This window comes from Nyctereutes procyonoides, unplaced genomic scaffold (assembly GCF_905146905.1).
Source record: "Nyctereutes procyonoides isolate TBG_1078 unplaced genomic scaffold, NYPRO_anot_genome, whole genome shotgun sequence".
NCBI classification, from domain to species: Eukaryota; Metazoa; Chordata; class Mammalia; order Carnivora; family Canidae; genus Nyctereutes; species Nyctereutes procyonoides.
Genome location: NW_026575140.1, coordinates 31,156,322 through 31,219,160, shown reverse-complemented (window position 1 = coordinate 31,219,160; position 62,839 = coordinate 31,156,322). Strand labels below are relative to the sequence as shown.

The 62,839-nt window shown below is 51.1% G+C and overlaps 3 protein-coding genes across 4 annotated transcripts in view; 1 reads left to right on the top strand and 2 right to left on the bottom strand.

The window, feature by feature from the left end:
• Window positions 1–3,580: 3,580 nt before the first annotated feature.
• Window positions 3,581–40,167, bottom strand: CEP104 (centrosomal protein 104). Its single transcript, XM_055306297.1, has 22 exons — window positions 39,989–40,167; window positions 34,912–35,038; window positions 33,467–33,640; window positions 32,937–33,075; window positions 31,392–31,454; window positions 31,006–31,085; window positions 28,715–28,883; window positions 28,096–28,251; window positions 26,886–27,110; window positions 24,942–25,139; window positions 24,233–24,400; window positions 23,469–23,642; window positions 21,567–21,743; window positions 18,074–18,280; window positions 17,570–17,677; window positions 13,307–13,343; window positions 12,816–12,882; window positions 12,142–12,250; window positions 10,072–10,210; window positions 9,860–9,927; window positions 7,639–7,729; window positions 3,581–6,485 (listed from the first exon to the last, which is right to left on the bottom strand). Exons 2-22 carry the CDS (start codon window positions 35,022–35,024, stop codon window positions 6,370–6,372), a joined length of 2,778 nt encoding a protein of 925 aa, XP_055162272.1. The 5' UTR covers window positions 35,025–35,038; window positions 39,989–40,167; the 3' UTR covers window positions 3,581–6,369.
• Window positions 40,168–40,325: 158 nt separating this feature from the next.
• On the top strand, window positions 40,326–55,407 carry DFFB (DNA fragmentation factor subunit beta). Of its 2 annotated transcripts, none has more exons than XM_055306938.1 (7): window positions 40,326–40,615; window positions 42,143–42,269; window positions 47,798–47,986; window positions 48,769–48,848; window positions 48,950–49,120; window positions 50,825–50,925; window positions 54,131–55,407. In XM_055306938.1, the coding sequence occupies exons 1-7, from the start codon at window positions 40,493–40,495 to the stop codon at window positions 54,363–54,365; spliced, it is 1,026 nt and encodes a 341-aa protein (XP_055162913.1). In that variant the 5' UTR covers window positions 40,326–40,492; the 3' UTR covers window positions 54,366–55,407. The 2 variants fall into 2 exon arrangements, with proteins under 2 accessions (XP_055162913.1, XP_055162912.1); XM_055306937.1 differs by having other exon boundaries at window positions 47,753–47,986.
• A 3,118-nt stretch (window positions 55,408–58,525) lies between these two features.
• The window catches only part of CUNH1orf174 (chromosome unknown C1orf174 homolog), an 8,017-nt gene continuing 3,703 nt past the window's right edge, over window positions 58,526–62,839 (bottom strand). Inside the window, exons 2-4 of the mRNA XM_055304662.1 lie at window positions 60,791–60,901; window positions 59,501–59,983; window positions 58,526–59,139 (exon numbers count right to left, since the gene is read on the bottom strand). Of these exons, the coding sequence (XP_055160637.1) occupies window positions 59,029–59,139; window positions 59,501–59,983; window positions 60,791–60,901 (705 nt within the window). The 3' untranslated portion in view covers window positions 58,526–59,028. The remainder of the gene's footprint in view (window positions 59,140–59,500; window positions 59,984–60,790; window positions 60,902–62,839) is intronic.

Sequence of the window (62,839 nt, the reverse complement as noted above, 5' to 3'; positions counted from 1 at the left end):
GCTTGTGTACATGCCTAATCCTCAAGAGAAGAAAGCGCTAAGCAAGAAAGCACAGCTTCTGTTGCAAGATTAATCCTTACTCTCAGCCAGACTTTTGATGGACAGGATGATTTTGAAAGTGAGGTAATAACTCAGCAATGGCATCTCTGAGGGCTCCTGGGACACTCTGGAGGTACTTCCTGCTGGAACACTCTGGAGGTACTTCCTGTGGGGCAAGACCACTTCTCACTGTCATTAGAGAATGGTGTTCCACACGCAAGCCCAGGGTACTCGTGTCTCCTCTGAGTTATCAGCTCCCCACTAGCGTGGAATGAGAAGGAGCATTTTTGGACCTAATATAATTATCACAAAAGGCACCATGACCCAGAGGTGACTCCCTGAGATACTGTGTCTACGATGGTGCTTTAAAAAATAGAAAATCATCCAGGGGCGCCTGGGTGATGTAGTCCGTCAGCTGAGTGTCTGACTCTTGGTCATGATCTTGGTGGTAGGTTTGAACTCCGAGTCCTCTGCATGGGGCATGGAGTCTATGTGAGATCCCCTCTCCTCTCCCTTTGCCCCTCCCCTGCTCTCTCTCTTAAAAAAAAATAAAAAAGAGAAAGTAGTCCTAACTTCAGCAGCATATATACTAAAAAGAAAATAGTTTCTTTTAAAAATGTGTATTACTGGGGCAGCCCCGGTGGTGCAGCGGTTTAGCGCCGCCTGCAGCCTGGGGTGTGATCCTGGAGACCCGGGATCGAGTCCCACGTCAAGCTTCCTGTATGGAGCCTGCTTCTCCCTCTGCCTCTCTCTCTCTGTGTGTCTCTACAGATAAACAAAATATTAAAAAAATAAAAATGTGTATTACTAATTACATTTTCCACTTGCATGTTCAGTGTATTTTTAATATTTTTTTATGAATGTCTGTGTTTATTCAATGATAAATTATACTCAATCTTTTAGGAGTTTACAGTTCATTTAATGTTTTATAATTTGTTTACATGTTATTTTAAATGCATTGGATATTAACTTTGGTATTTTTATCATATGAATTGTAAACTATTTTTAGTGAAACTACTGTTTTTAATGTGAAATAAATATTGAAATGCCAGTATTGCTTTGTTTTTTAAAAGGTTTATTTATCTGTCAGTGAGCGAGAGAGAGAGAGAGAGAGAACGAGTCCGGGGAGCAGCAGAGGTAAAGGGAGAAGTAGGCTCCCCACTGAGCAAGAAACCTCCCTCACCCATTTTGGACTCTCCCAGGACCCTGGGGTCATGACCTGAGCCGAAGGCAGACGCTTTACCAACTAAGCCACCTAGGCGTCCCAGTATTGCTCTTTTTTTTTTTTTTCCTGATATTGCCATTCCTAATCTTTGTTAAATGTTTTCCACATACCTTTCAGGTGAAAAGTGATGCAGATGTTAGGCATATGGTGTCCTTATCCGAACGGTGGGCACAATTAAGACCCCCAGAGAAGTCCAGGCTCTAATACCCAGAACCTGTGCAAGTGTTAGGTTTTATGGCCTAGAGGAAAGATGGGTGATGATGGGTGACCTGAAGATGGGGAGAGGGCCCAAGGTGGCCACAGGGTCCTTACAAGTATAAGAGCAAGGCCGAGATGGGGAGCCAGGGGGCTGGTGGCTGAGCAGCCCCGGCGCATCAGAGGGGCCCTGTGCTGGAGTAAGCAGGTGCCTCTGGAAGCGGGGTGGTGAGGAGTGGATCCTCCCTGGAGCCCCCATGGAGGAACGCATCCAGCTGAGCCCCGATTGTAGACCCGAGGGACCACGGGGGATGTGTGATCTGCAGGATCATGAGGGAGGGTGCACAACCTGTCCCAGCAACAGCAGGTCCCTGACACTCAAAGCGAGGCTGGAGGCCAGCGCAGTGCTTTTCTGGCGATATACAGGAACTCTCTGGGTCTTCCGGTGCCAACTCTCTGTGGGTGGCCTGTTGTAAATGTGTCCTTCTGGTTTTCTGTTTCTGTGAGGTGTCCTGACACGCCTTTTGACACAGACTCAGGTTGTTAGAGAGTCAGATGATCGATTGTTTAGCTGTTGTGTTTGTGTCTCATTTCATAAATCTCCATCTCATTCAGAAGCAGAAAATACAAAATAGGTCTGGGTAGGTTAAACCTTTGAACTGTAAGAACCTAAGTAGTGATTGCTTTCTGTTCCTGGCCCTGCTCCTGGCCTGGCCACCGGGTGAAGCTTAGAGCCTGGACACCTGCAGGCTTGGCCTCCTGCCTCTCCCACCCCAGGCTGGGATCCTGGGATCTGGTAGACAGCACTCCCGAGTTGTTCCATACCCCATGGGGATCCCTGCAACACCTCCCCCCCACTTCAGGCAGGACACTACACCCTCCCTCTCCTGGACAGTCCCAGGACACAGAGGTGCCAGAGATGCCTCTCCCAGGGAGTCCTCAAGCTGCAGGCCCAGGGTTACAAAAGAGCGTTTTGCTTGATGACCTCTTGTGCACAGGGGAATCTACCCAATGGGGCATCTGACTTAACCCCCCTGACTCTCCCAGCCCCTCCCGTGATACCCTCACTAGTGGGCTCAGGTTGGGGGGCCTGGGGCCTGAGAAGCTTGGTGGAGTCTTGAGGCCTTCTGGTTCATGCCTGTCTCCTTGCTCCCCTACCCCTTGCAGGCACAACTTAGTGAGGGATAAAGGGCTGGGGGTGGCCCGCAGCTTAGGGGCGGGCTCCCTCCCCGAAATTGCAGACCCACAGGCCAGGCTGGGCCTCATCAGCACCTTCTCCTTGGCTTCACTCCATAGAGGGGAAACCAGGTCTGTGAGGATTCAGTGTTCTCACCTGGGCCCACTGCCTTCTAGGGAGCCAGTATCCCTATCTGCCATTGAGGAGGACTTCAACTGCCCCTCTGCCCCATCCCCATCCCATGGTCCTTGTGAGGATTCCATGAGGAGTCCAGATGATCCCCAGGGGATTTCCCTGCCTCTGCCCCACAAGGAGCAGCTCGGAGGGTCACCACCCTAATCACAGATCAGTCTCTCCTGCAGCCTTCGTTCCAGATCCAGGGTGTTCAGCTGGCAGCCCAGGACTTCCTTGATGGGGAGGGTAGGCAGAGGCTGGCCAGGGGTGGTGAGAGCCAGGAAGGCTCTGGGCACACACCAGGACAGCGCTCAGCTTCTCTGCAGAATGGACCCGGTTTCTAAGAGCAAACAGGCAATGGCACAGAGGAACATCTCATTCCAGCAGCACACAGAAGGGCTGTCTCCTCCTCTCGCACCTCTGCAGGGGTGAGTGGAGCGCATGCCCTTGGAACATGCGCCCTTTGGTCCCAGGCTCTGCGGTGCACACACACACCCTGTTCACCAAACAAAAACAATAGAAGTCATTTTCCTGTTGAAACTGTAAAGCCAGGGATCCCTGGGTGGCGCAGCGGTTTGGCGCCTGCCTTTGGCCCAGGGCGTGATCCTGGAGTCCCGGGATCGAATCCCACGTCAGGCTCCCTGTGCATGGAGCCTGCTTCTCCCTCTGCCTGTGTCTCTGCCTCTCTCTCTCTCTCTCTGTATGACTATCGTAAATAAATAAATAAATAATAAATAAATAAATAAATAAATAAATAAATAAATAAAAGAAACTGTAAAGCCATTAAGGTTAATATATATTTGTGGAAGGGGGGGGGGGAAAAAAACCTGTGCATTGTAACTTCAACATGGAAGTGAGTTTGCAATTCCCCAGACTAATCAAAGCTTAAAATCACCCCACAAATCAACAGAGAAAATACTGCCTTTTTACTTATTTGAAAGCCAAATGGCCTTGTTGGAGGGTAAAAGGTTCTGCGGCCAAGGGGACCACGGAGGACACTGCCGAGTCCAGTGGGCCCGTGACACCAGGTGAGGACAGTCTGACTCTGTTCCCCAGGGTAGAGCTGGTGATGATTTCCTCCGGTTAACGCAGCTTACAGTCCTTCGGCTCGCTCAGGAGGAAGGCCAGGCTCTGCAGTCTGTCCTCATCCTTGCAGCAGATCGCCAGCTGCCCTCTCCACACACCCCCGCCCCCAGCCATATGCAATTTGCCTTTTAATTGTAATCTTGAAATAAAAGTGACAAAACATTTAGTGATCTTTTTATTGTGTCAATATGCTCAGGGTGAACTGACCCCTAGGCCCTGAAATAACAACAAAAATATATTAGTTAGATATTATCATTCTGGTACCTGAAATAAAGGCAAATATAAAACTATGTTAAAATATTAAAAAGTTGCAAATTTTCATTAAAAGTATTTACATGTGTATTCTGATGCCAAATTTATAGACATATTTCTTTTAAATTAGCTTGATAAAATATTCTGAAATATGAAAATAATAGAAATAAATAGTTAAATATCCACAACATATTCATGAATGAAAAGTCAATTATTAATTCCTGTTCCAAATTTACATATTTATTTATAAATGGCCAAGGGGTCTTACAGTTCCTTCCAAATTTTTTATCTTTTATTTGTGGTTCCTTAATAGTATATAACTATGCTGTAAAGCTTTAAGTAGCCACTAATCACTGCCAGAGATCATCTCAACATAAATGCACAATTCTTCTGTAACCAGCAATGCTAACTGGTTTTAAATACCTCAATTTTGTCATCTCTAAAATTAAATATTTTTACAAATATCTTTTTTAAATTTATAATATATAGAAAATATATATTTAAAGGTTTTTATTGGAGGGGAAGGGAGGATTCCTTCCCTAACTCGTGTCACTGTTACTCTAGTTACAGAAGTGGCTGGTCTGTGCGGTGAGGACGGAGCCAGGAAGGCTCGTGCTGTAATCCCAGTGGCATCTGCACTCAGCCGTGTCCGCTCAAAGTTTATTTCTCCTGATATACTTTTTTAATTGAGTTATTTTATTATTTTATTATTGTTTTGAGTTATTTTATCTAAAGGTGATTCTCTTAGTCCTATTCTTGCTGCATAGGAGAAAGTATTAGTTTATTCAGGATGGAGTGAGTGGTGCACATTCTACCCAGGGAGCACGCTGCTCAAACTTAGCTGTTAGTTTTCTAATATCCATTTTGTTGTTTCACATGGTTGGGAATGAAAAATACTTACACACTATGTAGTACACATCTGACTCACTCTACCACTTCTCACTGGTGTTCGGAAAGCCTGCCTGGCACTCAGGACAGGGGAAGCATGCCTGGGCCGTGTGGGGGGACAGGAAGGGCTGGCTGCTGCAGCGGGTCCCAGAGGAGACGCTGGGGCCTTCCTAGCAGAGCTCACAGACACACTGGCTCTTCCCCACAACCACCTGCATATGAAACATGTGGAACCACTTCCCAGACACGATGGCTGGTCAGGAGCTGGTCAGGGGGCTGGATTTCCAGGTCTGGCTTCTTCATTTTGAGCGATGTTGGCTGTTTTAAGTGTTTTAAGTGTCACAGGACGTGTCTGAGAGTGAACATACAGTCGCAATCCAGGTGTGGACATGTGAGGGGGAGCACGGTAGGCCCAGGGCAGCTGCTTGGAGCCTGCTGGTCTGTGCTGGATGCTCACTTGGGGACGTTACAGAATGTAGAAGCTACCCCACGCCAGAGTCAGGTATAATGCCATGTTTGCCTCAAGGGTTTAAGAAAGGGTTGTTCCGACCGACCCGAGCCCAGGACAATCAGGTGACTGACAGTCACTTCATAATTCTGTTGGGGATGGCACACATGGGAGGGATGTGAGCACCCTGAGGACAGCTCTGACTTGACTGACAGCAGCGTCGACCTCCACTCCACTGGGGGGCTGCTGCAAGAGGGGGCTGCCGGGCCCAGCACTCCTCATGGGCCTCCAGCTGGGAAAGTGCCGCAGGGGACCCATGCTCAGCGGCCTGTGACAGTGGGGGGGGGGGCATGGGCTCCGCAGAGATGGGCGAGGAGGTGTGCTGGGCAGAGAAGGCCCCTGGTGAGGCTCGTGTGTGCAGTCTCTCTTCTGCTGGTCACCACTGCCCGGGGAGCTGAGGCCCGGCGGGGACTCTGCCACACGTGGGAGCCGGACATGCAAAGGTCACAGCAAGCCTTTGTGGGAATCACCACAAGTGCTTGAGAAGAGGGCACTGTGCTCGCACTATGCCCTCAGCTGCTGACCTGCCCGGGCGACAGTGTCAGTCCCCCTCAAACACAGCGACTGCTGGCTCTTCTGTTCACACTGGCTAGGAGGGCAGAGGCCTGGCTGCGTGTAACTGCAGTGGGTCTGGTCCTAACCCCAGGACGCAGGCTCTTTGGTCAGCTCCCAGGGCGTGGCAGGTAAGGACAAAGGGGGCCAAGGGACAGTGGGGGCGGTAGACAGGGTCACCGTGTCCAAGGACGGATTTTAGGAGAAATGATTCACAGTCAGGAAACGTGCTCAGTTCCTTGTGGGATTAAGGGAGACAGAACGTGTGTCATGTCACCGCTTTGTGTACGTCCTGCCAGAGCTTTTGTTCAGTCCCTTTGGGGTCGGGATCTTGCTTCCGACCTTTGATCCTGAGGTCCCTGTTTTGGTCACGGCTGTGCCTCTACCTGCTAAACACACAAAACATAGGCACTGAGTTAGGAGGGAGAGTAAGTTACGGACAGAGCATAAGGCCACACTGATGGCGCAGTGGCCACTCAGTCCTCAGGTGGCCAGGCTGAGTAGGCAGTGAGGACAGGCAGTGCTGGCTACAGAGGAGGTGCCATGTGAGCTGACAGGACGGGAGGGAGGGACCCAACATCAGGGGTGGAGGGGAAAGAATGGAGCTGCTTGCCAATTGCTGGCATCAGAAATTCAGTTCCAGAAATGAAGGAGCAGCCGTGGGACCAGAGCTTCACATCCTGGCTGAGTCACCTCAGGGCCTCTGAGTGCCCGTGATTGCTCGTCTGTGGAGGAGGCTGCTGCGAGGGGGGCGCCCAGAACCCGCATCCCGGCACTCATCTTGGTTATTTTCCTACTTATTATACGTCCCTAAAGTCAAGCTGTGCACTCAACAGGTTTTTGGTCAGGAATGATTTTCTAATGAAAAATAAACATTCTTGTAAGATATTCTAAATCTAACATAAAATAACTAAAATTATAATTTATAAAACAGGCAGGGATCCCTGGGTGGTGCAGCAATTTGGCACCTGCCTTTGGCCCAGGGCACGATCCTGGAGACCCAGGATCGAATCCCACGTCGGGCTCCCGGAGGTGCATGGAGCCTGTTTCTCCCTCTGCCTATGTCTCTGCCTCTCTCTCTCTCTCTCTCTCTCTCTCTCTCTCTCTCTGTGTGTGACTATCATAAATAAATAAAAATTAAAGAAAATAAAACTTAAAAAGAAATAAATAAGTATCTTTATAAAAAAAAAAACAGGCAGCAGCATTACCTGTGAGTCTCCTATTTAACTTTGTGTTTCTAAGTGCTCTGTGTTGGTGACACAGAAAGACACCGAAGACCAGGGTTGCACCCTAAGAACACCCAGGGAGCTGGGTTTGCTGCCTCGATGATGCCTTGTAGAGCCTTGGGAAAGGGCAGGATCATAATGAAAGAACCTCTGGCAAGAGTGTGGTGCTGACAAAAAGAGTTGCTGGTCACGCAATTAGACTGCTCGTTAAGACCCAGAGACAGGACACAGACTGGAGGGACATGTCTCCAAGCCACTGCAGAGGGGCGGGGACCCCTCTGCGATGGCACAGATGTGCAGGAAGGCACGGCCTTACCTGGCAGTGGAGCGGGCACCTTGTGCAGCACGTGGGTCTTACGCAGGTTCATCGTGCAGCCAGCTGGGCCCATAAGATGAACTTTCCACGCCTGAAACAGAGGAGGAGGCACACAGTATGGCAACCAGGCAACCAGGCAACCGACAGAGCTCCCACTGGAGCTGAAACCAGGGGCAGCCATGGCTCCTGAGCCTTGTTATGTTAGTGTGTTTGACCCCTAGGAGTAGACAGTGGCTCTGGGTGGACGGCCAGTAAGAAAGCAGGGGTCAGTCCTATAGTGACAAAGAAAAAAATTCTGCCAGCAGCTGGGTGAGCTTGAAAGATCCCTCCCCCGCATAGCCCACAAATGGGAAGGTGGCCTGGGGATACCCTGCGCAGAGGGGCCTTCACCTGTGCCCACAACTCCTGACCCACAGAAACTGCGAGATAATAAAAGGGTGTTTAAGCTGCCAAGCATGTGGTGATTTGCGACACGGCACAGATGACTGTACTCTGAGAAAACAGATGAGGACGAGAGGCCTGCTGACTGCCTTGTAGCTGTGAGCTGTGAGCTGGGCTGCGGCTCCCCAGCTGGGAGCATGAGGGCACGCGGGAAGAGGGGCTGAGGGTTGCTTGGCTCAGAGCAGGCAGTGACACACAGCAGCCAGAGGAGGGGACTGGGTATCACAGGACAGCATGAGTGTCATGGTAGCAATAGGGACACAGAGGCTCCTATATTCTACAGATAAACGGGGAGAGAGAACAGTGTGAGAACTACGTATGTATCTCTTAAAACGGATAAGCTGTTGAAGAGGAAACGAGCCCTGTGAGGACAGAGGGGTGGTGAGCAGGGGCAGGGACAGCAGCCATTCTCTCTCTGGTCTTTCCTGAATACGTCCCATTCCATAGACTTTGGGACCAGCCAAGTATTTTATGTCATCATAGGACTTCATTGTAAAAATTCCCTATTTGTCCTAGAAGAATGCACCACTATCTAAGAAGTAACCACAGGAAACACATAGTTTTAAAAATCAAAGATGGATCTGACCTGGCCTTGCCTCCACTCCCCGGGAACAGGGCAGGAGAACTCATGCCAGCTGAGGGGAGGCGGGAGTAGATCCAGCCCACAGGAAACCCTACTAGGCGAAAGGCTTCTCATCAAACTGTAAGGAAAGAGCTCGAGAAGGAAGCTACTTAAAAACATATCGAGTGGTCTCGTGTGCAGCCCCACCTAGAGCCTGTACACTAGTGCTTCTGCCACTGTGCTGTGACCAGCAGCACGAGCCCGAGGGGAGCAGCCAACGGTCATGGTTTGTGGAGCAATGTGGCGGAGCACTCACAGGGCAAGGGATGTGCTGTCCGGCTGGGCCTCTGGGGAGCACGAGAAGGGGGCACACAGGTTGGGTACAGAGGGAACACCAGCCCACAGTCATTTCTGCGGGTGACAGGACGTGAAGGCTGCCTGCAGGTTCCTTTGCTCTGCTGAGTACTTTGTTATATATTTGACATTTTCTGAGAGTGGCCGAGCAGGGCTGTCTGATGTGAGTTTTCTGTGGCCAAGAGCTCCAGGGTGCAGCTGGATCTGAGCCGTCATGCAGGCACCACATCCCATGGGGTTGGGACGCAGTGGAGGACGGCAGGTAGCAGTGGGTAAGGAGGCTGGAGCAAAAGCGACTGAGCCAGAGGCAGGTCTCCAAAGCTGTACTGCCTGGCACACAGAGGGCATCGCCATGGTCATGTGAGCTGAACAACCCTCACGAGCCTCAGACTGCCTTTGGTCAGAGGAGCGGGGTACAGGACGGAGGTTGGGGAATGGAAGGCCTAAGCCGGAGGCAGAGTGGGTGGGCGGGGTAGCAGAGGGGAGAACCTGCATCACCCATGAGGTGGAATTTCCAAACTGCACTGAGCTCGGTTTCAGTAATGAGAAGGATGGGCATGCTGCAGTCTGAACTAGACGCCATTTGGGGCCCCAGGACACAGGGGAGCCCAGTGACTGGACAGAGGCCAGAGCTCACCCCTCAGAGCTGAGCCCTCCCAGAGGATCCACAGTGCTACGGAAGGAAAAGATCACATGAGCAGGTAGGTAAACAGAGTAAGTATTTGGGCAGAGCTGAAACGGATCAGGCTGCTCCCAGAACACTCACTGCCCCCTGCCCGTGGTCCAGCCCTGACAGCCCGGTCATCATCACCTGCCAGGGGTGGCTAACTCCGTGTGGGGTCACTGCCTGAGGTAGACCCTTACCTCTTCTCCAGGTGAGAAGTTCTCATGGCACAGAGGGCATCGGTTTGCCAGCTTCTCTGGTTTGGCAGCTGAAATGGTGTCAATAAAACAAGATTTAGTTCTTCCTATGAGACCTGGACACCCCCTCCACAGCGTGTCCCTCCCCGCTGGCAGGACACTACAGACACAGAGGGCACGGAGGGGTCCAGGCAGGGGCCTGAGCAAGCACTCACGATTACACTCCTTTGTTTTTATGTGTCTGGGCAGCTCTTCCTTCAGAATGGCCTCACTGCAGCGGTAGCACTTCCCAAACCCATCTTTCTTGTCGCATTCTGTCAGCAGGTGCTCCGTCAGGCTGGAGATCTCCACAACCTGAATGCCAAAATGCAGAACACGGCATGTTGCCAAGAACACTGGGGAGTGTGCTGCCCCCGCTGGCCTGCGTGACCCGAGCATACTTCGGGGCTGGGGCTGGGGCTGGGTCCTTCGCTCAGTCCTTACCCTGCTAGCCCACATGGCTCCTGCAGTCATTCACAGTATTTTGCTAAAGACCCTGTGGCCTCCTCATGTGACTGTGGTGGCACATCAAGGCCATTACTAAGGGTGAAGTTGGAGGAGCGATGGTTAATTCCAGGGCAACACTGGTAGTGAGCTAAGAACAGCTTAGCCGTGTGGCCTCTGGGTTCGAATCCCAGCTCCCCAACACTTGTAAGAGTGTGCACAGAAACAGGATCACAAAGAGTGTCAGGAGAGTCTCTTGCCTCCCTGGTATGTTGGGCAGGAGTGACTTAATGCCCGATAAATCGTCAAGCCATGGACTCACGTACCCTGTGGAGAAGCCAACCATCTCCACTAGGGTCCAGAGTCCACACTGCCAGGCAGAGGGTGGGGAGGGTCTGCCCACTTGAGCACTTGCAAGAGCCCCAAGGTAGAGGCAGGAAGTCCCTCTCCTTATCAAGAGGAAGGCCTACTGCACCTCAGAAGAGATTCAAACTTGGGGGGTAGGAGATTTCTTCACCAAGATACACAAAGTGTCAACCAAGAGACGGACAGACAAGGTGGACAACAGTAAACTTAAAAGACGCATCAGGATGATGTACATGCAGGACCCCGAGTGGGAGAGTGTAGCTGTGGCACCCAGAGCTGGCTAAGGGTTCTGGTCCAGATGCATCAAGGATGGGCACAGATTAGCAGAGCAACTGGCAGTTCAGTGTATTCATGAACAAGAGACTAGGGGTATCTTAGAAAAGAGGGCACTTGAAGGGCCGATGGACACCAGACAGGTGCTGCACCTCACCATCGGCAGAAGCAGGGAGCTGGTGAGGATGTGGAGCAGTCCCCCATGCCAGGGCTGCAGTGTGGACATGTGGCCCCTCTAGAGTACCGCCTGTGTCAGCCCTGCAGCCCAATGCCGCACGCCCGGTCACTCCACCCCTTGGGGTGGGTGCATCCACAGGTGTGCCAGGACACAGATACCAGAATGCTGTAGTAACAGTATTCATGGTAGCCTTGAACTGGACACCACACAATTTCCAAAAACAGCAGGATGGAGGGATAAACTGTGGACTATTCAAACCATGAGTGCTATGGAGCAGAAAAACTAACAGGACACAAAGGTCAGGGCAGTAGTGACCCTGGGGGGAGAGGGCCTGGGAGTGGTAACACAGGCATGCCATCTGTGGTGCTTCAGTGGGTGCTAACACACATGACTTAAAAATGGGCACCTCATTTTGTCAAGCTTCACAGATGCTGCGTTGTTTATAAATTGAGGGTTTGTGGCAACTCTGCATCGAGTGAGCCTGTTGGCACCATTTTTTCCAACAGCATTTGCTCACTTTGTGTCTCTGTGTCACATTTCAGTAATTCACACAGTATTTAAAACTTTTGCATTATTATCACATCAGTTATGGTGACCTATGATCAGTGAATATGGCTTGCTGAAAGCTCAGACGGTGGCTAGCATTTTTTAGCAATAAAGTATTGTAAAGTATGTACATTGTTTTTCAGAGACAATGCTATCACGCACTTAACAGACCATAGTATGGTGTAAACATAACTTGTGTCTGTCCCCGGAAGCCCTAAAAATCATTTGACTCACTTTATTGCAGGTTTTCCTGTGGGGGCTGGAGCAGAGCCCACAGTGTCTCCAAGCTGTGTTGTCTGCTACATACGTCAAAGAAAACAAATCAACCCCAAACAAAATGGGTAGCTATGCAGGCAGCTATTTTTCCCACAGCTTTTCCTCTCCAAACTCTATAGCTGGAGCCACCTCTGTGACTCAGACCCGAGCACAGGGGACTGACCTGCTTGCAGTGGGTGCACCTCGTCAGCATAAGACAATGCTTCCAGTAATGCAGGTCCAGGCCCTCCTCCGTGAATGACTCACTCCTTTCCCCACAGAAAATACACAAACTGAAACAAAACAGAAGTGAGAGGAAGGCCTGGGTGTCACCTGGAGACAGGCCTGCCTTCCCTGTCCTCAGGCGGGCCTCACTGGAAGGTCCTGGGGGCACAGCCCACTAGTAGCTCAGTAGGAAGAGCAGGTGTTTGTGACAAATTATCTCCAGGTCATTCAGATTCTAAGCAGTCAGCATAATCAAGCGCAGACTCGAGTTAAGTCAGGAGAAGAAAGACATTTTACTGAAATTCCTGTAGGTTTGCTGCAGTGACCGAATGGGAAAAAGTATTGTGTTGTCATAGTATTTTGTGCCTTTAGCAGCACTTCTGACAAATGGGCTGTTGCCTTCTCTCAGGGTCAAGTGGGGAGGCCTCCTGACTCCACCAGAGTGAGCACCTATCAGTCCAGTGTGTGTGGTGTGGGGGGGTGGGGGTGGGGCATGTCCTAATGTTTACAAATGATTGAGAGCTATCAGTTTACAGAAGCCCACCGCGCTCCAGAAAATACTTGCTTCATGGCATGTTCATGCAGCTAGTCCCTCCAACCCTCACAGACCAGGGTAAAGACACCTCTACTTACTTATCTAAATAGTGATTATCTGGGATTTCTGGAGCCGGAGGTGCGGCTGCTTTCCCTCCTTGTGTGTCTGAAATGAAGAGAAAGCATTTAAAAATAGCTTTTCGTAGAAATTATTTTCAAATTTTTAGTAACCAGTTTGCTATGAAATATATTGAAAAACACACAAACTGAGGGGTGCCTGGAGGGCTCAGTCACTTGAGCCTCCAACTCTGATCTCAGCTCAGGTCATGATCTCAGGGTCGTGGGATCAAGCCCCATGTCAGGCTCCCTGCTCAAGGGGGTCTGCTTCTCCCTCTGCACCCCCTCCCTCTGCTCACACTCCTGCTCCCTCCCTCCCTCCCTCCCTCCCTCCTCCTCCCTCTCCCTCAAATTAATCAATCAATCATTAAAAAGCATAGTAGTCGACAAGGGTTGTATTAGTTTTACATTCCCCGGGTATTTGTTCAGCCAATGAGGTGGCCCCTGCGGGGAGCCCCACACGCAGCACCTACCCTGACTCTCCACCTCCATTGAGGGGCCTTCTTTTCCCTAAGACACAAAAACAGAAAGATCAGGAACAGGTGGCTGCATGGTGAGAGCCTGTCCAGGATATATTTTGACACTGAAAGTAAGCTTTTCTGTATTCAGACTATCAAAGTAACATAGCACCGTTACTTGTGAGCCGTTAACACCCAACGGTGCGCCCCCCGTGCGCCCTCCCTCCCGTAGGCTCTGGGCAGCACATGACCAGCACACTTCTCCATGGAGGCCTAGGGTGCTCCTGAGCTCCACCTCCTCAGCCGCCTCCCCACTCCTGGCTCCTTATGCTGGGCATACCTTCTCTCCTTGGAGGTCCCAGGACCCAGCTTCTCCTGACCAGGCTGAGCTGCTGCCCCAGGCCACCCTGCTGAGATGAGGCTCCAGAGTGACAGGTGCACACCGGGACAGATTGCAGCCTTCTACCCTTCTGCCCACTCAGGCTCCATCGGCCCGCCAGCCAATCCTCAGCTGCCCTTGGAGCACCCTCTGCGCCTCTCTTGCCAGGTCAGGGGCCCTGTTTCTGGGGGCACTCCTAAGCACTGGCTGGTGTACCCGTGAATGTCTCGCAGGTTCATTTACTTCTGCTTGAAACTCTCAGCCGGCTTCCCAAGTCTCCTGGTGCTTATCTCATCTCTGCATTGCCTTGTGCTCCAGTCTCCTGGCTCCGGCCACCCTGCCAGGGCCCTGGTGCTTGAGCTTTGACTCTCCCCTCTTGTCACCCAACTTTTCCCAAGACAAGCTGCCCCAGAGGCCCCCACCAAACTCGGTGTCTGCCAGCAGCCATGCCCCTCGAGCCCCTCCTCAGCCCACCACCTGCCACACTCTCATGCATTCCCTTGTATATCTTGATCACTGACGGATGCTGCTAGGGGAGGCACGGGTCCCCGAGGATGGAGAATTTTGTCTGTTCTGTTCTCCAGTACACACTGTCCCTGGCACACACTGTCCCCATTACGCCTGTGGACTCAAACAGATAACCTGGCATGACAGCATTCTTGTGCTGAGGGAGACACTGGGTACCCCCTAGTCTAATGGACTGGGCCTTGCTTTTCTAGTCAGGCTCCCCTCCTGTGTCTGGGAGCTAAGGAGGGGAGAGGGTTTCTTATGAACACCTGGTGTCACTGCTGGTGGCCAGCTGAGTGGGGCCACAGGCCTTCCTGCTGCAGCTCCTGGGCTGCCCCCAGAGCCCCCAACCCCCAAACTCTGGGAGCCCCTTTAGCACATTTCCTCCCAGCTCTCTGAACACTGCTTTCCTTCCTACAAAGCCTGACCCTGTGGTGAATGCCTCACAGCACTCTGGTGACCAACCAGCCTCACTTGGGTTGAGGGTTTCTTGGACTTTGGGTGTTAGAGACCAGGGACAACAGGTGGCCCTACACCCAGCACTTAAGTGACATGTTACAAAAAAGTACTGTCTGCTGCATTTGTAGAGAATTAAGCTTTATGTCATAGTATGTGACCTATGTCACAACCAACCACGGAGCAGGAGGCACACACAAAAGAATACAATCTTAGAGCTGGAAAGGGATAGACCAACATGAAGCTGGCACACGGATCACACGATTTATATGCCTACACAGAAAGCAAACTTCATGTGACTGGATTTTAGGCTTTAATCTTTCTTTCTTTCTTTCTTTCTTTCTTTCTTTCTTTCTTTCTTTCTTTCCTTTTTTTTTTTTTTTTTAAGATTTTATGTATTTACTCATGGGAGACGTGGAGAGAGGCAGAGACACAGGCAGAGGGAGAAGCAGGCTCCCTGTGGGGAGTTCCTTGCAGGACTTGATCCTGGAACCTTGGGATCATGACCTGAGCCAAAGGCAGATGCTCAACAACTGAGCCACCCAGGTGCCCCAGGCATCAACATTTCTTATTAAGAGAGACGAGTTTGTGTATTTTGCAGGGAGACAATGTAAATGTCGAAAGCTGAATTTTAGCTTCAAGTTTTACCTTATCAATGCTTTGATAGCTTAGGAAACCAATCAGTAATTTTAAATCTTTTTCTAAAATTCAGGCAATCTAAAAATATTCTGTCATTCACAGAAGTCTTGGAGATGGATGCTGGTGATATTGCTAACCATACAAAGGTACATAATGGCACAGAACTGTACACTTAAATGTGGTTAAAATGGTAAATATGCTGTAAGTATTTCACCACAATAAAAACACAGAAAAAGATTCCATTGTCCTCAACAACCACTCTAAGACAGCAGGCTGATGTCCAGTCCCTGCCTCGAGGTCTACCCTGTGTTGCTTTTTCTTTCACTGTCTCTTCCTCTCGGGGCAGTGGCCTGGACGGGCAGGACTTGGTTTTGTTTCCTGCTTATTTCCAGAGCCCAGCGCCATGCCTGGCACAGAGCAGGTGCTCAGCAACATGCAATGAATGGAGATGAGCTGGTGAAGGTGCTCTGGGAAGGCTGAAGGACGAGGTACCCAGCATACTTTCCCAGATATCTATGGCGGGGTGGGGGGGGGTGCATGGCCTTGGTGGTGCCCACAGATTCTGAGGCTGGGCACTGGGGCAAGGCTCAGGGCAGCTCCGGAGGAGACAAGGGGTTAGCAGCACCAGCCTGGTTGTCTTGGCTTCACCACTGATAGGTCTGTGCTTGGAGTAAATCACTTCAGTTCTAAAACTTTGTTTCTCCTTGGGGTGCCTGGGTGGCTCAGCGGGTTAAATGTCTGACTCCTGATTTTGGCTCAGGTCATGATGTGAGGGTGGTGAGATCAAGCCTGTTGGGCTCTGTGTTGAGTGTGGAGACTGCTTGGGACTCTCTCTCTCTCTGTCCTTCTGCCCCTCACCCAGCTCATGCTCTTTCCTCCTCTCTAAAAATATAAACAAACAAACAAATAAATAAACAAAATTTTGTTTTTCCATTTGTATAACATTAGGAAAAATTATGAGCACCTGCTGGGCCTGCTTTAGCGGGTGAGAATTGGACCAAACACGAATGTCTTAAAGAACCACCCTTGAGGGGCACCTGGGTGGCTCAGTTGGTTGAGTGTCTGCCTTCAGTTCAGGTCATGATCCTGGGGTCCTGGGATAGAGCCCCATGCTGGGCTGCCTGCTCAAGGAGGGGGCAGCTGCTTTTCCCTCTCTGTCCCTCTTCCTCGCTCATGCTGTCTCTCACTCTCAAATAAATAAATAAGATCTTAAAAAAAAAAAAAAAAAAAGGAACCACCCCTGACTCCATGGCGTCTGTGTCCCCAGGAATCCGGATTTCTCAATGTACCTTCCTCTCCTGTGCTGTTATTCCCAGGTGTCCGCACCTCCTGAATCATCACTGTGACTCTGGGCCACAGGCACTTCAACAAACATTCTGTTGCATTTTCTCTTTTTGAGCAGTGGAAAGAACCCTCACTCCAAGGTCTACCCTCCTCCTAGCAGACCGCTACAGGCACAGTGCAGTCCTGTCAACAACAGAGATGGTGCCATGCAGCACACTCTGGAGCCTTCTCTTCCTGCACCCGAGACTTTATGCTCCTCAAAGAGCTAATCTCGGGATCCCTGGGTGGCGCAGCGGTTTGGCGCCTGCCTTTGGCCTAGGGCACGATCCTGGAGACCCGGGATCGAATCCCACGTCAGGCTCCCGGTGCATGGAGCCTGCTTCTCCCTCTGCCAGTGTCTCTGCCTCTCTCTCTCTCTCTGTGACTATCATAAGTAAATAATAAAAAAAAAAGAGCTAATCTCTACTCTCTCTCCCTTTCTCTAGAAGAGATTTTCTTTCAATTTAAGGAACTACATTACAAAATCAATGTCCTGAAACTGGTGAAATGCCAGGAGGGCAAAGCAGGAGGAGTATGTTTACACTCACCCAAGCACTAGCTGACTGCGTCTCCCAGCAGCTTCCTGCAGCAGAACATTCCCTTGAAACTTGCCTCCTTTAATGCATGGGAATCAGATCTTCACGGACAAGTTTATTTTCCTCCTTTGCCCTGAGGGAGCCTAGGAGCTCTGAAGAGGAAATCGTCCTCCACTGCCTCCCTTTAGCCTTGGACTCACCTCTCTAAATATGGCCAGCAGCTCATGCCACTCCCTGGAATCAGCACCTAATTCAAACTAGCCAATGGATGATTCCTTTTATGTATCCTCAAACTAGTTTTAAGAAAGCAACAAAGCCTACAGATACCCATCTGCATGATGTAGTGAAAGGAAAGCAAGCATGCTGTGCATCTGTCTAGGGGAATGAGGAATCAGGATGCCCATGAACAGGGGTGAAGGAAACCGTAGCATTCCCAACCTGGGCTTCGGCCTGAATGTCCTTGAGTGCAGCCAACTGCCCTTGCAAAGCTTTAATTTCGTCTTTCTTTCGTTTTTCTGCTTCTTCTGTAGCTGCTTTCTTCTGTGCCTGGTATGGAAATGATTTTCCCATTAGAATAGCTTTTTAGGGTAGCCTTAGAAATTGGGAGAACATATGAATTACAGCATATGAACTACATTTCTTATACATTATAATGGTCACTGAGACTAACAATATAACTGCAGTCAATCTACCTTCACCGGGTTAATCTGATCCATGTTTACTGACAGAATAACCACAAAGTCCTCCCGGCTATCACTGTTCCTATGTACAGATGGGGAAACTGACAGTCTCATGCAGAAGGTGGAGGAGCCAGGATCTGAACTCAGGGGGACGTTTCCCTGGTTTCCTGCACATGAAGCTCTTCAAGTAATCTGTAGTTTATTCAGGGACCAAATAACTTCAATAGAAGGTTAAATCATAACTTCATAATAGTTAACTTACCCTAATTTCAGCATCTGTAGGTCTGCCATCTATTTTAGCAAATCCCTCAAAAATTGTTTTATAGAGAACATTCTTGCGCGTGGTGCTGTCGTCTGGAGGGAGGTACTCTAGAATAAAAGCCCGGTGCTGTTTATACATGTCCAAAATAACTCTAACCGCTGTCTCTCGAACCTCATACACTCTGTGCTCCAGGGCACTCACTGAAAACTAAACATAAAGTTCTTGTGGTTACTGATTCTCACGATAACAGTTTATTTTTCCCAGCATTAAAGAAACATAGGCACATTATAAAATTTTGAAAAAGAAAAAAAAAAGACCACCATCCACAGAATTCTGGCTATTACAACACAGAGCTTTCCTTACTGTATCTGCTCACACATAGTGGAGCTCGTGTTGGATATAGAACTTTGTGTTTTGCTTCTTTCCACTTAATGTGCCAACAAGCATTTTTAAGGTTAAATCCTTCTATAAACATCATATTAAATGTCACAAAATATTCCAATCACAGAGAAGAGGAAATATAATAAACTTCATGCATCCACTATCCATAATAACCGATATTTAACTTTTGCCATGTTTGTCTCGGATCTTTGTTCCTAAGACATAAGACACTAGTGACAGTGTAAGTCCCCGAGGAAGCCTCCCTGGCCCCAAACTCTTCCCATGCTCCTCGGAGGCATGGCTCTCCTATAGCCAGCCTGCGTGCTCCCACCCAGACGTGCATATTTACTAGTGTGTCTGCGCCTTGTACACACGTGGGTTTTTTTTGACATTCTTAATGGTAGACTGTGCTTATCTTTCTCAAATTGCCTTTCTTCCTACTCAACATTCCTGTCAAGGACAATTATTCACAGGATCCATTTCAGCTGCTCTCCAGTGTTGCATCACAAGGACCCACCGTGATACATTTACCCTGCCCCTCTGTGATGTGACCACGCTCAGTAAACCGACATCTCCTCATGGGGGGTATGGGCGTGGAGACCCTCACTTCGCCAAGGCCTCATCCTGCCACAGGCTCTTCATTTTACCCCAGACCCTGGCACCCCCAATTGTGACACCACCTCTAGGAGTCCTGGCTTTAGGGGTCCCACCTTCTGATGATCGTCTCCTACTTTTCTCACTTACTTTTTCCTACTCTCTCCCCTGACAATTCCTCAGTCTCATCAGGGCTTTTGGTCCACTCTGGCACCCACCACTGTCTTCACCCGTCTCACCTCCCTCAAGTCTTTCCTGCCCTGAGTGTCCAGCCTGAATAGTATGGTCCATCACCAAGTCATTTTTGGGACCCCTTCTTCCTGTGCAGTCACGGGGCAAGTGGACTCTGCCTGCAGACTTGAGAAGCATGCTGACTAGTCTCATGGGGGCCCAGGGGAGTGCACAGTGTCCTGATCTGAGGCATTTCTGGTCAGCTCACTGTCTGAGATATCAGGTGGGTAATTCATACTTCCTTCTGGCCTATAAAATTTCCATTATCCAGTCTGGCTCTGAGTGGACTCCGTCCATCAAGAGGATACATTTTCCCTGCTCCACATGCAGCCAGCCCTGTGAATATGCACCAGAGCCCAATCTTGGGCCACTCAGGGACTTTCTCCTCCTGTAGCTGACCCCTCCTTCCAACTTCTATTCCTGTCTTTCTTCCCTTCCCTCTGTCTGGATTAATCCTCCCAGCATGCAGGTGGACCCGAATATGGCTAAGTACTCAGCAAGCCAGCTGCCTTCTTCCATGTGCACAGTTGTGCCACACTTCCCTGCCCCATGTGCTTAGGTCCCAGGAAGGGAGTGTGGGAGCGGCTCTGTCCAAAAAGACCCCCTCAGCACCCTCCACTCATTTTCCCTGTTTGGTGATCCCCAAGTCATGTGAAAAAGCTGGTGGCATCCTCCTGGAAGGCAGTGAAGGCCTGAAGGCCAGCAAGGGGCAGAGCCTCCACTCATCTTGAACCGCACAGGACCATGAGGGATGGAGCAATCAACATTTACCATGTTACTCCACTGAAATGTCTATGCTTGTTGCTACAGCTGAACTTAGTGACTGATGCTGACGCTGGCATCTGGAAGCAGGGCGCCATGTCGCAGGGATCCAAGTGTGTGGGGCAGGCTCCATGTTCTGTGCTAGGGAGCAAGGAAACTGAACTTGGAGTCAAGAAGGGTGGTGGTTCACGTGGTTACGGAGCTGCCAGTGCTGGAAGCAGCGAGCGGCGTATAGGGGCTGCGGCTTGCTGCCTCTGGCGTTTTTACAAAAGAGACGAGCCTTGGAAAGAGCAGGCAGTCTGCATGCAGAGAAGAGCGCTGGGAGGCATTGCAGGCCTGAGCGGACTTGTGTGATGGGAGCCCTCCAAGGGCTGGTGGCCAACAGACTGTAGGACGAGTCAGCAGGAAAGTCTGCTGGGGAGTTGGGGGTGGCCGGGCCGGGCGGCATGAGAGTTTGGGGGCCGGGTCAGTATATGGATGTACTTAGAGCAAGAGCTCACAGCACTTGCTGAGCAAACAGAAGAACAGTGTTGCTGTTTACAGAAATAGAGAAGGGTGAGAAGGAGCATGCCAGAGAGGATGGCAGGCGCTCCATCCAGATGTGGGGCATCCACAGCTTGTGGGAAGAGTCAGGCATCCAGGGAGGGCATGTGCAGAGACTGTGTCTTCCATGGGTGGGTGTAGAGGCATGGGCGAGGTCACTGAGGGAAGGTGTGTGCACAGAAATCAGAAGAGGAGGTCTGGACACTCCAAAGTCAATGGGATCAGGAGGATAAAGAACCAGGAAAGGGATCCAGACGATGAGGCTAAGAGTGGGGGGGACGCGGGGCTTAGACCTCCAGAAGCCAAGGCTTATTCACTTCAGTGTCTAAATCATATATCCATGATAAAACACATGAATGAAAGTGGCCTGATAGGATCCTGCCTTTCCTGATCATACATTTAACGACATCAAGACCTGGTCCAGGTCTCCGAGTCAATGCACCACTGGAATCCACAGAGAAGGGAGACCCTGCCCTTCTCACAGGGACAGGAGGCGTGTGCAGGCTGTACCAGATTGGGCCACTGTGAAAGCTCTGCCTCTCCACGTCCTCCACGTCTGGCCAAGATGGTGGCTGTATGATCGAAGCTCACTTCCAACACATTTCAAATTAGGGAGGAGGGAATTCTTGCTCTGGCAGACAGTTCCTCTTCCAGAATGTATGCAGTTTCATCAGGTTGTCCAAAGCACAACAAATACCTACACTTCCATATGCTTCATGTCCTCTGTGATAGGCAGTTCTCTCATACAGGTACGTGCTCTTTATAATCTGTCCACCACCACGGACCAACGTCCACACATCATGTACTGTCTTGTGACAGACCAAGGGGTGGGGAGCCTTTTGTACATTCCTTTGTTAGATAAAACAGTGACTTTTTTTTTTTTTTTTGCAATCATTCAAGAAACATTGATGAGACACTCACCACACTCCAGGCCCATCTCCAGTGTGGAGACTGCGGCCCATGGCACCAGAGGTGCGCTTACCTTCATCACGTTATCAATGGTGAAGCCTGTGGTCCCGGTGCCCAGGTCTTTCAGAAGCCGGGCCAGGAGACTCATCTGACTCATTGCCAGATGAGTCGAACAGTTGGCTTTTAATGGCTGTACCAAGTAGGATGGAATAATTTGGAGAGACCTAACTTCCTTGAACAAGGCCATTTCCTATAAAAACCAACATGATCATGTTAATTTGTACTGGAAAATGCTAGAGGCAACTTAGTATACCTCAGAATCTTCAAAGTAAACAACAAAGGGAAAAATAGGGAATGAAAAATGGCAGTAAGATAATTTATCTCTAATAAGCTCATATTTCTATTTAAGATATAATGATTAAAAACAAAATCCTAAAGCACAAAAACATAAAAACATGATCACTCACAGATAAATGAAAGCTTTATAAGAATGTGATCTAAAACTTAAGATTTCTCAGGATTTTCCAACTTTAAGAAAAAGGTTTTCTAATTTCTAACATTCTAAAACAAAATGAGTATTGTGTTAGTATTTATGAAAAGTCAGCTGGGAGTGTAAAGTGCACAGTACTCTGGCTGATGTGACTCCTGCTGGGTTTATGGGCAAGCATGAAGTCCACTATCAATGAGCAAGTCTTTCTATGATTAATGTATTTATCATTTAAACAGCCAAATACAGAAAGAGGAATGATAAAATACTGAAGCATATGGGTTGCAATAGAGAAAGAAATCAGTTTTGGGAGCAACTGGGAGGCTCAGTCGGTTAAGCCTCAACTTCTTTTATCTTTTTTTTTTTTTTTAAGATTTTACTTATTTATTCATGAGAAATGCAGAGGCAGAGACATGGACACCACCCAGGTTTCCCAGCATCCGATTTTTGATTTCAGCTTAGGTCATGATCTCAGGGTCATGAGAGCGAGTCCTGTGCTGGGCTCTGCACTCAGCAGGGAGTCTGCTTGGGAATTCTCTCTCTCCCCCTCTGCCCCTCCCCACCCTTTCCTCTCCCTCTCTTAAAAAATAAATGACTAAACAAAGGAAGGACATACTAACATTTTCAATGTTCCTTTTAAAAGATGCCATCTCCCCCAGATTCTGAGCCACAGAAGATGGAGTATCTTGTAGGACTTGAACATCACTTTTACCTTCTTGTTAGTATAACTTACTTCTCCTTTTTCATTCTCCCCCAGAACTCAAGTTTGTTAAAGGAGATGAGATGAGATGAGCGGTTCATCATACTGTAAAAATGACCCCTCTGAGAAACTATGAAAGCTATGGAGTCCTTCCCAACAGAATGTCATATAAAATGTGAGAAATTCATAGACTTGCTGAAGCCCAGGCATAGGCCTCAGGGTAAGAACTCCTAGAGCATGGGGTGGCCTGGGTGGCTCAGTGGCTGAGCATCTGCCATCAGTTCAGGGTGTGATTCTGGAGTCCCAGCGTTCGAGTCCCACATCGGGCTCCTTGTGGAGAGCCTGCTTCTCTTACTGCCTATGTCTCTGCCTCTCTGTGCCTCTCATGAATAAATAAAATCTTTAAAAAGAAAAAAAAAGATCTCCTAGAGTTCTCTCTCTCTCTCTAATACTTGGCCTGGAGTGAAAGCCCAAAACTATTTTTTTTCCCAAAACTATTTAGATTAAGGTCATTGCACATTTATTATCTCTTTACTCCCAATTTTCTATTATGGTTTAGTTTTCCATACATTTTTACTAGAAGTTACTAGCATATGTTGAAGAAAAGAAATACCAGACAAGCCAAATTATACTTTAATCGAAGGCAACCTTCAGGTTTCAGAGCACCGGTAAGTATGACAGGGACCCACGAGGAGAACCAATAATGCTCTTAGGAGAGACAGAAACTGGTAAGGTATTCAGAAGTCAGATAATATAGTAACGTGCTCATTATTTTATGAAGTTCATACCTGAATAAAATTTGAAGCTATGACTCGGAGGCGAGCAGAAGAGTCTCCAGTTCTGGTGAGCAGAACAGGGATGGTTCTTTCCACACAGTGAGCGGTTTCAAGCTTACTCAGTTTGTGTTTGGGAATATATTGTGTAATTATCATTTTCAACAATTTCAAAGAAGCCTGAAAAACCTAAGAAAACAGTGGTAAAAATGGAAGAGCTCCCATAACTGCATTCCAGCAGAGAGAACATGACAGTTACTGACGGGAACCAACATGAACACGATGTTGGGGATTCTGTGCTGCCTGAAGGGCTGGAACAGGTGACCCAAAAACCACTTTCTAAATGCAGTTCCTCCCGTACGGAAGGCATGTGCTCTCATGTCACGTGCCAGCAAGTGCCCTGTGTTGCCCTGGATGCCACACCCTGAACATTCCTGCCTAATGGCAAACACGAAGGCAGTGGTGCTCACTCTTACGGCACTCTCAGAGTCAGGGGAATCCAGGAATAACGTCAAGCTCCTCAGTTTCCATTAAAAATAAAAACATAAACTGAGCATTTTCTCAGTCATGGTGAGTCCGACCTCAGCAAACCTTGGCTTTCAAGAGCATGAGAAAGCTGATGCCGTGCAAGAGCAAGGAGCACGGCCAAGTGAAGACAGACTCTGCAAGCTTTTCACTGACCACATTTCTTACCAGAGACCCTTAATTCCTAGTGATACACTGTGCTTCCTCCTGGCCCAGTGGACCTCCTGGGGGACCTTGGGGCACAGGGGACTCACCGGGGTCACTATGTCTCTAATGGCTCTTCTAACAAGGAAGATAGATGCTCGCAGCATGCTCTTCAGCTCTTCCTTCGGAGTTCCAGCAGGCGTCTCCATCAGCTGCTTATACAGGGCGAGCAGCGCATCTTCCCGGTATGACCACGTCTTGGAATAGGCCCCCGCAACCTACACAGATTGGAGGCTAGCTGACTCGGAGCAGGTGCACCAGTGACACCACTGCCACCCCTCAGCCATGCCACCTGAACCTTTGTTTCACACAGAGAAAAATCTCTTGTAAGAGCAGAACAAGTACATGTGTTTAAGGAAGTAATTTTTCTAACATGGAATACTGAAGACCCTGTTAAAATACAGAAAGTACCAGAAGTTCGACCAAGGGCAATACTGTGAAGCTGGGAAGAAGGGGAAAACCCACTGGGCTCATTTCCATATGGAATGCTTCCATTTTTTGTTTTGCTCTGCCCTCATTTTCTCCTGGAAGGGGCAGGTGTTCCAGAAGGGGCAGATTTCCAATATCAACTCTGTCAGTACCAGACAGAAACACTCAGTCTGGTACGAACAGACATTCCTAAGATCTTAAATTCTAGTTTCTGTTTTTGCTGTTTTATATAATTAATAATTATTGGAAGACTTCAAATGAATAGTGATTCCAAGGGAAGCCAACAGTATCACAAACTAAGCCAAGGGCGCTCTCCAGCCCTCCATGTACCAGGCTTTCTCCAAGCACGTCCACGGCGGGGCTGGCCTCTCTCAGTGCCTTCTCTGTTAAGGGCTCTGGCTCTCCAGCGGCACCTCTTTTGGGAGCCTCGCCGACATCAGAGTCACTCTTTTCTGGTTCCAGGGCTGCTGCTGCCGGCTGCTTCCGTGTAGCAGGAAGGGGCCGCTCATCATAGGGCACAGACTGGAGCTACAGGAGAGAAGGGCGGCTGTAGAGCTCCCCAAGGCCCCCCACCTGCCGACACCATCTCTACACCGCCGGCCTACTGCTCTGCACCCTTCTGGTCTGCATGGCAGCAGTTTTATCAGATAAGAATAATTTATGTGACAATAAGATTCACCTGAAAAAAATTAGATCAGTTTCCATTCTTTTCTAAACTCAGCTCAGACCCAATTGAAAAGTGATATAGATTTAGCCTCGGTTACTACTTACCACTAATAGTTACAGTTCAGCTGACACGTAGCTTACCAAAGTAAAAGTTATATGTTTTCCTGACAAGACTTCTGATTTTTTCTTAGTTTATGACTTAGAAATAAGTACCAAGCCTCATTTTAAACGTGCTCATTATCTGGGAGATTTCCACTAAAAAACAGGCAACCGAGCTAACAATACCTCCACAGCTTTCCTGGGCTTTGCCTCCTCTAGCTCTGGGCAGGCAGCTGTCTGCTGCCCACCCCCTCAGCCCTGCAGGTGCTCATCGGGGCCCCCTGCCCACACAATGGGGTGACATGGGCTCTTCACCTCCCAGAGCTTCCATCCACATGTGGAAACAGAGATGCACACCTAAACAAGTACATATGTAGCAGAGTTTTGGGAAATTAAATAACAGATTCCAGAGTAATTTTCTGAGGCAGGTGTCACTATGACATTCACACTTAATACCCACTGAGATATTAACTGGGTATAAACCGCATGAGAGTGAGTTCCTCATATTCTAAAATCTACTCTGCTGTAACACAAAACATGTTGACATTCTAACAAAGGAGAAATTGGAGTATTTTAAATCAAAGTATTAGATATGACTTAAAGCAATAAAGTTACAGACAAGATGCTCCTGATGGAGATGACAGGAACCCTCAAGATGTGCCCTGGGAGGCCAGCATGAGTGCTGTCCCCTCTGGCTTTCCTGGAGGACACTTGCCCGTGCCCACCCAACATCCTGTCTTCCTCCCCAGAGTCGCTGGCCATGCTGCCTTGCACGCCAGCAGGACCTCCAGTGAGACCTCCTCTGGTCCTCACCATCACTCAGAGGGTGGTATGTGACTGCTAAACTCGGGAAGACTCTTGCTCAGATGGGACAACGTGCAGACCTGAAGCTAAGGGCCACGTGACAGCTCCAGCCCTAGGGTGACTTGGAACCACAGGAAACAGAGTTGACAGGAGAAAAGAGGCACTGATGATGCTATGAAGCTACTGAACCCTGAAACCCACATGACCTCTTAAGTCTCGAGTTATAAAAGCCAGGAAACGCCCAGTGGGAGCAAGGTCGTCTGTTACAACACAGAAAATCCTGATAGTATATTAACCATGCATGACTTGTGTGGAGGTTCTACTGAAGTCAGACCTCAGTGGGCGCTTTACAAACATGGTCTCGTTTATTCCTGGAAATAATCCCTTAAGCAGCTGTTTGTGCATTTTTACAGAGAGCAAAGGAGAGGCTCAGGAGGATGGTGCATCCCAGAGCACCGGCTGATGGGTACAGACACAGGTGCGAGGGCTGGTGCGTCTGACTGCAAACAGGGTCTCCCACTAAGGTGTGATTACCCGCTGGGTGCATGTACCACCATGTTCTGGCTTTGGGAACATAGGGCAGGAAGGAGTTCTGTAGTTGTGTGCCCTGATCCATCCCCTGCACCAGGAAAGCCTTAGCACCATGTGGGTCCTCTCTATGTATCTGTTGAATAAATTGCACACAATCTGTTACCAGTTACCTACATGGGTCTTGAGATGAGGGTCTGTGGCAGGTGGCGACTGGTCTGCTGTGGAGTGCTGAGAAGGGCCTGGGGGATGTGCTGGAGGCTTTTCCTGAAGGAAAGGCTCTGCAAACCGGCTTTCTGGTGCACTTTCTTCTTGCGGTGGTAGAGATGGCACTTGCTGTTTGTGGCGAGGACTGGCAGAGTGAGTGAGGGGCTGGAGGGGCAGGTCAGAAGGCCTTCGCATCTGGGGAAAAACAGGATGCTTCACTCCCAGTGCTGTTGCCACACCACTGGGGGGTGGGGTGGGGCAGGAGGATGTGACAGTTTAGGAAGGCAGAATGACAAGCTGCATCAAGGACTGCATCAAGCTGCACGAGGGCATCAGGACTGGTGCCCTCCAGTCCTGTCACATCCTTTTAGCTATCTCTCCATGGCTGCCATGTGCCCTACAGAAGTGACATGTGTGCCAGAACACTAGAGTGACAATAAGCACAGTGCCTGGGTTGCCACAGTATGGAAACACACACACAGACTTGCCAGCAAAGGTGTGGTATGTAGGTAGGAAGCACCTGGGTGGGACCTAAAACCCAGTGGCTGCAAAAGTGGGCTATTTTGTGTCATCTCAACATAGTTAGCATGTGGCGGCCATGGCGGTAGGTGGGTCAGACAGACGATCTCATTTAATGCATACCACTTTTACCCCATAAATGGGATAAGGAAACTGAGGCAGAGTGGCTAAGGAATGACCCTGAGATCACACAGCCCTAAGGGGGCCAGGTCTGAGCCCAAGCAGCGCAGCTCCAGAGTCTGTGCTGTCATGCACGACTCTGCAATGTGGTGGTACGTACACCAGCTGCCTGTGTGGGTTCTAATGATCAGTGGCAGTGTGTCCCAGGAAACACGGCCTCAACAAGCTGAGGCCGTTAGGATTATGCGTGCACAACACTCCTGAGGCTACTCATGGCAAGGCTGCCATCGGTTCATTTTACAAATGAGGAAGCTGAGCTGGGGAGAAGAGGTGAGATCCCCGGTTCCAGCTCATCCCCTTTCTCCTCTGCCATGAGTCTTCATGCAAGTGGGTGTCCAGCAGCACCTCTAGAACTGACGTCACCTGTCTGAACTGTCACCTGTGTGTTATGGAGCCATGTGCACGTCACATACATAATGAGGACACACGGGCCCAGTGGCTGAATCTCTTTGGCCCTGGGGACTGCTGCCCAGGCACCTACCGGCTCAGCATCCACGAGGCTGTGCAGCTGCAGCTGCTCATACACTTGGTTGCGAAACTGCTCCATCTGCTGCTTCTTCTCCTTGGCCAGGTCATAGTCCTCCTTCTCAACCGCACAGCGCTTTTCCACCTCGTACCTCCCAAGGCGCTCGCCAACCTGAAGCACACAAGGCCACTCTGCTTCAAATGTGCATCCAGCCACATCCAGTGCAAAGACAACTTTTAAAGCAAGGGCTAGGTGATAGAGGTGCTGCCTGCCCCATGTACCTTGCTGGGAGGAGGGACCAAGCCTGGGCAGTTAGACAACAGCCACGCTGGCCTGCATGGGGCGTGCTGCCTGTCACCACGCCAGTGTCTAAGAAACTGCATGAATCCATGGGATGGTAAGCATCTTATGTTTTTCTACTGCCTTAGGAAAGCAACATGGCATCTGAAGAGGCTGAGTTTGTGCCTTCACTTACATTTTACTTGGCTGCTCATCTGTCTGTAACTTTATGTTGCTTACCTCCTTGGACCCACACTAGTGTCCATAGCTTTTAGTGGCCTACATCTTTGCTGTACCATGTGTCAGGACCACTCTCACACAACCGAGGGAGGACTGTTGTCTCCAGGAGTAGTACCTTTTGCAAATCAGCAATAGCTTGTTTTAACTTCTTGGCATAGTCGTAACGTTCCTTTTGGACAGCTTCACGTTTTCTTTCATCTAATTTGCGTATAATCTGGGCAACTTCTGGATCTTGGTACATATCAAAAGCTAAGTCATCCAGTGGAGAAATGTAGTCAGATTTCCTAAAGGAAAGAGATGAATATCTTAGCTAACTTCGACACATGTGGTAGAGTGATGGTGGAGGGAGTCCTACAGGCTCAGTCTGAAGGTACAGATAGTCACAGAAATGGCACCCCCAAATCTGCTCTTGGAGCATTCTTGCCAGAGAAAGTGGAAGCTCAGAAAAAATCAGGAATGGGCTTCAGGTCACCCAGCTCTTAAGTGCAGGTGGGTCTCTCTGACTCCACAGCTTATGCTCCTGACCATTAGTTAACTGCACTTGGGGGCATCTGAGTCTTTGGTTTATTTGTTTTTCAATAAATATTTTGAGTGCAGACTCTGTGCTCGGCTCTGTTCTAGGCACCGGGGGCATAATAGTGCAGGTGAATCATGTGTAGTCTAGGGGAAAACCCAAGCCAAAGTAGACTATCAGGCCCCATCCCTAAAGAATCTGACTTGGTGGGTTCCAGGTGTAATCTAGGTGTCCATACTTGACACCAGTGCCACAGTAACTGTGACAAGCACTAAAGATGCAGAGGTGCCCTGCCAGGGCCTCAGCTCAAAATGTCAGACTGCATGATATCCCAAGTCCTGGGGAGTTCAGAAAAACCCTTCCAGGAATAAAAGATCTTTCTAGTGATCTGAGTAACTGATTTCTGATTAAGTATCACCTCATTCTTTCTTTCGTGTTCTGCAGCAGGCTGGCAGCTTTCTCCAGGGTCTAACATTTAAAACAATAATGCCAGTCTCACCACTCAACAAAAATGTTAACAGAGGACATGTTTCAATGTCTCTATTGTAACAGCTACACAAAATAAGCCAACTGGCAGCTTTGACTTAGATATCTTTATATACAGGTAAATTTTAATGACAGTATTACTTGTCATAAAAAATGTGGCTGTCAGGGCACCTGGGTGGCTCAGTGGTTGAGGTCACCCTTGGTTCAGGTCATGATCCCGGGGTCCTGAGATCAAATCCTGTAACAGGTTCCCCACAGGGACCCTGCTTCTCCCTCCGCTTATGTCTCTGCCTTTCTGTGTCATGAAAAAATAAATTAAAAATAAATAAATAAAATAAATAAAATAAAATAAATTGGTTGTCTAAAAATAAATTGAAACAGGACACAGTATGACATCACCTTTCAGCATGATCAAACATCCCCCCAACACTTCTCAACTCCTGGAAATGAGGTGATGGGGTCAGCTTTGGCAGCTTTGAACAGTATCAGTTAATCCCAGTGATGACCAAACAGTAACACGCTTTGGTATTGGCACAAGATTAACTATTTTTACCTAAATACATACTATACTCTTAAGTCAAAGTTTCTTTGCCTTCAAGTCCTAGAGATGAAAACAAAGACTTAATTATGAAAATGCTACAAAGAAAAAAACATGACATCATCTGGCATGGGCAATGGGCAGCTTCAGAAGAGCAGGTCTCGCCCAGATTTAGGGACAGAGTCTATTTTTTAAGCACTCCCTACTGACATCATCCACCAGTTGATAGCCAGGCTGCAGGCCCAGGAAGACTCCACAGAAAGCAAGGCAGTCCAAACACTGACACAAAGTAATTCCTTCTTAAGCCAGGCTCTTGTGCTTGCATAAAATATGGAGATTCTCTCTGCGGTCACCCAGGAGCCACTTGCTGTGCTAAGTGTATGCACCAGTGGACAGTGAGCCTTGCGCCCAGTGGAGCCTCCCCTGGGTCCCCAGCCTGCGGGAGGCAGAGCTGTATGTTCATGGGATGGATGAGAGTGGGGAGGGCTCAAAGCAAACATAAGATGAAGGCTCTAGTAATGGATAATCTGGGTCAATGAATTCCTTTAATTTTTACCTATGAAGTTGCCTGTGCTAGTAAAATACCAAAGTACGGCCGATAGATCTATCTGCACTCATTGTAGGAACTTTCTAGTAACACCTGAATACACAAGAAACAGAGTTGTCTCTGAAGGGCGATAAATGAAGATGTGCTAAGGAGAACAGTGACCTTAATCTTTAAGTATATTTGAGTCAATCTCATCAGTGGCTTATCTAGCTCAGAACTGAATTTAGTGGCTCTCAAAGTCCTAGTCCTCTGGAAGTGACTCACACCTTGACAATCCTGAAGAAAGTCCTAGGAGCTGAGGGTCTGGGGGAGAACTCTTACCCAGTACAGGTTCCTTCCAGAGCTGGGTCCTCACTGCTGTGCTGGCCCAGGTAATGATCAATCAGTTTCTCTCTAGAGGTCTTTGGGAGCAAAGAGTTCTGCTTAGCGTTTCAGAGGAAAACAGGAACAACATGAAACCTTAACTAAGAGATATGATATAGAGATGTCAGTGGGCTTTGAGGATCCTAGGTTTTTGGAAGGACGGTTAAAATTCTTGAGGAAAAGAGAGAGTTTAATATACTATAGCTGCCAAAAATTATCTGCTAGCTATTCAAGAGACAATTTAATAAAGATTTTCCAAGGTGACACTTTTTGTGACAAAAATAATCAATCCTGCTTGTTAGAGATACATTTTCTTCTTTGAGAATGAAACCTCCCAAACTTACAATATTGCTTTCATCACCGAAATCTGCAGGGTCTCCAATGATATTTACTGCAACCAGAGCAACCTAAGAAAGAGTTAACCAATAGAAATTAAGAATAAAATTTTGGCAATGACTTATCCCCTTTATTACAATCTGCTTGTTCATACTATACTGTCATCAAGAGGGATGATGTACACCAAAGTATATTAACTGTAAAATGTCAAGCTATAGAATTATTATTACTAATTCCTATAAATTATACAAGGTAGTATTCTAACACCTAATCAAGTGGCTGTTTAATTTTTTAAAAAGATTTTACCTATTTAAGAGAGAAAGTGCTCATGCGAGAGAGCACAAGCAGGGGGAGGAGGCAGAGGGAGAGGGAGAAGCAGGCTCTTCAAAGACCAGGGAACCTGACCTGGGGCTTGATCTCAGGACCTCGGGATCATGACCTGAGCCAAAGGCAGATGTTTAACTGGCTGAGTCCCTCAGGCATCCCTCAAGTGGCTATTTTAATATCTAAAGTACATTAAAACAATAATGGCTAAAAACCTCCACAGTTTTAACACAGCGCCACACCAAACCATCCACTCACAGTCCAGTATGGGGTTCCATCTACTCAATCTTGGTAATCTAGACAATGGACTGAAGGCCTGCATTAGCACAGCTCAGTTTGTCTGGGCCAGTGGCTCCACCTGACACCCTCCCTTCCTTGAACATCACTGCAGTGGAACTGAGTGACAGGGTATTGCTGGTGGGCTGAGGTAGAAGCACATTAGCGATCAATCTTCAGGTTTACAGTCAAGCACTGTTGCAGCAGACCAAGCAATGGAACTGCATCTCAGAGCTCTCCTCAACCTACTTGCTGGGTTTAAAACTCTGATTTGGTGGAAGGAATGTTTCCACTCCTCTTGGAGGGAGCAGGGAGTGCTGTCAATATCCATGCTAATTATGAGTCTGCTTTGGACACAACTGATTTCTACTACATCAATCATGCCAAATCCAAAACAAAACTAAAAGACAAGAAAAAGGAACAGAAAGACAAGGGGAGGGAGGGAGAGATTAAGAATGAGGACTTAGAGCTGGGCTGCCTGTACCATGAAATCATACCCCCAAGTTCTACCAGGGGACTTATCTCTTAAAGGTTTATAGGTTTATCCAGAAGAGTGTCACCTAACAGAAACCATGCAAGCCACATGGATAATTTTTCTAGTGGACACAGTAAAATTTTGTAAAAAGCAGATGATGTTAATTTTAAACCCAAGATCACCACAATTTATCATTTCACTCTATAACTGATTCCATTACCCACACAAAGTCTTTGAGTTCGAGTATCCAGTTAGCCTGAGTGGGCCCATCGTACTTGGGTTGGCCAGGCTCCCAGTGTGTATCTGTGGTGTGGGGCAGCAGCTCCTGATCGCATAGCACAGCTCCAGAAGAGCTTAATATTCTTCTATAAAAGTTACTATCTTAAAAAAAGATTTGAAATACCTTTGCCCAGGGGTGCGGGCCCCTATAATGTTGCAAGAAGATAGGGAGCAGTCTAGGTGAGGGCACGTGTCTCACCTGATTGTATATGTTGTACTTGTTGACATGGTTCTCATGAAAAATCAGCTTAAGAAACTGTCCTACTGCATCCACGTACACTGACTTCAGCTCCCGGGCTTTACAGCCTGTCTTCTCGTTGTCACAGAGAGAAACATAGCTGAAAGAGAGAGCACACGCTGGAACCATGATGACAGGAAATGTGTGTGCAATGAAACTGGCCTCTGCTCCTACTGAGCTCAACGGGTTTAAATCAAAGTTTAAATCAAAGTCTGAAGGGAAAACCTAGGGAGAAGCCCAGAAACTGTATTCTAACCAGTTTTCTTAAAATGAGTTCTGCGTCTGAAAAGCAGAGACAAATGCTAGCAACAGATGGACAGCACTGCTAATAGAGCACATCTCGGTGTGGCAGCTGCTCAGAAATGTGCTTGAGCACATGGGAGTCTGTGACCCAGGACCAAAAGCAAGGGGTGGTCCCTTCATTCCCACGGCTCTGACACAGGGAGAGTCAGGTTAAAGTTCCCAACACGAGCCTTCACTCTCACCCTTACCCAAGTCTTCGAAAGCGCTCAGCCTGGTAGGGCACGAAGTACTCGGGCAGGCTCTCACTGATGTAGAACTCCACTTTACTGGGGATCATGTACTGGTGGGCAAGCAGTTGCAGTTTCCTGATTCGACACCTCTCCACCATCTGAAGAACAATTTCTTGTGGAAACTGGCAAAATCTGAAAGCAAACACATTTGGTTTTTCACATGCGCGGGTTCTGGCTGCATGTGCGGTGCTCTGCAAGCAGCGAGGTGGGCTGCGAGTGCTGTGTCTGAGACCTGCCTGTGTTGGAGCTGAAGCTCCAGTGCAGACTGCATCTGCCTGCTGCCTTATGTGAATCATGCTTCTGGTAGTGGGAAAACCATTTGAAATGAAGTTCAACACGAGATAAACAACATCAGTCGTAAGAGGCTGTACTAGTGGGCAAGAAAGAGCCAAAGGATTTTTCCACAGGAACCCAAATGCTTCAGGAAAGCCACCTGCTTAGAGAATCCTGAGGGACGTGTGCCTATAATGTGTGCTTGGCAGTCTGCAGGAGAAGCCTACAACTGCCCACAGTGGAACTTCTACTTTTGCTTAGTAAGTGACAGAGCACGTTAAAAATCTACATGAGAAGGAGCTGGAGAACCAGTGTTGACAAAGACCTCACACTGCAGGAGCTGATCATGACTTAGCAACAGAGCACAGTGCCCCAGACAGTAGATACTACATACGCTGGGCTGGTAAGCACTGGATTACTAAGACACTGGGGCGTCCAAGGCCTGGGCAGGGGGAAGCAACAAAGGATGGAACAGCTGGACAGGACCCAGTGGTCTCCTGGGTGAGCCCACTCCTGCCTCCTGGCCATGCTCCCTCCCTTCTCCACCACCTCTCCTAGCAGCCCTACACACCACTGTTGAGAAAGCAGGAGCCTCACATGGGGCTCTTCCTACTGCTCCCCAAATGGAACAGCATCCCTGCTGGGGCATCATCCCCCACCCCAAACTGCACCAGGGCCAGCCTGTCCCCACCCTGGCTTTTCTCTCCCCATCACTCCCATCAACACACAAACACACTCTGGAACCCACCCCTCCGCCCCCATTTTAAGAAACCCCTCCTGTGACCCCACATCCTTCTCAGCAACCAAGCCACCACTTGGCTGCCCTTGGCAAACATCACATAGGAGCTGTCTATGGCCACCAGCACAGCTTTCTCATTCATCCCCTCCTCACCCGCGCCAGGGCACCCTACTTGCACATTTCTTAGGTGAATGTCAGTAAATGTTATTAGGGGAAAGGGTCCAACAAATTTTCTTTAAAAACCTAAGGAAAAAACCCATGCCATCACTGCACAGACGGCACTGCAGCATGCTAACCACCACATGGTTCTGAGGCTTGAGTCATTAATACAAGCAGAAGTGTCCAATGAAAGGAGCCTACCACCCTAGCCCACAGACCCAGTCTGGCCCACCTCGGTGACCTCCACCCGCTGACGGTTGGTGCGTGGATCATTAGTTCCCGGGCACTGAAGCCATCTTCATGTCCAGAGGAGCTGACCACAACGAAGCCAATCTTGTGGGGCATCCTGGACGCTGGGGCTGTTTATAAGGACAGGAAAGACTTCTTTAAGATAAAGGAACTTGGGAACGTTTTATCACATTGAACGTATTAGCTCATGCCTTGCTCATAGACAAAATAATTCACAACATGTCAGAATTTTCCCATCTCTGAAGGAATCTAGGTTTTAAGTATTTCTCATGGGAGCCTCTAACTCTATTTAAGGTACCATTTTTCTTCACTTTTTCTAAAAGTATGTCTTAAAAATTTGACAAGTGCTGTGGGTTGAATTGTGTCTCCCCCCAAAATAGGATGAAGTCCTAACTCCCAGGACCTGTGAATATGACCTTTATTGGAAATAAGGTCTCTACAGATGTAATAAGGTGAAAACGAGGTCATGCTGGAGGACGGTGGGCCCTGATACAGAAGCACTGGTGTCCATCTGAGAGGCACAGACACGCACACAGCCAAGGCGAAGATCAAGAGATCGGAGCAGAAGCCAAGGAGGACCCAGGGGTGCTGTCAGCACCAGAAGATGGGATGATCCTCCTGTGGAGCCTTTACAAGGAGCATGGCCCTGCAGACACCCTGACTGCGGGCTTCTAAGTCATCTGGTTTGTGGCAGTTTGTTATAGCAAAAACAAAGAGTTTTGTTAAGATAAAAACATCAAGTTTTTTATATTAGTTAAGAAACTAATATAACCAGTGTGTTAATAAGTTACACAAAAATACGGGAGGAAAGGGTGGGTTAATCAACATCATGACCACTGCTGAATGCAAATGTATGGCTCAAGCAAGGAAGGCAGGACTACAGGGAGATATGCCAGGTGCAGAAAGTACACCTGGGGCCTGCTTGAGGAGATATTTAAATATTGGTTGGATGAACTTTTTATGTCATTGTTTAGGGAACTGCTCATAGTTGAATATCATTTTGAGGGTGGGTGTTGTGATGTCTGGTCATGCCTGCTCAGCATCCATCCTATCCTGGTTTGGAAACAGCACCTCAATTGCAGTTTCTACCTGCACCGCTCCCAGGCTTGGTCAGACTGTGGGTTCCTGAACCACAGCAGCTGGTTCAGGGATGGCAACATGAGAGCAGGACCCAAACTGGACTGATGTGACTCTATCCCGGGCCTCTGCTGGGGCTACCGGGAAAGAGAAGCTTTTTTGCTGGGGCTGCAGGCTCAGAATATTTCCGGGAGGGGATCCCTGGGTGGCTCAGCGGTTTGGCGCCTGCCTTTGGCCCAGGGCACGATCCTGGAGTCCAGGGATCGAGTCCTGCATTGTGCTCCCGGCATGGAGCCTGCTTCTCCCTCTGCCTGTGTCTCTGCCTCTCTCTCTCTATGTCTATCATGAATAAATAAATAAAATATATATATATTTTAAGATATTTCCAGGAGCTAGTGACAGCCACCAGTGAGGAGGTTCTGCCAAAGAACAGGCAGACATGGGGAAACAGCTGTCTTGGGAACCCTGAGGTTCAGCCACATTTAAGACCCAAACTACTCATGAACTTCTGCTTATTTTCCAGTTCTGGAGCCAATCAAATTCCCCTACAGTAAGCCAATGTGAACTAGGTTTAAGTATCTGCAACATGAAACCCCATCCTCACTAAGAGAAAACAAAGAATTCTCCAGAATGTTCTCTGGGATAGGACATACTGTCAATTGAAATTCTGAATAGCAAGTAACATATAGATATATCCTAAATGAAATTTTGCTTATTTTAATATGTTTGATACATGATCTAGATCTTTCTTTTACTTTCATTTAGAACCTCAAAAGGCCTACATCAGGGGATCCCTGGGTGGCTCAGGGGTTCGGCGCCTGCCTTTGGCCTGGGGCATGATCCTAGAGTCCTGGGACTGAGTCCCACCTTGGGTCCCCCTGCGTGGAGTCTGCTTCTCCCTCTGCCTGTGTCTCTTTCTCTGTCTCCCACGAATAAATACGATCTTTAAAAACAAAACAAAACAAAAAAACAAAAGGCCTACATCAATAAATTATTAACTGCTACTTGCCAATCCTCTTAGAATATATGAACACAAGCATTAGAAATAGAATAAACCACTATTAAAGATTGTAATTTTTGACAATGAAGGATGTCACAGTACAGCAGAGGAATGCTAAAGTAAACTCACTCAGAAAATAAAGGAAACCAAGCACAAAAACTGAATGAGTGCAATTATACACAGGGTGTGCTATAGAGCCCCACCTGCATTCCCACCGGAGTGGGATTTGTCTTCCACAGCCTTGGGCTCTTAGCAGACTTACCCTCTGTCCTACTCCCCATCCTCAAGTGCCAAGTCTTATTGGTCCTGCCTTTCAGGTGATAGACTATGGCCGAATCCACTCTTCTCCACCCCACTGTCTCTTCTACAGGATGACAGTGGACTGTGGCCAGGTCTCCCCACCTGGAGCACTCCCCCTGCTCCCAGCTATACTGTGTTCCTTCTCAAGCCCAACTGGGGTCATCAGTATCTGTGTCCTACCTCAGAGCTCTTCATGTGCTCCCTGTCCAGGGCGGAAGGGTCAACTGTGTCCTGACCCAATCTGCTGTTCAAACCCTCAGTTCTTGTCACGCATTCTAAAGTCCAGGCAAGCTTAACTAAAAATCAGTTATCTCTCTCTCTGTTCTGAATTTCTCAAATTTTTCTGTCATCTTTAAGAGCAGGGACCATTACGCCCTATTCCACCTTGAAATTAGTAGGTATCTACTAAATATTTTCAACTGAATGTGATTATATTTCTTGAAATTCTAAAATTTGAAACACCATGCATATTGCCCCACGTATATTCCTTTACAGAGCACTCTCGCTTGCAGATAGACACTACCTTTAATGCACTTATTGTGTGCCAAGGGCCGACCTCAACACTAGACACATACGCGTGCCTTCATAACGACTCTGACAGGTTTGTCGTCATACCAACTTTAGAGATGTGAAATCGAGGTACAGGGAGCCCTTGCTCAAGGCTATAAGACTAGCAAGCCATGTAGGCAGAGTGATTTTAGCTGGTTGTGTTCCAGAGTCTCTGATCTTGGCCAATACCCTCTGCAAAGGTTCTAAGACTTAAAATAGGACCTTTGAAATCCAAATAGGGGTTATGTCCACTATACTATATTGCCTCAATAAATCCCAAACAAAGTACCGGTGTGTAGGAATCAGGTAGGAGGAATGCCCTGGCACTGTAGACATCACCTCGCTTTAAGTATTGGAAAGCATTCCTTTATGGCCACTCTCTTCCAAAGCCCTTCCACCTCGTACCCCAGGGTCCTCTTTGTGGAAACCTTTGAGAGTGTTACGTGATACTGGAGGTGTCACTAAAGGATGCTGCTATCAGACTATAAAAACCACCGCTAACATTTTGACAAAAATCAAAGCTCTGTTGAAACTTAGCCATTAGCACGCAGGGCCGCAAGCAGCAACTGCTGTCCTGGGTTCCCTTGCTACCACGCCGGTGCCTGCAGGGACGAGGGTAGCTCCGCCGCTCCTTCACTGCGGCTATCAGCACGTACCTTTCCAACTGTGTATCAGGATTGTTGACATCTAGAAAGTAAACTGAAACAATCCGGCAACTTCCCAACATTTTGCTACAAGACTAGGAGATAAACCTTGTTTCCACTTCTCTTTTTAGGGAAACTTAAACGTTACAAGTGCAGATAATGTTTGGTCAAGTAATCCTAAAGCCTGAAAGTGCCGCAGAGCGTATCCCAAGCCGAATTCGCACCAAACGGAGGGGGTGGGCGTGCAGAGCAGCGCTGAGCCCGCACAGGGGCGCGGCCGCGCTCTCCTTTCACTCGGGTCAGTCGGGGTTCCGGGTCACCGTCAGCTAAGTCCGGCGCCAGCTCGAGGCCACCGCAGACCAGACCTCGGGTTGTGGCTGGCGGTGTCCGCTCCGGCAAGGGCACCCCCTGGGGGCGAGCTCCCCGCCCGCGGCCGGGACCCCGGTCCTCCGACCGCGCCACCTCGACAGGCGCCCCCCCAACCCCGGGCCCAGCCCCAGGCCCCGACCCCCGGCCGCGCCCACCTCTGCAGGCCCCCCTGACCCCGGACCCCCCGGCCGCGCCCACCTCTGCAGCCCTCCCCACCACCCCAGGCCGCGCCCACCTCTGCAGGCCCCGCAGCCCTGGACCCCCGGCCGCGCTCACCTCTGCAGCCCTCCCCACCACCCCAGGCCGCGCCCACCTCTGCAGCCCTCCCCACCACCCCAGGCCGCGCCCACCTCTGCAGGCCCCCCTGACCCCGGACCCCCGGCCGCGCCCACCTCTGCAGCCCTCCCCACCACCCCAGGCCGCGCCCACCTCTGCAGGACCCCCGACCCCGGACCCCCGGCCGCGCCCACCTCTGCAGCCCTCCCCACCACCCCCGGCCGCGCCCACCTCTGCAGGCCCCCGCAGCCCTGGACCCCCGGCCGCGCTCACCTCTGCAGCCCTCCCCACCACCCCAGGCCGCGCCCACCTCTGCAGGCCCCGCAGCCCTGGACCCCCGGCCGCGCTCACCTCTGCAGCCCTCCCCACCACCCCAGGCCGCGCCCACCTCTGCAGGCCCCGCAGCCCTGGACCCCCGGCCGCGCCCACCTCTGCAGCCCTCCCCACCACCCCAGGCCGCGCCCACCTCTGCAGGACCCCCGACCCCGGACCCCCGGCCGCGCCCACCTCTGCAGCCCTCCCCACCACCCAGGCCGCGCCCACCTCTGCAGGACCCCCGACCCCGGACCCCCGGCCGCGCCCACCTCTGCAGCCCTCCCCACCACCCCAGGCCGCGCCCACCTCTGCAGGCCCCGCAGCCCTGGACCCCCGGCCGCGCCCACCTCTGCAGCCCTCCCCACCACCCCCGGCCGCGCCCACCTCTGCAGGCCCCCCCGACCCCGGACCCCCGGCCGCGCCCACCTCTGCAGCCCTCCCCACCACCCCAGGCCGCGCCCACCTCTGCAGGCCCCGCAGCCCCGGACCCCCGGCCGCGCCCACACCCGCCAGGCCCCGCTGCCCCGTACCTGTCAGAGCGGAAGGCCCGCCCGGACCTCGGCGCGTGCACGACCCCCAGGGCCCTCCGCACCTCCCGGAGCTCAGGCGGCGCCTCCTCCGCCGTCCCCGGCCGGCCCGCACCCCCGAGCCGCAGCGGCGGTGGCCGCCGAGGAGCAGCCGCGGCCGCCTGCGCCCAGCGCTAGGGCCGCGGCCGCCGCTCTCATGACAACCAGGCGGGCCCGGCCGGGCTGCGCCTGCGCACAAGGCGGGGCCGCGCTTCCGCCTCCCGGGGCCTTCTGGGTAATGGAGTCTCCGGGGGACGGCGCCTGCGCACAAGGCGGGGCCGCGCCTCCGCGTCCCCGGGCCTTCTGGGTAATGGAGTTTCCCGGGAACTCCGCGCGGCCTTGGTGCCCGCCGCAGAGCCCACCCGGGCGCAGGATCCCGGTCGCTCAGCTGGTGTCTGCGGCCCGGGCGAGAACTAGGCTGAGCGGCCCGACAAGCAGGTGCCTCCGGCGGGGTCTGAGGCCCTGAGGATGTTTGCGGTGTTCCGGAAGCCCAAGACGTTCAAGCTGCGGGCTCTGCACAGCCAGAAGAAGTTTGGGGTGGCGGGGAGGAGCTGCCAGGAGGTGCTGAAGAAGGGGTGCCTCCACCTGCAGGTGCCGGGCTGGGGTCCGGGGACCGGGTGCTTCCACCTGCAGGTGCGAGAGGCTGGGGTCCAGGACCGGGTGCTTCCACCTGGAAGTGCAGGACTGGAGTCCGGGGACCGGATGCCTCCACCTGCAGGTGCGGGAGGCTGGGATCTGGGACCAGATGCCTCCACCTGGAGGTGCGAGAGGCTGGGGGCCAGGACCGGGTGCTTCCACCTGGACTGGGGTCCGGGGACCGGGTGCTTCCACCTGGAGGTGCGGGAGGCTGGGATCTGGGACCAGATGCCTCCACCTGGAGGTGCGAGAGGCTGGGGTCCAGGACCGGGTGCTGCCACCTGGAGGTGCGAGAGGCTGGGGTCCAGGACTGGGTCCTTCCACCTGGAGGTGCAAGAGGCTGGGGTCCGGGGACCCCGTGCCTCCACCTGCAGGTACGGGAGGCTGGGGTCTGGGACCAGATGCCTCCATCTGGAGGTGCGAGAGGCTGGGGTCCAGGACCAGGTGCTTCCACCTGGAAGTGCAGGACTGTGGGCTGGGACCGGATGCCTCCACTTGGAGGTGTGGGGCTGGGTTCCGGGGACCTGGTGCCTCCTCAGACTTTTTCCTCTAGTTACTCAAGCCCCCTTCAGCAGGAATTTGTGGAGGGATCTGGGACCTCCCTCTTCTGACTATGAGGATCATGGCAGGTCTGGCCTGAGGTTCTAGCACATACCCGCTAATTTGCTCTGGGTTCCAGGGCACAGCCCACCTGGCCTCTCTGGGCCTCAGTATCCGTTTCTGTAAAATGAAGGATTTGTGCTCAGAGGGCACTAAAGGCCCTGCTAGCACTATTGTTCCAGGGATTTCAGTCATCATTCTTACTGGATTCTTAACTGCATTTGTTTTCTTGACTGGACTTGGACTTGGAGCATTGCTGGTTGTGGGTGTGTGTATGTGTGAGGTGCAGGTGCATGAGGAGTTGCCATAAACGTTCATAAAGCTGATCAATGTCTAGCAAGTGCCTGCAAAGTAGTGGCACTGTGTGCTGGTTACGCTTTGTCAGAGAGAGGCGATGAGTCATTTTCAGTAAGATGTTCTCCTTAATTAATCATTGCCCAAGATAACAGAGTGCCCTCAGTGGGTGTGTCCTGACGCCAGTCAGGTGCTGTGCCCTCACGATGGGGATGTGTTTATGGGCTTAGTGGAAGCAGTCAGGCATTATTTTCTGAAACAGGCTTGGCTTTTAAGTGCCCTTAAGGAGCCAATTTTGAAAGGGTCTGTGTGGTGAGTCTTGCACAGTAGTCACCACTATGTATGTATGTTCACGTGACTTGTCACTGTTTAGAGCAACCTGTGTAGTAGGTGTCTGTTATGACACGTGCGTACCTTAGACCCCAGCACTCTCCACCTGTAGAATGCAGACGGCATCCTGAGAAAAATGTACTTTGTTCTTGCTGTTTGTGAGGACCGCAGGTGGAAAGGCCTCAGGTTACCACTCCCAGGGTGGGCCTGCCAGAGACCCAGTGCCTAAGCATCCTGCCCTGCTCTCCCTCTCCGCAGCTCCCTGTCGCCGGCTCCCGTCTGTGCCTCTACGAAGACGGTACAGAGCTAACTGGAGATTACTTCTGGAGTGTGCCTGACAACTCGGAGCTGGTGCTTCTCACCTCGGGCCAGACCTGGCAAGGCTGTAAGTGGCGGAGACGTGGGAGGGCAGCAGTGAAGCTGCACTGGCTTTGGAGGTGCTGGAGGTGCTGTGGACAGCCGCCTGGGAAGGAGAGGGTCTTTCTGCTCACAACTCTGGAGGGGCAAGCCCCCAGCATCAAGGAGCACGCTTAGATGGTGGAGCTGCCTCTCCTCTTGCCCAGGAGCCCAGCTGGGGATTTTAGGTGTTTTCTTTTCTTTTCTAAGTTATTTAAATTTTATGTTCTTCTGAGATATACTCATAACTCCTGAGGGCAAAAGGGAGGGGCTTGGGGGTTGGGACCCGCAGGGGTTTGTGGTAAGGCAGAGCCAGAGAGTGGCCCTGTTCTGTGCCATTGGGCCCTGTGGCTCTGATGGAAGGGGCGGTGGCTCGGGTTGTGCTCACTGTCTGTTCTCTCGTGCTGTTTGCTGACATGCTGTCACATTGGGGCCTTAGCAGAGCCATGGTTTCCAGGGATGATTCTCTGTGGGTGTCTGCAGGATGATGAGCTCCATACTGGATCTGCAGGTCGGTGGCAAAGTGTGTGTGCTCTCCTCCTAGGAGGGTTGTTATGGCTCTTTTGCAAAGTGGCTTACATTTCAGGAGATGTTTCTGGTGCCCCAGGAAGGAAGCGGGAGCCCTGAGGATGGAGATATCTGCCTCTTCAGCCTAAGGGGCAGAAGGAAGCCCTAGAGAAGTGTGTGTGTGGCTCTGCCCTGCGGTTGGGACTCTGCTGCCAGCAGTGTGGGGTGAGATGTCTGGTGTGTGCTCTGAGGTTGCAAGTGCTCTTGCTCTGTGGGGCCTTGTCCTTCTAGAGGAAGAGCCAGAAAGCAGAGTCAGCTTGATGCCACCTGGGATGGTCCCGTGCAGGAGGTGGGGCTGGGCAGTACAGAGTTGTGGTCCTCAGAATCTTTGTTCCTACTCTTTCCCATTTCATGGTGTAGTTGAGAGCAGACCAGGCTGGGCTGCTCCCATCCCTACTCCCACCTACCCCTCCTTGTCTCCCTCCGTCCTTCCCCCCTGCCCCCGCCCCCCTTCCTCTGTCTGTCTCTGGCACTTTATCCCTCTCTCTCCACTGAGACCACTAGTCCTTTCACTTGGTAAACTTATTTGGAAAAAAAAGTTTAAATTGCTTATTTTGAAACAGTGATGGATTCATAGGAAGTTACAAAGACAGTGTCCCCTAAAAGGTGCAGTTGATATAGTTGTAATACAACATCCAAATCAGGAGGCTGACACTGGTCCAGGACATGTGCTCTGTGTCATTTATCACCATGTGGGTTTATGTGTTTGCCGCTGCCGTCAGCATTGCAGAGGTGTCCCATCTGCTACCACAAAGTTCTCCTGCATGCTGCCCCTTTATAATCATGCCATTCCTCAACCTTGGCGACCACTGATGTGTTCTCCATCTCTGTAATGTTGTCATTTCAAGAACATTAGGGAAATGGAATCACACTATAATCTTTTGAGATGGGCTTTTCTCACTCACAGTAAGCTGCTGAGATCCATCTAAGTAGTGTGTGTTCCTCTTCATCACTTCATCATTTTAAGACATAGCCGTGCCTCCATTTGTTTACCCATTCACCTACTGAGAGACGTTTTAGCTTCCAGTTTTGGGGTATTATGTTTAAAGCCCATGGGGCCAGTTGCCTACAGGTTTTCGTGTGGGCGGAAGTTTGCATTTCTTCGGAATAAATGTCTAGGAGTACAAATGCTGGGTGCTGTAAGTATATGTTTAGTTTTTAAAGACAAGGATGTCTGTGCTTGTCACTTCTATTTAACATTGTACTATAGGTTTTACACAGGGCAGTTAGTCAAGAAAAATAAGGGCATCCAGACACTGTGGTCTCGTGTATAGAACATTCTAAGGAGTCCACTAAAAAACTATTATGACTGATCAGTGAGTTCAGTAACGTTGCAGGATACAGGATCAATATGAAAAACCCAACCTTGTTCCTATACGCTTGCAATGAATAACATAAAGATGAAAAAAGAATACAATACTTAGGAATAAATGTAACAAAAGAAGTCCAAAACTTCTATTCTGAAAACTATAAAATATTGTTCCAAGATAATAAGGATTTTTAAAAAATATATTTTATTTATTTATTTATGAGAGACACAGAGAGAGAGGCGGAGATACAGGCAGAGGGAGAAGCAGGCTCCATGCAGGGAGCTCGATGTGGGAATCGATTCAGGGTCCCCAGGATCACACCCTAGGCCGAAGGCAGGCGCCAAACTGCTGAGCCACCAGGGTGCCGGAAAATAAGGATTTGAGTATATGGGAAAACATACTATGTTTGTGGGTCAGAAGGTTTAATGCTGTTAGGATGTCAGCATTTCTCAAATTGACCTGCAGATCAAACCAGTCCCTATTGGAATTCCAGCTGGTTCTCTTCCAGAAAGCTGATTCTAATCCATGATACATATGTAATCTTGAGAAAGAACATAGGAAGAGCACTCACCCTTCCTTATCTATCTATCTATCTATCTATCTATTTATTTATTTTTAATTTTTTTAAAATTTTTATTTATTTATGATAGTTACAGAGAGAGAGAGAGAGAGAGAGAGGCAGAGACACAGGCAGAAGGAGAAGCAGGCTCCATGCACCGGGAGCCCGATGTGGGATTCGATCCCGGGTCTCCAGGATCGCGCCCTGGGCCAAAGGCAGGCGCCAAACCGCTGCACCACCCAGGGATCCCCTATCTATCTATTTAAAGATTTTATTTTTTTATTCACGAGAGACACACACAGAGAGAGAGAGAGAAAGAGAGAGAGAGAGAGGGAGAGACATAGGCAGAGGGAGAAGCAGCCTTCATGCAAGGAACTCAGATGTGGGACTCAATCCCGGGACAACAGGATCATGCCCTGGGCCGAAGGCAGGCACCAAACCACTGAGCCACCCAGGGATCCCCACACCTCCTAATTTAAGAACTTACTTCAAAGTAGCAGCCGTCAAGATATTGGACTAGAAGATAGTCCAGCAATGAACTCATGCATCTGTGATCAGCTGATGGTGACAAGGGTGCTGAGACCATCCAGTAGGGGAAAGGATAATCTCTTTAATAAGTGGTGCTGGAACAACAGGACATCCACATGCCAAAGGATGGACTGGACCCTCAGCTGGCACCCAATCAACTCAAAATGGGTAAATGACCTAAATGCAAGACTTAAAATATAAAACCCTTAGCAGAAAACACAGTAGTCAGTCTTCATGACCTTGAATTTGATTAAGGATTCTTAGATATGACAAGAACCACTAAAGAAAGTAAGTAAGTAAATTTGACTTTCGAGTGTAAGGCTTTTGTGCTGCCATCAAGAAGGTGAAAAGACAACCCACAGAATGGGACAAGAAATTTGCAAATCATGTATCTGGTAAGGGACTTGTCTAGAATAAATAATCCAGCAGTAGAGGAACCTAATATAAAACCGGGCAAAGGTTCTGAATAGACATTTCTCCAAGGAAGATATTCAGGTGGCAAATAAGCCCATGGGAAGATGCTCAATATCATTAGTCATTGGGGAATGCCAACCACACCCACAGTGAGGCCCCACCTCACACCTGCTGGGCCAGTAACATGCTGGTGAGGGCAAGGGGGGAACTGGGACACTAGTGTGCTGCTGGAGGGTGTAAGATGCACTGCCGCAGGGGCCAGGTGGGTGGTTCCTGCAACTGAATAGAATCAGCTGTGACCCTGCAGTCCCACCGCTAGGGTACACCCCAGAGAGACAAAAGCCATTTCCACACGAAGACTTGCGCGTGATTATTCACAGACGCTTTGTTCCTAATGGCCAAAAGGTGGAAGTGCCGCAGTGTCCACAGAGAGACACATGGATGAACAGTGTGGTGCATTAGCCCCATGGGCTGTAAACTGACAGGGAAAGGGACCGGGTGCTGACGCTGCCCCTGTGTGGACGACCCCTGCACGCATCACACCAGGGGAAGGGAGGCAACTACAGATCATGTATCGTATGGTCTGTTCGTATTGAAATGTCCGTATTGAAATGTCTGGAATAGAGATGTCTACAGAGGCTGGAAGTGACCAGTGGTTGTTTCGGGCTGGGGGCAGGGAATGCAGGGAGAGGGATCCAGCTGACAGGTGCAGGACTTGTTTCTGAGGTGATGCAGATGTGCTGAGTGGGACGTGCAGATGGGGGCACAGCTCTGTGAACATACTAGGGAACACGGGGTGTGCCTTTCCATTGGGCGAATTATGAAGTGTGGGGGTCACTTCTCAATAAAGTGGGGAGTGTGTGTGTGTGTGTTTTAAAACAGAAACGGCAGCCCCGGTGGCTCAGCGGTTTAGCCCAGGGACTTCAGCCCAGGGTGTGATCCTGGAGACCCGGGATTGAGTCCCGCATCGGGCTCCCTGCATGGAGCCTGCTTCTCCCTCTGCCTGTATCTCTGCCTCTCTCTCTCTCTCTCTCTCTCTAATAAATAAATAAAATCTTAAAAAAAATAAAACAGAGAAACAGACTGTGTCTTGGAGTGGTGACGCTCGTTCTATGGCTGGGCGGGCTGGAAGGTTGTCTTCTGCCCCAGCCACCCTGATGGGTGTGTGGGGCCATCTCTGTGCGGGCAGCTTTGCACCCCTGTAGGGGCACGGCCCGCTGTCTGTCCCTGGGCTGGTTGGCTGGCCGCCTCTCCTCCCTGGGGAGGAGTCTGTTCTTTATCCATTTGTCTTGTCTGTCTTCTCATTGGAGTTTTTAACTATTGGGTTTCAGGGTTTCTCTCACGATGTGTTCTGGATACGAGTCTTCTGTGAGATGTGTGGCTCACGGGCATCTCCTGCCTTGTCGCTTGTCTTTGCATCCCTGGAGCAGGCTGTTTCAGGGAGTGGATGTTTTCCATTTGGATGCAGCCCATGTTGTCTGAGCTTTCCTCTTGTGCTCATGCTCCCCACGTTGTCTGGAAACTTCTCACTAAGCCCTCGGCCTGGAAGAGTTTCTCCCCAGTCTTTCTGCATCAGTGGATATGATCATGGGACTTTTTGTCTTTAGCCATTGAGGGCCAATCATACTGATTGATTTTCGAGCACTGACCAGCCTCTTGTCCCTGGGACGACCCCCCTGGGCCGTGGGGTCCTTGTGCACACTGCCCCTGCTGCTGGCTGAGGTGTCGTGGGGGCTCGTGGAAGACTCTGGCTTTGCTGGCTGCTCAGCGCTTGCTCAGCCGCAGGCAGCACCATGGCGGGCAGATCTGGAGGAAGGTCTAGAAGGAGGCCCCAGGATGCAGGAGGTTTCATTTGGGGAAGAGAAGGGCAGAGACTTGCTTGAGTGCCATCCCCTCCTTGTCCGACCCCATACCACCTGAGGGGCAGGCAGCGGGGCCCAGGCCCCAAGGTGGGGGTGAGGTGGCTGGCTGGTGTCTGGGCGAGGATTGGGGCCCAGGGCAGCCCTGAGGTTTAGCAGTTCCAGAAGCAAGGCGGTGCTGGATGTGCGGAGAGCCGGTTCTCGTAGCTGGCAGCTCCCTGTCTTCCTGCGGCAGCACCCGGGAACTGGCTCTTCTATCTGGTCCTCCTCCTGCTGGCAGATGTGAGTGACATCAGTGGCTTCCTCAGCGCGTTCCACAGGCCGTCCGCGGGGCTCATCCAGGCCGCTCGGCAGCTGCTCTCGGACGAGCGGGCCCCACTGCGGCAGAAGCTGCTGGCCGACCTCCTGCACACCATCAGCGAGAACATCGCGGCCGAGACCAGGGCTGAGGACCCACCATGGTTCGAAGGTAGCGGGGATGCTGGGAGTGGGAGGGCTTGCTTGGAGCCGCCGCCGCGTGGAGACCACCAGATCCCATCCCAGTTCCCGGGCCAGGGGCTCCCCGGGTCCCTCTGCTCTCAGCCCTGGCACCGGCCTTTTCATTTCTTCACTGTGGAAAAGTGTGTGTAACATAAAATTTTCCACTTTAACTACCGTGAGTGTGTAGTTTAATGGAGTTGAGCACATTTGCCGTGGTGTGCCGCCATCACCACTGTCTGTCTCCAGAACTTTCTCAGGTTCCTCCCCTGAGACCGTGTGCCTATTCGGCACTGCCCCCCCCCCCCGGGTCCTCACTGTGGCCCTTGGCGCCTGTCTCTGCTCTGACTCCCCTAGGGCCTCAGACGGGATCACACGGGGGGGGGGGGGTGTTCCTGAGCCTGGCTGCTCTCAGGGGTCCCATGTGGCATGGGACCTCAATCCCCTGAATGATCCCCTGAAGGGCTTCTCCCTTCTTCAGGCTGGCTCCAGCTCCCCTGTGTGGCTGGACCGCACTTGCTTGTCCATCACCTGGCCGTGGTGCGTCACCTCGGGGCTTGCCTTGAAGCCTGCCGGAGAGGCCCTGTGAGTCTGCAGCCCCTTGGACTTGGATGCCCACGCAGGGGGCTCAGGGGACCCTCCCCAGGCAAAAAGAACCAGAGTCTGTGAGCAGAACACAGCACGTTTCTCAGCTGAGGCTGGCGGTATGCACGGCCTGCTGCCGGGAGCGCTTGGCCATGGACTCCAGAGCTGTCTTGTCTTCTCTGGTTCCAGGCTTAGAGTCTCGATTCCAGAGTAAGTCTGGGTACCTGAGGTACAGCTGCGAGAGCCGGATCCGGAGCTACCTGAGAGAGGTAGGTGGATGTGGGAGCCCACCAGACTGTGGGCCTGGGGACCTTGTGGGCCTGGGGACCTTGTGCGCCTGTGTCAAGCCCTGTCCTTTGATTTGCTGCAGGTGAACTCGTATGCCCCCACTGTCGGCGAGGAGGCCCAGGGGGAGTATACCCGCATCGTTGATCTCATGTGCCAGAAGCTGAGGGCGGTGCAATACAATGGCAGCTACTTTGACAGAGGAGCCAGGGCAGGCCTCCGGCTCTGCACCCCAGAAGGCTGGTTCTGCTGCCAGGTGCGCCGTGGGCCATGGATCTGGGGCCACCCAGGGGATGCTGAGCCAGCCTCCTGTGGCTTCTTCTCTGGCAGCCCTCTGGGCCTTGGCCTGATGGGAGGGTCAGCTCAGCCATTGGATCTCCAATCTCTGGCATTTGAACCCCTACCTCCCCACCGGATGGTCGGTGTAAGATGCCCCTCGGCCCCCAGTGGCTGGTTTGGCAGGCCCTCTGATGGCTTCCCTGGGGTGCTGCTGATGAGGTCAGGAGTGCACAGCTGCACCAGGAGTGGAGTCTTCCCTTGAGAGGAGGGTACTGGGCGATAAGGACAGTTTCACAGCCTCTGAAAAGCGGTGTGTCCCTGGGGAAGCTTTCTGGATGGCAATGCAGATGTCAGGATTTGTGGCCAGATGTGACCTGGTGGGGTCACCCCAGCTGGAAGCAGTGTTCTGGGCTTCCTCCTGGACACTTGGAGAAATTACAGAGGCACCACTTCCCAACAGGTGGTACCGACCTGGGTCACAAGTTTAGGGGCTTGGAGCTGGTGGTCTTTGCAAGGACTGGCAGGGGCTGTCCTGCCGCCCTCTCCTTCTTCCTGGCCTCCTGGGCTTCAGCAAGTATCTGGGCCCCTTTGCATTTCCTCCCTGCACTGATGGTGTTTGTATTGCCACTGAGGGTACAGAGCAGGCCCTGGAGGTGGGCATGGCCTCTCTCCGACAGATGGGCTCCCTATGCTTCTGCCTGGGCGGTTCCTTCTGTGGGTGATGGGTCCTGACTAGCAGGACACCCCTTCTTCCCAACCAACTGTATATTAGCCTCCTAATGACTGCAGTACTCTCCGTGAGCATCACCTGAGCCCAGGTGTTTCATGGGGGAGGGGCAAAGATGAAAAGCTTCACCCTGACTTTGGGAGGCTTGAGGCTCTGAGGTCTGTAAGTGAGTGAGGGCAGTGGGCTTGGAGCTGGGAGGCTGTGCAGGCCTCAGGGGACAGGACAGTCCTCAGTAGGGTGAGCTGGAGACTTCAGGGAGGGAGTGACACTTTAAAGCCAGGTTGAAGGATGTGGGAGTGGACAGGTGACCCTGCAAGGGGATGAGGGTAGGGGAGTGGGGGCAGTGGGCTCTGTTGGAGAGCTGCACACTTTGGGGGTGACTGACGCATCAGACGGCGGGTGGGGGCCATGGCTCGTGGCGTGTGCTCAGCAGATATCTGCAAAGGAGTGACTGAAGCTGCAGAATGGCCAGGAACGCCAGCCAAGGGGAAACCGAAGCTGTGCAGTCCAGACTGATGTCTCTGACGCCCAGCCTCTGTGTTGGGATTGTAGGGAAATATTGGGAAGGGCTCGTGGGGCAGACAGAAAGGAAGCAGCCAGTGCGTGGGCCATGCCATGGAGGAAGGGGATGGCGTGTGCCTGCAGGCATGTGGAGTGGGCTGGAGACAGTGGGTCTGTCTGGGTGGAGACCCAGGAGGCGCACGGTTGGAAAGCTGGCATTCCTAACAATGGCAGGAGCCAGCCTGCCCCCCAGCCACTGCGGAGTATCGTACTGGGGGTAACGAGGGAAAGGGGGCTGCCATTCCAAGGACAGAATTCCTAATTGCCCCAGACAGCTCGCCATTTACCAGGACTGAATCTCCCATGGGGTAGGACCTTCTTCTCAGCTTGATATGAGACCAGCAGTGAGAGCTGAGCTTGCTTCGTGGACTTCACTGTTGTCTTTTGGCCTAGGGTCCTTTTGACGTGGACAGCTGTGCATCCAAACACTCCATCAATCCCTATGGTAACCGGGAGAGCCGGGTCCTCTTCAGCACGTGGAACTTGGACCACATGTGAGTACGCATTCTGTTGAGGTCAGAACTATATCCACAGACCGAAAGAGTGCCTGTGGGGGCCTCTCCCAGCCGTGGCATCCGTGGCTTGCCGGCTGCGTCATGTTTCATGTGCTGAGCTGTGGGTTATGGACTCAGAGATGTTCTGGATGTGTGGGGTGGATGAGGTGCCAGGTGCAGGCTCCTCACCTGTGTGATGTGTCCTTCAGCATGGTGGCTGTGACAGGAGCTGATCGAGACGTGGCGCATGTGCCCCTCTCCCGTCCGGCTCCCATCTGTGGGGCCCAGTGGGTGCTGTCATGGCGTTGCACTCTGGGGCCATCTCCGCCTCAGCCAGGATGAGCTCAGAGCAGGTGCTCCGGGTTGTTCTCGTGTGTAGGGCATCTCTGGCTTTCACCTGGATGAGTGAGGGCCAGCAGGATTGTTCTATGTATATGAGCTCATTCTAAGAGCAGAAATAAAACTGTTATGTTAGCTGAGGTGCTTTCCTGGAATATAATGGTGTTCTTGTCTCTGCTTTATGAAGACAAACATCTTTGATGCCCTTCAAGTGGCTAAACCACTTTTGGGAATCAGATGGGACTGGATGCATCCAGGGGTCACTGGGACAGTCGAGGCTGCCTTCCTACCTCTCCGTGTCCATCCCCTTTGACACCCAGGAACCTCTCTTCTGATGTTCGTACGTCTTCTTCTGATACCTGTTGGTACAGACCTTTCATTCATGAAAATGGACATGATAGGGTCACCAGTGGTGACACTGCACTGTGCTTATTCATCCTGTGATGCGTTCGTAGGGCTGGGGTGCTTGTTTCCCAGGTGCAGAGTGCTTCATTCTGTGACTAGAATGTCATTTGCATCTGCATTTCTGAACTGGTAGGCATTTCTGGTCTGATTTCCAGTTATAAGACCACCTGGGGTTCGTGCCGGTTCAGGGCTAAGCTGCGTGGTATCCGGTTCTAGGCCACATAGATGTGGTCCATGGACTGGCAGCAGTAGCTGGGGATGATCAGGAAGGCAGATTCTTGGGCCCTGCCCACCATTACTGGGGCACGGGGATGGGGGTGCACACCCAGGTGAGAAGGGCTTTCCTGGTGGCAGAGCTGGGGGGCAGAGATCCCCTCTGGGGAGGGTCCGGGGTCTCACCCCTTCTGTCTGGCCCTGAGCACCACAAGATGACATCTGGGCTCTCCTACCACTGCTACTGTCTGCTACTTTCCATGACGGGCTGGGGCATGGGGACATCCATCTAGAGGTCAGTCCCAGCTTGAAAGGGGGGGAGCAGGCCAGCCTGGAGCAGAGTGCAGACAAGGGAGCAGAGGTGGGAGGTCTCGGGGGGCCCTGCCCTTTACAGTGGGTGTCAGGAGGGGGTGGTCTGGAGACCTCTCCCTAACCTCTCAGTGGTGTGTCTCAGGGTGCTGTACCCTGGCTTTCTCAGGGCCGTCCATGGCTGTAACCCCCTTGCCTGTTGCTGTGAGCTCCTGGTGACGGTGTGCCTGGATTCTGAGTTCGTCCTCCATGGGAATTGTTTTCGGTTGGCGTCCTGGGTGCACTGGCTCGTCCTGTCCCCAAAGACTGGTTTTGTCTCTGTTTCTACAGGACACTGGGCTTTCAGTGGCTCTGAAACAATGGAGTATTGATTCCTTGTTTGGCTGCTGCTCCATGTGGCAGTGTCAAGGGTGAGCCTAGGGTCCTGGTTTTCTGGGTGACCATGGAAACGGTCATGCTGTTGTTGCTCCCCGAATCTAGCCTCCTGGTGCCTGAAGCTGTGTGTCCTCCCCACCCCTCCCCTTACTGAAGAAGGCCCGGCCACTTGAGGCCAGCAGACAGGATGCTTGCTCAGGGGTCTTGTTGTTTTGGGCGCTGCCATCACCAGGGAGGGGCCTGACTTGGTTCCTTGAGGGTGAGAGGTGCCCAGGGGGAGCCTGGCCCCCAGCCAGCCCTCTAGCCAGCACAGCCATGGAGTGGTCAGGGTCAGCAGGAGCCCTGCCACACCAACCCCCAGAAGCCACTGCCCCAGGGCTGGGTATGCCACAGGAGGGGGCTGATGGGGTGGCTTGTTCTCCGTCTCCAGAGCTCTGGGCTCCCTGCCACTTCCCTTCCTGCACTGATGGCTGGAGTGGGGTCTCCGTCTTACCTCTCCGGCTCTCCCTTTGAGCCCCTTCTAGACTCAGTCTTGGTAGGATGCAGGAGGGTGGCTCGCCCCTAAAGATCAAGTGTGGGCATCTCTGCTTCTGGCAGTGGGGGTCCCCTTCTTTCTTGTGATCTTATGTATGTACTTCTTTTCCCATTTATTCAGCGTTCCTCTGTGCTGTAGGGACATGAGTCTCTGTGGTCTGGTCCGCCACGCTCCTGGCAGCCCTCCTAGCTGTGGTATTATTTCTGGTTCTTTCTTGTCGGTCTACAAGCCTCTGTACCTGTTAGTACATGGCGTTTTTTTTTTTTTTTTAAAGATTTCATCTACTTATTAGAGAGAGAGAATGAGCAGTGGGGCAGGTCAGAGGGAAAGTGAGGACCAGACTCCCCCTGAGCAGGGAGCCTGATGGATGCAGGACTCGATCCCAGGACCGGAGATCACAACCTGAGCTAAAGGCAGATGCTTCACCAACTGAGCCACCCAGGTGCCCCAGTACATGGGCCTTTGAGTAGTTTGTTTATAAGTGAAACAGATTTGCACAAAGCAGCATGGACACACACAAGCACCAGGCTTGGGTTGGAAGAGACCTCAGCCCTTCCAGTGACTCTCTCCAGGGAGGATGGGGTGGCTCAGCTTCATTTCTGCAGCTGTTGAGGAGGCGCTCCTGCCTCACGGCGAGGACCCCGGGCTTGACTCCTCTCCTCCTGTGTACTTGCCAGGACTGGAAGGTGTGCATGGTCCCAGCTGTTCTGTGGGTCCTAGGCTGGGCCAGCAGGCATGGCCACATGCGGTGAGGACCCTGTGAAGGACTGTCCCCCAGGCCTCCTCCTGCGGACAGCCAGACGAGGTGTCCCTGCTGTGCTGTTCCTTCGGGGTGTTTCTGGGTGTGGTGCCTTCTGAATTCTGAACCGCTGTGCTGTGTCTTATCCTGTAAGCCCCCTCATGGTGGTTCCCATTTCAGCGGCAGTGGCCGAGCAGAAGCTGATGGAAGTGTCTCTGTGCTGTAACAGCAGGCGTCCTGGCAGGTGCCATGGGACAGCACACAGTGACCGGCTCTCCCTTCCTTTGCAGAATAGAAAAGAAGCGCACAGTGGTCCCTGCACTGGCGGAGGCCGTTACAGAGCGAGATGGCAGAGAAGTGGCCTGGGAGTACTTTTACAGCCTGCTCTTCACCTCTGAGAACCTGAAGTTGGTCCACATCGCCTGCCATAAGAAAACCACCCACAAGCTCAGCTGTGACCCACACAGGATCTACAAACTGCCGACGAAGTCCAAGAGGCGGCGGCCAGCCCGGAAGTGCCAGTGACGGGCTGCAGGTGCCTCCTGCCCTGGCCTGTGCACGATCCCAGAGGTTCCTAGGAAACCTTCAGGGGCCACAGACTTTGACCTCATGTTTCTGAATCAGTTTCTGCACCTCTGAGAGCCCAAGCGCCCAGGGACAAGTTTGGTGCACTGCAGGGGGCACGTGTGGGTTGGCAGTGACGAGCCACACTCCTCAGTGCAGGGGCCCACCTGCCCTGAAGTCCTGTGGCTATGCACGCACAGAGTGGCCTCTACACTGACACGGCATCAGGCCAGATGTCTCCGCCAATCTCCGCTCCACGGCGGATGTGGAGCTCTAGTGTCTGGACATTTCTGATTGCTCCAGCTCATTTGGGGTAAAATGTTTGTATTCCATAAAGCTTGAGCAAAGACACGTGCTATCGTGTCGTTTATGATTCAGAGAGCAGGAAACCCTCCCTGTGTGTGTCTGTAGGGGACAGGCTGACTGTGGTATTGTGTTGAACCCACTGGAAGTTGCTGTTGTTGTGAATCGGAAGTGGTCCGATGTCATGACTCAGTCTTACCCATCGACATCATGTGAAGCCGTGTAGCCGTTTTGTGTTTTTATGTACAAAACAGGGGCTGTGTGTCAGGCACATGAGGCAGCCAGTGACTTTACCATGCAGTGTGACCTGCAGGTTTGTAACTGGCTGTGCATGTGTGTCACACTAGTGTGTTAGTGCATGCAGGAATCTGCAAGGAAACACACTGTCTGGACAGCAGTAACCCTGGGGACGTGGTGGGGACGTGCTGGATTACAAAGGGCTAATTTTCTTTATTTTTTTTTTAAGGGCTAATTTTCTAAATCATGTATTTTATAAAACTTGAAGTTTTTGAAATAAGCCTTTATTTCATAATCTTTTAAAATACTTTTTACAGTCATGCAGATTGTAATATTTGAATTTTTATATTTGTATAATCATAAAAAGTAATAAAAGATTTTCATAAGTAGACACCAAAAAAAGTTTGCACTGTCTGGGGATGATAATAAGGATAAAAATAAAGGGTGATTTTTAAAAAAATGATGCAAATCATTCCATTTTCCTTCTTTTTTTTTTTTCTTTCTTTTTAAAAAGGTTTACTTATTTATTTATTCATGAGAGACACACAGAGAGAGAGGCAGAGACATAGACAGAGGGAGAAGCAGGCTTCCTGCAGGAGCTTGATATGGGACTCGATCCCAGAACCCCTGGGATCACAACCTGAGCCGAAGGCAGATGCTCATCAGGTGCCCCAAATCATTCCATTTTCTTCACTGAAATAGCAGTATCTTGGAATGAGCCAGTCTTGCGAGTGGGGCCATAGCAGTGCCTGTCAGCACCTGGTATTCACCTGGCCCCACAGGATAGTGTCACCAGTGGGGCTGTCGGGAAGTGCCCCTGGTGCTGTCTTTGCTGATCTGTCAGGCCGCCCACCTTCTTCCAGCCCAGAGCACTGCAGGTGCCACCCACCTGGCTGGGCTTTGAGATTTGATCGGCTAGGACTTCGCTGTCTCCCCCACTGCCCTCCGCTCCCACACAAGCTCCTGCTTACCTTTCTAAAAATTTGTATTTATTTGAGAGAGAGGGAGGGAGCACGAGTTGGGGGGTTAGGGGGGCAGAGGAAGAGGGAGAAGCAGACTCCTACTGCAGGGAGCCAGTCCTGCTCACCTTTCAGATTGGCACTTTCATCCCCCTGGGAGGCTGGACACCAGGAATTCAGTCTTTGGTGACACAGAGCAGACTTGGAGCAAGAGCTGCAAGGCTCTCCTGGTTGTGATGTGGTTGAGTTTGCTTGTTTTGGGGCCCTCAGACTGGATGCTGGGTGACTGTTACAGATGGGAGTGGTGTTCCCAGGCAGGAGTTGTGTCACCCTTAGATTCCCAGGTTGGTGCAGTTGGGAGGAAAAATTGAGGAGCTGGGAGCAGAGTCCGGTGATCTGTGGGCGCAGGACTGCCGTGACACCCAGGCAGGAGGTCCTTTGTACTGGCGGGCCATCCACTTGCCGTGGGCCAGGCTCTTTGGTCAGCAAGGCCGCAAGATGACCTCCAGACCCTGGTCCTGCAGCTTACAGGAGTGGGGCAGTGGCCATCGGCCTCAGATGGCAGCTGAGGAGGGGAAGAGGGTGCCGGGATGGAGAGCCAGGGCTGTGGCTTGGAACCACCCTGCCCTGGGCCGGCGGGGGGAGTGGGGGTCTGTGCACAGGAGACCCCTCAGTGGCAGGGGACCTGGGTGGGGCTGGGACTTGAGTTGCCTGTGTGACTGACCCTAGTACGGCCCAGGTTAGCTTCCAGGTGGCTGCAGAATGAAGCTGTCGCTGGAGGCTTTTCCCCTCGCACTTTGCCCTGCGTGTCCTTTCCCTGTGATAAGCAGGACTGAGTATAGTGGCTTCTTTCCTGAGTTCTGGGAGTGGTGGGGAGCATCAGGCCTGATACTGGTCTAAAGGTCCTCTGCACAAGGGGTGCTGAAGTCAGGGTGGCAGGACGGCTCTACTAGTCTCTACACTGCTCACCCAGCCACGTGTAGGTCATTTTGTGAAGACCAACCTCAGGGAGTGATTCCAGAAGTTCACACTCTTAATAGCGCCAGGACCCGGCAATTATTTTAAATGCTGGCAGACAACCGAGGCAGGATCGATCACCAAGAACTCATAACTAAAGTCATTTTAGCAGCTGTGTTAATATGCTTCCTGAAACTTGATCTTGTCCCAAGGCTCTGGGCCACTTCTTCGGTGTTGCTGAAGTCATCCTTTGCAGGCCCTCCGGGTGACGTTTCTGCTGTGCTGTCCCATGGCACATGAGCAGTGTGTCTCCCCAGCTCCCCACGGTCTGTGCTGGCTCTACAGGGGACACTGTGTCTCACCTTGGAGTAACCAGCAGGAACACACATGTGCCACCTCTGCCACCTTCCCAACCCCAGGAGATTACACTGATGTGAGCAGGAGTCAGCCCCCAGGAGCGGGCATGGTTTTTGTTTTGCATTTTGGTGGGAACATGGCCACACGTCTTCTGCAGGTGTGCCGATGTTTCTCCTAGAAGCGTGTGTAGGACACAAAGACTCCGGGAATGTGAGGCAGCCTGGTCACCACGAGCCCACGTGCTGTGATCACTTGTTATTTCTGCAGTAATCTCAAGTAGTTAGCTGTTTTCCCTGGCTACCGTCAAAATGCCTTTATGAGTAACAATTTCAAAGTATTAAATAGAGTCATTTCTTGATCAATAAACCATACAATTATCTGGCGTAGGTGGAGGTCACAGCTACTAATGGGAAGATGATGACACTGGAAGCAGAGGGGCTGCAGGGAAAGGTCTCTTGGGTGGGTGTTTGGAGGAGCTGAAACTGCTTCCAGGGCACCTCAGTTACTTGCCCCCAAACCATGCTTCAGGTAAGGTACCTCTGGGCCTCACAGGGCATTTTTACAGGGTTAAATCCAGCTGCTGTCATAACTAAGCCAGAAATGTCCATTATGGGGGCAGGGGGAGGGTCCCTTCTGAGACCCCCACTGGGTGCCTGGAGGTATGGCTGGTACTGACCCTCTATGTGCCAACCCTTCTCCTGTACACACACCTGTGATCAAGCATAACCATAAATGACACACAGGAAGGGAAGAGTGACACAGAGGACTCTCAGCAATGCACTGCTGTGATGCTAGGTGACCCGATCTCGTGCTCTCCTGGCCTGCATTCACCCTTCTTCCTGGGAGGCTGTGACATGGTGAATGGCTATGTGCTGAGATAAAGGTGGGGGACAGCGTTGGGCTACTTCCGCCGACCTTAATGAAGCCGACATAGGGAGGACACTTGCTTCCGACCCGCGGTGGGGGGGTAACCACAGCTCAAGAAGAGATGGTGGCTCCTCGTGAATAACCCTGTCTTCTTGAGCTATAGATGGCTCCCTCCTGCTGGTCCTTCTCCCCAGTGCTCCATAAGCTGCTCCACCATGTGGGTGCGCACAGCCCATGGGGACAGCTGGCCTTGTCACCACGTGGGGTGAAGACTGCCCGGCCTCAGCTCTGTACTCCAGGTGCCCTCCACCCCCATCTTTGGGTGAACGGGTACAAAGGTTGATCCAGCCTTACAAATAGAAGAGAGGAGTAATTTTCTCCACTTGGCTCTCAACATTTTAGAAAGGAAGAGTTTTAGGAACATAGAGATTTCCTTAAAAATATTTTCAAAATATATTTTATTTCTTTCTCATATGCATTTTGCAAAATTTCCAGGGTAAACATTAGCTTCATATACAGAGATAAAGGAGAGTTCTTTAAGAACTGGCATTGACTCAATCACAAGAATGATCAAATTTAGATAATGGAAAATAAACTCATGTATTATCAAAACTAGAGTTTAGTGGGGAGTTTCTTTAGAAAGATCTCTCCCACTGAGTCCCGAGCCCCCCGGGGGACCCAAACTATGTCATTTACACACAAACACAAGAAAATGCATGGGTGTGGGAGCAGTGGCTGTGCAGTCTCAGAGATGGTTCTGGATGACAAGTGTAAGCGCTCCAGGTACTTGTTCTGCATGAGGACTTTTACGGGTCAGCTTCAACATTTGGTTAAGAATATGGTTTCTTGGGAGATAAACTTGATATACATCTCATCACTTGCTAAACTGTCCAACTATTAACTGTATTAAATATGCAAGGAAATCACTGTGTATACTTTATTCTCTACATTTCTGCACCATCATCATCGTCTTCATCATCTTTGGCTCTGAAATGCATTTTCCTGAATTCTCGTCTGCTCATTGAAGGACAAGACGAAGAAGCTGGTGGAAGGTCCTTGGAGGAAGAAAACACTCATTTTAGCCACGACCAGCCCACAGCACTGGTCAGCACTCCAGGGGAGGGCTGGCTCCCCGCCCACAACTGTGTGGGGAGGCTAAGAGTCACCCAGCAGGCCACCCAGCCCACACCCGAAGGCCCAGCAAGGAAGGAGAGGCCTCCCAGCAGTAGCTGGTGCCCTGGCAACGATTCTCTGCTCAGGACAAGGTGGGGTCGTTCCCAGTTAGCGATGATCTTGCTTCTCCTCCTGGGGACTGGAGTCTGTGCCAAGGCAGTGCCAACATGCGGTGGGAGGGGGGTGCCGCCCAGTGCTGACCGAGCATGGAGGTGGCCATGGGGCAGGAGGCACCAGTCTTACCTGCATGAGCTCCACATTCCCGAAGAACCGGCCCACGGGCATTGGCTGGTTGCTGTCCTCATCCAGAAAGATGCTGTCATCCGTCTGCAGCAGAGGTCTTGTGGCCTGCTCGGTGTGCAGTGTGGACCCACCCTGTGCTGAGCGGCTGCTGTGAGGCTCCTCCCCAGCCAGAGGTGTGTGTGCTGGCAGGGCCAGGCTGTCCTCCGTCTCTGCTGGGCAAATGTCACCCACAGCTGTGGCGTGCCTGAGGGGGCACCCCGCGGCCTCTGGCTGTGCAGGAGCTCCAGCCCCCTTTCCTGGGGGCAGCGCGTGCTCTTTGGCAAACCCCAGAGGCTCACTGTTACCAGGGCTCTCGGGTGGTATTCTGGGCACAGCAACACGGTCACTCTGAGGGGCTAGTTTCTGTAATTCTGATTTCACCAGGTGACCTTTGTCACATTTGAACTTCTTGGACGTTCGTCTGTCGGCAGCTTTGTGTGACGTCTGTCAAGAGAAAACCAGGTACATCTAGGATTACAAGGCAGAGGGCAACATTAAGAATGTCTCAGTCCCAGAGGCTAGTATTCCTTCTCACACCTTACACAATACAGATGTTGTTACCACAGCTTGTACAACAGGGTTACATCACTGTCTGCCTCCAAGGGGACAGAGTTTAGAGAATCTAGACACACGCCCACCGCTGCTCCCCCAGGGCTGGTGAAGTTCCTGAGGGAACTTCAGAAGCAGGTACTGACATATTATAAAATTATAACCAAACACTCCGTTTTCCAGGCATCTCTGCTAGAACCTAAGCTGCATGAAGGCAGGATCTGTTTTACGGAACAGAGCAGGTGCTCAGCAAATATTTGTTAAATGGACTTCACAGTTTTTAGAACAATGCTCAGGAGAGAAACCAAGTCCCAACCAGACCTTTGGGCGTGTGTGAGGGAGGTCAACCCTACTGCAACCCTGGGCACTCAGGCTCTTGGCAACTGTACGGCAGATGCGGGCAAACCTTTCTCTAAAGACTTTAGGGGAAAGGGGGCCTGCAGCATGCCTACTGGCATCACGAGGAAGGCTGCATTCCAAGACTGACTAGGAGAGGTGCGTGTGAAGACCAAGTGCGAGGCACGTAGGCCCAGGAGGGGTGAGCACTCCAAAAGCACTGCCCCGGACCAGAGCACGCAGTGCTCTCTGAAGGCAGTAAAGGCACTGCTGTCTCCTCTCTGGGGTATAAGCAACACAATTCTGTTTTAGTAGGACACTTGTCAGGCAATCAAGTCCAGGCATCTTCGTGGTAAAAAGGCTCACCTGACACACTGTCCTGGCAGACGCAGCGGTGCTGGCTTCCCGAGCAGAGGCCAACCTGGCTGAGCAACGGCGGGCTCGCAGGCGCGCTGAAGACCGCACTGCACCTGTGAGCTAGACAGGGTCCCATAGTGTCAGAAAGTGCTTTTAGGAGTCGTGAGCATGGAAATAGGGATTTCCTGACTGAAGGAAACGCTGGAGAGTCCCTCCCACCCCCGTCTCCATCATCTTTCCAGAAAACACCTGTGGCTTTGTGCAAATTCAAACAAAACTATTTTGGGTTTAAGGTGCAGGTCTACTCTTTCCTGTAGTCTTGGAAATTTCAGTTTGCCCCCTTCACTTTATACATTTCTAGGAACCTCCATTTGGCAGTTAGTAGATGTTACATTAACTTCAAATGTGCTCAGCAGCACATACCCTTCCTCAGAAGGTTCTCCAACTTTTTACATGGTGTCCAAGTTTTTTTTTTTTAATTTTTTAAAAAAGATTTATTTTATTTATTTATGATAGACAGAGAGAGAGAGAGAGAGAGAGAGAGAGAGAGAAAGAGAGAGAGAGAGAGAGGCAGAGACATAGGCAGAGGGAGAAGCAGGCTCCATGCTGGGAGCCTGACGTGGGACTCGATTCCGGGACTCCAGGATTGCGCCCTGGGCCAAAGGCAGGCGCTAAACTGCTGAGCCACCCAGGGATCCCCATCTTTTTTTTTTTTTTTAAGATTTTATTTATTCACGAGAGACACACAGGGAGAGGCAGAGACCTAGGCAGAGGAGAAGCAGGCTCCATGCAGGGAGCCCGATGTGGGACTCGATCCTAGAACCCCAGGGTCATGTCCTGAGCCCAAGGCAGATGCTCAACTGTTGAGCCACCCAGGCATCCCTGGTGTCCAAGTTCCTGATAAAAGGTGACATAAAAAACAAAAGCCACCCCATCCCACCCTCCCTCAAATTATAGGTGTCAGTTTAAAGCAATTAACTTCTGGCTAATCTTAAAAATTTATTGGTCTGCGTCCACTTTATTCTGAATGCAAGACAGTCTTCTGATGACAACAAGGAATGAACTAAGAATCAACCTTATAACCCATGGTGTATCTGGCAAAACAAATCCACATTGGTGAAGCCCTCCTCTATTCACTAAACTAGACTGGATTTGAATTTTACCAGTTTTTTCACTAATTCTCTGTTCTGGAATGGATACCAAATGCACTTAAAAAACAGTGCCCTTAAAGATCAATTTGAAACCTGACAATAAAGGTGAGTCACACAGAGCAGCGAGTGAGCATGGGTGGGCATGCAGGCGGGAGGCCCGAGGGCTCTCATCACAGCAGTCCCCAGAACTGGGGGCCCTGGGGCCCAGAGAAGGGCAGCATGCTCGACAGAAGAGGAAACCAATCAAAAAAGAAATGAGCTAGCTTAGAAATCTCTACTGTGTCATCCTGCCCACTCTCACCTACAGCCCTAGAGGTTTCCAGAAGTCCTGGAAGGTGGCAGCTCACCCAGGCTGTGAGATACTGGAGAACATTCAAAATGTAAGGAAAAGGAAAGGCAGAGGCCTGTGGAAGGACAGGGCACCCTTTCAGCTGTGCACAGTGGGGACAAGGTGCTCCAGGCCAGGTAAAGGGCCTTCTGGGTGTGTGCACCTGGGTCTGGGCCCACATCGTGTCAAGAGCAGGGTCTGCTGAAGCCCGGCAGCAGTGGGGTCAGCCATGTGCAGGAAGCAGAGCCCGCAGAGGTGCCGGAGGTGTCCTCCTCCCTGCCCTGTACCAGCACACCTCCTGCAGCCCTTTCCCCTCCAAGGAGGGAGTGGCCACGTTAGTCCCAGGCCACCACCTGTCTTCTCTTCCCTGTTCTAAGTCCTACTCCCAACACTGTCCCATGTGACTGCTTAGCTGGGGGTGCGGGACTGGCCCTGACTATAGCTGCCAGCGTCACTGAGGTCTGACAGAGGACTGACAAAGCAGCCTTCCCACTTTAGAGTGAAGATGGCTCCAGTGAGGAGCCTGTTTGAGGTGACCCAAGTGACATGTGGCCTCAAAGTCCTTCTTGCCCTGCATCA

What these genes read in the sequence shown, in the direction of transcription:
- DFFB (XM_055306937.1), top strand. Translation starts at nt 40,493, where the DNA reads ATGTTTGCGGTGTTCCGGAAGCCCAAGACGTTCAAGCTGCGGGCTCTG. An exon ending in AGGGGTGCCTCCACCTGCAG is followed by an intron (nt 40,616 to 42,142) that starts GTGCCGGGCTGG and finishes CCCTCTCCGCAG; the next exon opens with CTCCCTGTCGCCGGCTCCCG. An exon ending in AAGGCTGGTTCTGCTGCCAG is followed by an intron (nt 49,121 to 50,824) that starts GTGCGCCGTGGG and finishes CTTTTGGCCTAG; the next exon opens with GGTCCTTTTGACGTGGACAG.
- CEP104 (XM_055306297.1), bottom strand. Translation starts at nt 35,024, where the DNA reads ATGCCCCACAAGATTGGCTTCGTTGTGGTCAGCTCCTCTGGACATGAA. An exon ending in ACCCTCATCTCAAGACCCAT is followed by an intron (nt 25,140 to 26,885) that starts GTAGGTAACTGG and finishes TCTCTCCTGTAG; the next exon opens with CTCCAGTCTGTGCCCTATGA. An exon ending in AAAAACAAAGGAGTGTAATC is followed by an intron (nt 9,928 to 10,071) that starts GTGAGTGCTTGC and finishes ACACCATTTCAG; the next exon opens with CTGCCAAACCAGAGAAGCTG.